At 42.5% G+C, this 70,801-nt stretch overlaps 6 protein-coding genes across 10 annotated transcripts in view; 4 read left to right on the top strand and 2 right to left on the bottom strand.

Annotated features, from left to right (window-relative positions):
* Positions 1-29,146: 29,146 nt before the first annotated feature.
* On the bottom strand, positions 29,147-31,547 carry LOC139413368 (transcription factor MafB-like). Its single transcript, XM_071160659.1, has one exon. The coding sequence runs from the start codon at positions 30,924-30,926 to the stop codon at positions 29,934-29,936; it is 993 nt and encodes a 330-aa protein (XP_071016760.1). The 5' UTR covers positions 30,927-31,547; the 3' UTR covers positions 29,147-29,933.
* Positions 31,548-31,742: 195 nt separating this feature from the next.
* Positions 31,743-35,653, top strand: LOC139413367 (DEP domain-containing mTOR-interacting protein-like). 3 transcript variants are annotated; one of them, XM_071160657.1, is made up of 9 exons: positions 31,743-32,583; positions 32,894-33,072; positions 33,329-33,452; positions 33,703-33,881; positions 34,031-34,243; positions 34,387-34,524; positions 34,806-34,876; positions 34,984-35,088; positions 35,185-35,653. In XM_071160657.1, the coding sequence occupies exons 1-9, from the start codon at positions 32,498-32,500 to the stop codon at positions 35,308-35,310; spliced, it is 1,221 nt and encodes a 406-aa protein (XP_071016758.1). In that variant the 5' UTR covers positions 31,743-32,497; the 3' UTR covers positions 35,311-35,653. The 3 variants fall into 3 exon arrangements, with proteins under 3 accessions (XP_071016758.1, XP_071016757.1, XP_071016759.1); XM_071160656.1 differs by having other exon boundaries at positions 34,384-34,524; XM_071160658.1 differs by lacking the exon at positions 35,185-35,653 and having other exon boundaries at positions 34,384-34,524; positions 34,806-34,899; positions 34,984-35,071.
* A 3,633-nt stretch (positions 35,654-39,286) lies between these two features.
* Positions 39,287-46,268, top strand: LOC139413366 (activity-dependent neuroprotective protein a-like). Its single transcript, XM_071160654.1, has 4 exons — positions 39,287-39,653; positions 42,645-42,761; positions 42,978-43,070; positions 43,306-46,268. Exons 2-4 carry the CDS (start codon positions 42,654-42,656, stop codon positions 45,559-45,561), a joined length of 2,457 nt encoding a protein of 818 aa, XP_071016755.1. The 5' UTR covers positions 39,287-39,653; positions 42,645-42,653; the 3' UTR covers positions 45,562-46,268.
* Positions 46,269-46,536: 268 nt separating this feature from the next.
* On the top strand, positions 46,537-50,322 carry LOC139413365 (bcl-2-like protein 1). Its single transcript, XM_071160653.1, has 3 exons — positions 46,537-46,692; positions 48,616-49,285; positions 49,534-50,322. The coding sequence occupies exons 2-3, from the start codon at positions 48,770-48,772 to the stop codon at positions 49,675-49,677; spliced, it is 660 nt and encodes a 219-aa protein (XP_071016754.1). The 5' UTR covers positions 46,537-46,692; positions 48,616-48,769; the 3' UTR covers positions 49,678-50,322.
* An 11,236-nt stretch (positions 50,323-61,558) lies between these two features.
* LOC139413364 (GATA-binding factor 2-like) lies at positions 61,559-67,469 on the bottom strand. 3 transcript variants are annotated; one of them, XM_071160649.1, is made up of 7 exons: positions 67,229-67,469; positions 66,171-66,293; positions 63,883-64,119; positions 63,230-63,733; positions 62,973-63,118; positions 62,680-62,805; positions 61,559-62,387 (listed from the first exon to the last, which is right to left on the bottom strand). In XM_071160649.1, exons 3-7 carry the CDS (start codon positions 64,094-64,096, stop codon positions 62,100-62,102), a joined length of 1,278 nt encoding a protein of 425 aa, XP_071016750.1. In that variant the 5' UTR covers positions 64,097-64,119; positions 66,171-66,293; positions 67,229-67,469; the 3' UTR covers positions 61,559-62,099. The 3 variants fall into 3 exon arrangements, with proteins under 3 accessions (XP_071016750.1, XP_071016753.1, XP_071016752.1); XM_071160652.1 differs by lacking the exon at positions 67,229-67,469 and adding an exon at positions 66,934-66,984; XM_071160651.1 differs by lacking the exon at positions 67,229-67,469 and having other exon boundaries at positions 66,171-66,332.
* A 2,455-nt stretch (positions 67,470-69,924) lies between these two features.
* LOC139412602 (uncharacterized) overlaps positions 69,925-70,801 on the top strand; it is a 2,425-nt gene continuing 1,548 nt past the window's right edge. The window contains exons 1-3 of the mRNA XM_071159304.1: positions 69,925-69,999; positions 70,139-70,272; positions 70,550-70,611. Coding sequence (XP_071015405.1) covers positions 69,925-69,999; positions 70,139-70,272; positions 70,550-70,611 — 271 coding nt within the window. The remainder of the gene's footprint in view (positions 70,000-70,138; positions 70,273-70,549; positions 70,612-70,801) is intronic.

The raw sequence follows: 70,801 nt of genomic DNA, 5'->3' as shown, positions 1-70,801 counted from the left end.
ATATGTTGTCACCAGTAATGTGAAATAACACATTCAGAGGTATGCAATAATTGCTTTTATGTTGTCTAGTTTTCTTGGGCTGTGTTTGCACAGGCAGCGCAAATCTGATATTTTGCAACTAATTGGTCTGTTGACCAATCAGATCAGATCTTTTGCCAATAATAGAGAGTCCAGTTAACAGAGGATAAACTCTGACCCTGTTACTGGGGGGGGGGGGTCAAATGGTGGATGTGCCCCGTCGGATGGATTCATGGGTAATGGGATTGCTATCATTACTCCTTAGATGGTCGATTATATGTTTAATTAACTGATGGACCTTGGATAATTGAACTATTGACAGGCTTTTAATAACATTTGTATTTTATAATAACAAGTAGGTGCCGATAAAGCTACATATTATGGGGTCCTATATGTGTGGTTCAGAACAGTTTGGGGTTGTTAGAGAAGCGTGAAATAATACTGAAATGTGATTCTTTTGAATGATCTGGTGCACTCATAATTGAATCAGGACCCACTTTTTCAGTGGTTTTATTTTCCTTGTACAGTTGAAGTCAGAAGTTTACATACAGTTAGGTTGGAGTCATTAAAACTCATTTTTCAACCACTCCACAAATGTCTTGTAAAACAAACTATAGTTTTGGCAAGTCGGTTAGGACATCTACTTTGTGCATGACACAAGTAATTTTTCCAACAATTGTTTATTGACAGATTATTTCACTTACAATTCACTGACCTACAATTCCAGTGGGTCAGGAGTTTACAAACACTAAGTTGACTGTGCCTTGAAACAGTTTGGAAAATTCCAGAAAATGATGTCATGGCTTTAGAAGCTTCTGATAGGCTAATTGACATCATATGAGTCAATTGGAGGTGTACCTGTGGATGTATTTTAAGGCCTACCTTCAAACTCAGTGCCTCTTTGCTTGACATCATTGGAAAATCAAAAGAAATCAGCCAAGACCTCAGGAAAAACATTGTAGACCTCCACAAGTTTGGTTCATCCTTGGGAGCAATTTCCAAACGCCTGAAGGTACCACGTTCATCTGTACAAACATTAGTACTCAAGTATAAACACCATGGGACCACGCAGCATTCATACCTCTCAGGAAGGAGACGCATTCTGTCTCCTAGAGATGAATGTACTTTGGTGTGAAAAGTGCAAAACATTCCCAGAACAACAGCAAAGGACCTTGTGAAGATGCTAGAGGAAACCGGTACAAATGTATCAATATCCACAGTAAAACGAGTCCTATATCGACATAACCTGAAAAGCCGCTAAGCAAGGAAGAAGCCACTGCTCCAAAACCGTCATAAAAAAAGCCAGACTACGGTTTGCAACTGCACATGGGGAATAAGATTGTACTTTTTGGAGAAATGTTCTCTGGTCTGATGAAACAAAAATAGAACTGTTTGGCCATAATGACCATTGTTATGTTTGGAGGGAAAAGGGGGATGCTTTCAAGCTGAAGAACACCATCCCAACCGTGAATCATGGGGGTGGCAGCATCATGTTGTGGGGTTGCTTTGCTGCAGGAGGCGAGCAAGGAATGTACGAGCAAGGAGGCCTACAAACCTGATTCAGTTACACCAGCTCTGTCAGGAGGACTGGGCCAAAACTCAACCAACTTATGGGAAGCTTGTGGAAGGATACCCGAAACATTTGACCCAAGTTAAACAATTGCAAGGCAATGCTACCAAATACTAATTGAGTGTATGTAAACTTCTGACCCACTGGGAATGTGATGAAATAAATAAAAGGTGAAATAAATCATTCTCTCTACTATTATTCTGACGTTTCAGATTCTCAAAATAAAGTGGTGATCCAAACTGACCTAAGACAGGGAATGTTTACTAGGATTAAATGTCAAGAATTGTGAAAAACTGAGTTTAAATGTATTTGGCAAAGGTGTATGTAAACTTCCAACTTAAACTGTATATATATACTGCTACATCCCCACATTTTATTATGTTGAAGGAGTTCCAAAAACAACAATGAAACAACCATTTCTAACCATTAATCATGTTCTGCTGGTTACATGTCTGCAGCTGTCTCAATAATTCTGACAATGGAGCCCGTTTCTGCCCAACAGCTCACTGCCTCTGTGTGTGAACTTGGATTTAGCTCAAGGGTATATCCACCCAGCTAATGTGACGTTGCTGGAAAAAGGAAAACAAATTGGGCTGACATCTCATACAGTAGCTTGTCTTGATTGTGTGATGGCTGCTGCTGCTAATGTGTTAGGATGGGTAGACCTGCGCAGGGAGAGGGGGGTGCAGGGATGGGGGAAGGGGCACAGACTGCAAGATCAGCACAACTGGAATTGCATTGATTCAGTCAACTGCAGAGTTGGAGCTTGATGTGGAATTCTGTTTATTGGAGTGAGGTTTACACGCTGGTCTCCATTTTGTTCTCATTTCTTACAATATAGCCATAATCATCTTATCCTCTATTACGGTAAGCAGTAGTGTTATACAGTGTGGTGTAGCTGCATACGTGATTGACAGGATTAGCGTAATACAATGATGTGTGGATGATGTTGATTAAATGTTTTTGGCATGTAATGCATTTTCCCAGGGTCTTTATTTCCTAGCAAGCACATAATTAATACATGGATTGGTTAAAGGCCTTAATCTACTGCAAATGTGCCTCTCGGTCAACAATATTTAGCATAAAGACTGTGGGCTATCCTTTATGGTGGAAGGTCTGATACTAGTATTCTATTTCAGTTTGTCTAAAGGAGACAGAGACATTTTCAGCCTGGTCTCATAGACTACACTTAACATAGTAAACATAAATCCGGGACACTCAAATTGATACGTTTGGAATGGTTACAAAAGACAGATGGTTACTTAAGGCAAAAACGAAAGTAGGGGGGCTGTTCGGGGTGGATGGGTAGGCTTAATGAGAATGTCTAGTAACCAAAAGGTTGCGAGTTTGAATCTCACCACGGACAATTTTAGCTAGTTAGCAACTTTTGAATTACTTACTACTTTTTAGCTAGTTTGCAACTACTTAGCATGTTAGCTAACCCTTCCCATAACCCTAGCCTTAACCCTTTAACCTAACTCCTAAACTTAACCCTGACCTTAACCCTAACCCCTAGCCTAGCTAACGTTCGCTAGCTAGCTAACATTAGCCACCTACCTAGAATTTGTAACAAATCATACGTTTTGAAAATTCGTAACATATTGTATGTTACAAAAACGTGCAACATATTGTACGTTTTGCAAATTCGTAACATATAATAGAAATTGTAGTTCGTAACATATCATACAAAATGGGTGATGGGCAACCACAAAATAATACTTAATATACGAACTGTAACATATCATGCTAAAAGGTGTGTCTCAGATTTACCTACAGAATATGAGACCAGATTGACTTTTTATGAAAACCTTTCCCAACAAGCCCCCACCCCCCACCCCCAGCCTCCATCTACCTGCAGGGATGTTTGTTTACGCCTGAAGGTTTATTCTGATTGCCTCGTATTTTCCTTGCAGTTTGTCGTCTTGCTGATCCAAACATTTCTCGTATTTCAATATTCTTATCATTCACCAGCAGTAAAATGATCAATTTTAAGTCTATCTAATAGTGTGACTATGAGTCAATATTAATTCCAGGAATCCAGCAAAATAGAGAGGTAGCAGAGGAGGGACAGGCAATAGGAGTAGTCGTAGTCGTAGTGCCTTACTCTGATTTTATACAGAGTCAGCAAGGGTGCAATATCAACCATCTCCATAGGCTTCTATTGGACGCTTTAATCTTAATTGAGAGCATCACATATTGATATTCCTAAGGCCTTGCTGCCCTTCCCCTTTCAGCTACTTTCATTTAGAGGACAGGCACACTGCACTAGAGCATGGGGAATGCTTTGTCAGGCAGCCAAGAGGCCAAAGGCAAGGTCAACTCTTTATAATGGCAGGTGACTAGGAAAGTTGGAATTGCTGCTTTGATGATGCTGCTGCTTTCTCTATTGGAATGTTCTGAACTTAGTGCAAAACAGAGTTAAATGTTGCTCTTCTCCTTTCTCTTATCCATTATTTTCCTCTTGTTGGAATGCAATGATGCATTTAGCTGGAATCAAATATTAGAGACTGTGAGCGTGTTTGTGTGTAATGTCTGTAGTTGCTTGAGTTATAAACAAACAGCTTTTCCCCACAACTCAAGCCAAGGCCAAGGAGAATGGTGATGTAATGCAGTGCCAGTAAAAACAAAATAATAATTTGCATCCATTTGTAAATCAAACCTAGTTCATTATAGCCGCTGGTATGATCTGATGCTAAGTGTCTGCTTTCTGTCTTTGTCTGTCACAGCTCCCTGTAACGTATTGTCATATGCACACAGTAGGCTAATATCCCAAATATCAGTTTTGTTGTTGCACTGAATAATGCATTACTTTTGAGGCTGCACAATTTCAGTGTCTGTACTGTGTGTACGTTCTTGAGCATGAGGTTTTAGCAGTGATACCAGCATTTAGGAGACAACTGACTGTCTTGGGTCACAAGCAGAAAGCCCTAACAGGCCCTTTAACTGTAATAAACACCACAAGGGTGCAGTTTCTGCTCTTTAATCCCCAAACGCCTCTGTGGAGTGGCTAAACAGACCCAGATCTGCCCTGTAGATCGAGATAGTGATAAGTCACCTGTCAGACTAGGGAGTGAGGAGAGGAAGGTGTGGGACTGTAGCTCTCTCTCCACTCCTGTGGGAAGGCTCCTCCTGCCACCTTTCCAATTACAAAAACAAACAAACAAACACACACACACAGTGTTAATAACACAGCCAAGGGTGGCAGCTGAGTTGACAGCCCCTATCTGTGAGACTGAGGACTGAGTGCTCCAATGTTTCTCAGGCGTCACAACTACTTGTGGGGGGAGTCTCTGGGTTGATTTTGACAGGTTTATCAACTGATCAGTGCCAGATAAAAGTTCAGCGGCTGCTCCTACTTCAAAGTATCTCCCCTGATCCTGTGGGAAAGCCCAATGTCCCTGCTTTCCACAAGAAACCACAACTCACAGATCCAGTCATCATATTTTTTTTTTACAGAGTCAGCCATTGCCGTACAGCACCCTTGGAGCAAATTAAGCGCCTTACTCAAGGACACATGGACAGATTTTTCACCTTGTCCACTTGGGTATTCGAAACCAATGACCTTTCGAGTAACTGGCCCAACGCTCTAAATGCCGCCCTATATGCATTTTTTTATCTTCATGTCATAAACATAAAGTAGCTAAAGGAACCTCAAGTATGGACTGTAAACAAAGACGGAACTTTCCCATAGCTTAAATGTTATATCCCATTGCAAATGATTTTCACACTATATGTTGTGTTAAGTAAAAGTAGCATACTTTTTGTTTAGAGGCTGACACCAAACAAATTGAGCCATTCATGATCTTTGTCACACATGCAAATAACACTAACATCGTTTAACTTTGTGTGGGTTGGTGAGGTTTGAGGTTGGTGAAGCATCTCAGTCAGCAGAGATGTTGCGTTATTGTGACTGGAAAGGGGATGCTGTACACATGTAAGTTAGAGCCATTTCTTTCTCTGTGGACACCTGCTCGTCAAACATCTCATTCCAAAATCATGAGCATTAATATGGAGTTGGTCCCCCCTTTTGCTGCTATAACAGCCTCCACTCTTCTGTCAAGGCTTTCCACTAGATGTTGGAACATTGCTAGGGTGACTTGCTTCCATTCAGCCACAAGAGCATTAGTGAGGTTCGGGCACCAATGTTAGGCGATTAGGCCTGCCTCGCAGTTGGCATTCCAATTCATCCCAAAGATGTTAGATGGGGTTGAGGTCAAGGCTCTGTGCAGGCCCGTCAATTTCTTCCACACCAATCTCAACAAACCATTTCTGTATGGACCTCGCTTTGTGCACGGGAGCATTGTCATGCTGAAACAGGAAAGGGCCTTCCCCAAACTGTTGCCACAAAGTTGGAAGCACATAATCGTCTAGAATGTAATTGTATGCTGTAGCATTAAGATTTCCCTTCACTGGAACTAAGGGGCCTAGCCCAAACCATTATTCCTCCTCCACCAAACTTTACAGTTGGCACTATGCATTTGGGCAGATAGCGATCTCCTGACATCCGCCAAACCCAGATTCATACGTCAGACTGCCAGATGGTGAAGCGTGATTCATCACTCCAGAGAATGTGTTTCCACTGCTACAGAGTCCAATGGTGGCGAGCGTTACACCACTGCAGCCGATGCTTGGCATTGCGCATGGTGATCTTAGGCTTGTGTGCGGCTGCTCGGCCATGGAAACCCATTATACTCCCAACGAACAGTTGCAGTTGAAGTCGGAAGTTTACATAAACCTTAGCCAAATAGATTTAAACTCAGTTTTTCACAATTCCTGACATTTAAAATCCTAGTAGGATCACCACTTTATTTTAAGAATGTGACATGTCAGAATAATAGCAGAGAGAATTATTTCAGCTTTTATTTATTTCATCACATTCCCAGTGGGTCAGAAGTTTACATACACTCAATTAGTATTTGGTAGCATTGCCTTTAAATTGTTTAACTTGGGTCAAATGTTTCAGGTAGCCTTCCACAAGCTTCCCAAAAGTTGGTTTAGTTTTTGCCCATTCCTCCTGACAGAGCTGGTGTAACTGAGTCAGGTTTGTAGACCTCCTTGCTCACACATGCTTTTTCAGTTCTGCCCACACATTTTCTATAGGATTGAGGTCAGGGCTTTGTGATGGCCACTCCAATACTTTGACTTTGTTGTCCTTAAGCCATTTTGCCATAACTTTGGAAGTATGCTTTGGGTCATTGTCCATTTGGAAGACCCATTCGCGACCAAACTTTAACTTCCTGACTGATGTCTTCAGATTGTTGCTTCAATATATCCACATAATTTTCCTCCTCATGATGCCATCTATTTTGTGAAGTGCACCATTCCCTCCTGCAGCAAAGAACCCCCACAACATGATGCTGCCACCCCCATGCTTCACGGTTGGGATGGTGTTCTTCGGTTTGCAAGCCCTTTTTCCTCCAAACATAACAATGGTCTTTATGGCTATTTTGGAGCAGTGGCTTCTTCCTTGTTGAGTGGTTTTTCAGGTTATGTCGATATAGGACTCGTTTTACTGTGGATATAGATATCTTTGTACGTGTTTCCGCCGGCATCTTCACAAGGTAATTTTCTGTTGTTCTGGGATTGATTTGCACTTTTTGCACCAAAGAACGTTCATCTCTAGGAGACAGAACGTTTCTCCTTCCTGAGCGGTATGACGGCTGTGTGGTCCCATGGTGTTTATACTTGCGTACTATTGTTTGTACAGACGAACGTGGTACTTTCAGGCGTTTGGAAATTGCTCCTAAGGATGAACTAGACTGGCTGATTTCTTTTGATTTTCCCATGATGTCAAGCAGAGAGGCACTGAGTTTGAAGGTAGGCCTTGAAATACATCCACAGGTACACCTCCAATTGACTCAAATTATGTCAATTAGCCTATCAGAAGCTTCTAAAGCCATGACATCATGTTCTGGAATTTTCTGAGTTGTTTAAAGGCACAGTCAACTTAGTGTATGTAAACATCTGACCCACTGCAATTGTGATACAGTGAATTGTAAGTGAAATAATCTGTCGGTTAACAATTGTTGTAAAGATTGCTTGTGTCATGCACAAAGTAGATGTCCTAACCAACTTGCCAAAACTATAGTTTGTTAACAAGAAATTTGTATAGTGGTTCAAAAACGACTTTTAATGACTCCAACCTAAGTGTATGTAAACTTCCGACTTCAACTGTATTGTGCTGACGTTGCTTACAGAGGCAGATTTGAACTCAGTAGTGAGTGTTGCAACCGAGGACAGATGATTTTAAGCGCTACGCACTTCAGCACTCAGCGGTCCTGTTCTGTGAGCTTGAGTGGCCTACCACTTCACGGCTGAGCCTTTGTTGCTCCCAGATGTTTACACTTCACAATAAAAACACTTACAGTTGACAGGGGCAGCTCTAGTAGGGCAGAATGTTGATTAACTGACTTGTTTGAAAGGTGGCATCCTAGGACGATGCTACTAAGCTCTTCCGTAAGGCCATTCAACTGCCAATGTTTGTCTATGGGGATTGCATGGCTGTGTTCTCGATTTTACACACCTGTCAGCAATGGGTGTGGCTTAAAAAGCTGAATCCACTAAAATGAAGGGGCGTCCACATGCTTTTGTGTGAATATAGCCCTCACCACCACGTCCCTTGTCAGAGAGTGTTATCATGACTTTTTGACCTTTACGCAACTGCACAATGGAGACTTTGAACAGATAACTACCCAGGATGTTTTCACCAACATAGTACAACACAGCAAGCGCATTTGGTTTCTTGAAAGTTATGGGAACGTATTTTTTTTCGTTGCCAATTGGTTCTGAGAAAGAAGCCATACATTTCCTGACCGGAAAAAAATGAATGTTTTTGAAACGTTCTGAGAACGGAAGTGAAAATGTTACCTGTTTTGAGAACATACATTTTTAGGTTGCAGGGAAGTTCTGAGAACATTTTATTATGGTTCCCTACAAGTTTTCCTGGGATATTTAATTAATGTTCTGAGAACATATAGGACACATTAATTTGCTTAAGCAATCATGCAAACACATTTAGTTTTTGTTGTGGCACGGCATCAGTGAGATTCGAACCTATGATCTTCCGTACTCTATCCATGGAATTAGTCCACTGCACCACTTCAACTCATACTAAGCTGTTAATTTTAGTCTAGTCAAACAGACACCATTTCAAAGGAAAAAATCACTCATTAAAATCAGGTATAGCCAAGTAGTGGGCGTCGCCAACACACTTAACAAAATAGAAGATAGAGAGAGTTTGTCTGACACTGACAGAATTTATATGATTTTAAATAACTTTCTTAGAACATTCTTTGAACATTACTGTTTTCTTGTGGTTTTTATGGAAACTTTTCTTAAACCTGCAGAAAACATTGATGTACTGAAATTGCCACAAAAGAACATTGTTCCTGAACATTCTCTGAATGTTCTGAGAACATGACTTGAAATAGAACCATGAAGAAACCTGTAGAAAACATTATGCTGTAGTACTGAATTTCCCACAGAAGAACATTGTTTCTTTAGGTTCTTAGAGCAATTTGAGAACATGACTATAAATACAACCATAAGAAAATGTTATGCTGTACTGAAATACAGTACTGTGCAAACGTTTTAGGCAGGTGTGAAAAAATGCTGTAAAGTAAGAATTTTTTGAAAATGTATCAATTAACAAAATGCAACGTGAGTGAACAGAAGTTAAATCTTAAATCTACATCAAATCCATATTTGGTGTGACCACCCTTTGCCTTCAAAACAGCATAGTTTCTTCAAGGTACACTTGCACACAGTTTTTGAAGGAACTTGGCAGGTAGGTCGGCCCAAACATCTTGAAGAACTAACCACAGTTCTTCTGTGAATTAAGAAGCCTCGGGTGCTTCTCTCTCTTCATGTAATCCCAGACAGACTCGATGATCAGGGCTCTGTGGGTCCATACCATCACTTCCAGTACTCCTTGTTCTTTTTTACCCTGAAGATAGTTCTTAATGACTTTCGCTGTATGTTTGGGTTGTTGTCATGCTGCAGAATAAATTTGGGGCCAATCAGATGCCTCCCTGACAGTATTGCATGATGGATAATTATCTGCCTGTACTTCTCAGCATGGAGGAGACCATTAATTCTGACCAAATCCCCAACTCCAGTTGCAGAAATGCAGCCCTAAACTTGCAAGGAACCTCCACCATGCTTCACTGTTGCCTGTAGACACTCATTTGTGTACCGCTCTCCAGTCCTTCGGCGAACAAACTGCCTTCTGCTACAGCCAAATATTTCACATTTTGACTCATCAGTCCAGAGCAGCTGCTGCCATTTTTCTGCACCCCAGTTCCTGTGTTTTCGTGCATAGTTGAGTCACTTGGCCTTGTTCCCACGTCAGAGGTATGGCTTTTTGTCCGCAAGTCTTCCATGAAGGCCACTTCTGACCAGACTTCTCCGGACAGTAGATGGGTGTACCAGAACCCACTGTTTTCTGCCAATTCTGAGCTGATGGCATTGCTGGACATCTTCTGATTGCGAAGGGAAGTAAGCATGTGTCTTTAATCTGCTGCAGTAAATTTCCTTGGCCGACCACTGTGTCTACGGTCCTCAACGTTGCCCGTTGCTTTGTACTTCTTTAAAAGAGCTTGGACTGCACATCTGGAAACCTGTCTACCTTGACATTTCTGCCTGGGAGAGACCTTGCTGCTAATGCAGTATAAACTACCTTGTGTCTTGTTGCTATGCTCAGTCTTGCCATGGTGTATGACTTTTGACAGTTTACTGTCTTCAGCAACCTCACCTTGTTAGCTGAGTTTGGCTGTTCCTCACCCAGTTTATTCCTCCTACACAGCTGTTTCTGTTTCAGTTAATGATTGTGTTTCAAACTACATATTGAATTGATGATCATTAGCACCTGTTTGGTATAATTGTTTAATCAGACACCTGACTATATGCCTAGAAAATCCCTGACTTTGTGCAAGTGTACCTACAAGAATTGATGTTGTTTTGACGGCAAAGGGTCGTCACACCAAATATGGATTTGATGTAGATTTTTCTTCTGTTCACTCACTTTGCATTTTGTTAATTGATAAATATAATCTATTAACATGTCTATTTTTGAAAGCATTCTTACTTTACAGCATTTTTTCACACCTGCCTAAAACTTTTGCACAGTGCTGTACCCACAGAAGAACTGGTAGCCTACTGATTTCTGTGTGTGTGCGTTTGTGCAAGTAGAAAGAACATGTTGACTCACCCTACTTGTAGAGAAATGCTATTGCCATCCTCCTTTCATATTGCCTAAACGACCTACGACTCTGTCATACAGTACACGCTTTTAGTTTTTGTTGGCCTAGGCTACCTGGCTAAAATGCTTGCTTGCTTTTGTGGGCAACAATGCACCAGGCCAACTGGTTAACATTAGCGTACTACACCTATCTACATGTTAAACTTCCATCCTCTCAGGCCAAGGGTACAATGTGTGAATGTAAGATTATACAGTAGAGATAATTAAGTAACCACAAGTCCAAATCCCTATCTCCATCCATGGCTAATTTTGAAATGGACCATTTTAGCTAGCCACCGGATGACAACGACACCACAAGATGCAACAACTCACACTTTTTGCTGTCAATGACGTTTGGCTTCTGATGTAATGTTATTGGTGTGAAGCCAAATCATAACTGGCTTCCCTTGACACTTTTTTTTGATGCGCTAGGACCATTCACAGCTGAACTCAATCAGTTCAGCTCAATGCTGATTGGCTATTATTTTATATTTTTTTTTATCAAGAGTGGCCAAATGCTCGCTGGCTTCCCTTGCATTCAATGTCCTACGGGGGACAACAATGTCATACTATTTTTGACCAGATAGAATCAGATAGACAGGCTACACATACTGAAACAGAGGGGCACTGTTTTGTTTGTTTGCATGATTTCTCCGGTGAGATACATTTAGCCTGTTGCATATTGAAGGAAATTTATGAAACCCAGAGTCAAAATATAAATATTTTGTATGTTTTTGTATTTTCTATTTTGGGGAAGCCTGGATTCCCTTGGCATGCATGAATACACACCGCTGGAAAGATATGGTTCTCAGAACGTTATGTGCTAGCTGGGAACTCTCAACAGAAATGTGACATTCCTAATTAAGTTAGGGAGACAAACATTACATTTCTTTGATAAAGCAATTTCTTGATGAAGCCTTTTGTTCATTCTTTGAAACATCCTTTCGCGTGCTGATTTGGTAATAGTACTATATCTCTCTGTAGCTGAATTCTTGGACATAATTTGCGTGTGTGAGGTTAAGTGAGTATATGGGAGACAGACAGTTGGGAAATTCCCACAACAATGGAGCCCTCTTGAGCGTTCCGGAACACCTGACAGGGATAGGTTAAGGTCAAAGGGTGTGGGGTCACATGTCAGGGGTCTGTAAACCCCTGATACAGTTACACAACATGTTGTCTGTTAGGGATGTAGGCTCACTGCTCAGCCACATGTGGGCATTGTATCCACTTAGACAGACCTCACACTCCCTTCTCTCTTCTAGCATGTCCTTTGCCATGTCAACAGATTCATATTAACACGTATGAGACTGTGTGTCTTGTGTATGTGCATGCTATTAAGTAAGATAGCATACGAAAAGAAAAGTGGACAGTGGAGATTGAAAAAAAAAAAGAATGACAGACGATAGAGGATGCATAGTGTTTAATGATATCATGTTTCCCTTCTGTATATTCAGGTTAGACACTGCAGAAATCTCTTTACCACTTAGAAAGAACGTGGTCATTCAACCTTTAATGTTCTCATTTGTTTCCTACTATGGGAAAATACTGCTTGGGTTTTTTCTTTCTGTTTTAAAAATCCCAGAACAAAGTACTTCCTGTATCTCAACCAAATCAAATCAAATGTATTTACAGTGCCTTGCGAAAGTATTCGGCCCCCTTGAACTTTGCGACCTTTTGCCACATTTCAGGCTTCAAACATAAAGATATAAAACTGTATTTTTTTGTGAAGAATCAACAACAAGTGGGACACAATCATGAAGTGGAACGACATTTATTGGATATTTCAAACTTTTTTAACAAATCAAAAACTGAAAAATTGGGCGTGCAAGATTATTCAGCCCCCTTAAGTTAATACTTTGTAGCGCCACCTTTTGCTGCGATTACAGCTGTAAGTCGCTTGGGGTATGTCTCTATCAGTTTTGCACATCGAGAGACTGAAATTTTTTCCCATTCCTCCTTGCAAAACAGCTCGAGCTCAGTGAGGTTGGATGGAGAGCATTTGTGAACAGCAGTTTTCAGTTCTTTCCACAGATTCTCGATTGGATTCAGGTCTGGACTTTGACTTGGCCATTCTAACACCTGGATATGTTTATTTTTTAACCATTCCATTGTAGATTTTGCTTTATGTTTTGGATCATTGTCTTGTTGGAAGACAAATCTCCGTCCCAGTCTCAGGTCTTTTGCAGACTCCATCAGGTTTTCTTCCAGAATGGTCCTGTATTTGGCTCCATCCATCTTCCCATCAATTTTAACCATCTTCCCTGTCCCTGATGAAGAAAAGCAGGCCCACACCATGATGCTGCCACCACCATGTTTGACAGTGGGGATGGTGTGTTCAGGGTGATGAGCTGTGTTGCTTTTACGCCAAACATAACGTTTTGCATTGTTGCCAAAAAGTTCAAATTTGGTTTCATCTGACCAGAGCACCTTCTTCCACATGTTTGGTGTGTCTCCCAGGTGGCTTGTGGCAAACTTTAAACGACACTTTTTATGGATATCTTTAAGAAATGGTTTTCTTCTTGCCACTCTTCCATAAAGGCCAGATTTGTGCAATATACGACTGATTGTTGTCCTATGGACAGAGTCTCCCACCTCAGCTGTAGATCTCTGCAGTTCATCCAGAGTGATCATGGGCCTCTTGGCTGCATCTCTGATCAGTCTTCTCCTTGTATGAGCTGAAAGTTTAGAGGGACGGCCAGGTCTTGGTAGATTTGCAGTGGTCTGATACTCCTTCCATTTCAATATTATCGCTTGCACAGTGCTCCTTGGGATGTTTAAAGCTTGGGAAATCTTTTTGTATCCAAATCCGGCTTTAAACTTCTTCACAACAGTATCTCGGACCTGCCTGGTGTGTTCCTTGTTCTTCACGATGCTCTCTGCGCTTTTAACGGACCTCTGAGACTATCACAGTGCAGGTGCATTTATACGGAGACTTGATTACACACAGGTGGATTGTATTTATCATCATTAGTCATTTAGGTCAACATTGGATCATTCAGAGATCCTCACTGAACTTCTGGAGAGAGTTTGCTGCACTGAAAGTAAAGGGGCTGAATAATTTTGCACGCCCAATTTTTCAGTTTTTGATTTGTTAAAAAAGTTTGAAATATCCAATAAATGTCGTTCCACTTCATGATTGTGTCCCACTTGTTGTTGATTCTTCACAAAAAAATACAGTTTTATATCTTTAGGTTTGAAGCCTGAAATGTGGCAAAAGGTCGCAAAGTTCAAGGGGGCCGAATACTTTCGCAAGGCACTGTATATAGCCCTTCTTACATCAGCTGATATCTCAAAGTGCTGTACAGAAACCCAGCCTAAAACCCCAAACAGCAAGCAATGCAGGTGTAGAAGCACGGTGGCTAGGAAAAAATCCCTAGAAAGGCCAAAACCTAGGAAGAAACCTAGAGAGGAACCAGGCTATGAGGGGTGGCCAGTCCTCTTCTGGCTGTGCCGTGTGGAGATTATAACAGAACATGGCCAAGATGTTCAAATGTTCATAAATGACCAGCATGGTCAAATAATAATAATCACGGTCATCTTACCGGAGTGTGCTGTTCTATCTTGCTGGTGCAGCGTATATCCATGTCGTCATTCAGCCACGATTTCGTGAAACATAGGATATTACCGTATTTGAGATGGCGGTGTCAGAGGAAGGCTCAAAAAAATGTCAAAGACCCAGCCACCCCATTCATAAACTGTTCTCTCTATTACCGCATTGCAAGCGGTACCGGAGTGCCAAGTCTAGGACAAAATGGCTTCTCAACAGTTTTTACCCCCAAGCCATAAGACTCCTGAACAGGTAATCAAATGGCTACCCGGACTATTTGCATTGTGTGCCCCCCCAACCCCTCTTTTGTACGCTGCAGCTACTCTCTGTTTATCATATATGCATAGTCACTTTAACTATACATTCATGTACATACTACCTCAATTGGGCCGACCAACCAGTGCTCCCGCACATTGGCTAACCGGGCTATCTGCATTGTGTCCCACCACCTGCCGACACCCTTTTTAACGCTACTGCTACTCTCTGTTCATCATATATGTATAGTCACTTTAACCATATCTACATGTACATACTACCTCAATCAGCCTGACTAACCGGTGTCTGTATGTTGCCTCGCTACTTTTATAGCCTTGCTACTGTATATAGCCTGTCTTTTTACTGTTGTTTTATTTCTTTACCTACCCATTGCAATACCTTTTTTCTGCACGTGACAAATAAACTTTGATTTGATTTGATGGATACCAGGCACCGCTCATCACCTGGCCAATACCATTCCTACGGTGAAGCATGGTGGTGGCAGCATCATGCTGTGGGGATGTTTCTCAATGGTAAGGTCTGGGAGACTAGTCAGGATCGAGGGAAAGATGAACAGAGCAAAGTACAGAGAGATCCTTGATGAAAACCTGCACCAGAACGCTCAGGAACTCAGACTGAGTCAAAGGTTGACCTTCCAACAGGACAATGACCCTAAGCACATAACCAAGACAACCCAGGAGTGGCTTCGGGACTAGTCTCTGAATGTCCTTGAGTGGCCCAGCCAGAGCCTGGACTTGAACCCGATCGAACATCTCTGTAGAGATGCTGTGCAGCGACGCTCCCCATCCAGCCTGACAGAGCTTGAGAGGATCTGCAGAGAAGAATTTGGAAACTCCCTAAATACAGATGCGCCAAGCTTGTAGCCTCATACCAAAGAAGACTCGAGGCTGTAATCTCTGCCAAAGGTGTTTCAACAAAGTACTGAGTAAAGGGTCTGAATACTTGTGTAAATGCAATATTTCAGTTTTTTATTTTTAATGAATTTGCAAAAAAATCTCAATCTGTTTTTGCTTTGTCATTATGGGGTATTGTGTGTCAATAAATGAGAGGCGGGAGGGGGGACAAGGCTGTAACGTACCAAAATGTGGAAAAAGTCAAAGGGTCTGAATACTCCTAATGCTCCAAATGCACTGTACATGAGTGTACTGTATAAAGGATGGCTTAGTTAAGTAGAACTCTCATAGGCTCTATGCTGTGTCAATGAAAGCCCTTCTCCATGCAGCTAGACTACAGCACAGAGTTGGTTTGTGTCTTTGGTTGCTTTAGTTGTTTTAACCAGGCTTTAACAATGGTGTGAGAACTGGGTCTGGAATCAAAGAATGGGTGTGTGAAGGGAAAAGCAACCCGTTCAACTGTTATGACTGTAGGAAGAAGAAAAAGAGGAAGCAGAAAGATGTCGAGAAGAAACCATAGGGAGGAGTGGCCTTGAGGTCTTTGTAGCTTTTCTGAGAAACACAAACTTCTGATAAAAAATGGAGGGAGATGTATGACACATATGTCTTGGAAGGACACACCCGACTCCCAGTTAGTATATCTTAGAACCCGACTGCCAAAAGATCTTTATCTAGCTAGACCATACTCATGTTAATGATACGCATAGTAACTCACTAAATGACCTTATGGGGCAGTGGGCTAATTGTGTTTTCAGAATGGCTAACTGTCTTCTATTTTCACTCTTATTCACTCTTTATCATAAGAGGAGTAATTTTACAGTAAATATATATCACCTTTGTTTCTTCCAAGGAGTAGCAGATGGTGATCAAGTAAATTGCACAATCTTCTCTTGAAAGGAAGTCCTCCCTAAATCTGGGGTTGGTCATACAAATCAAATGACGCCTGTGACTAGGCTTCTTAGTGTTCATGTACCGTATATGTGAATGTAACATTTAGGATAAACAACTCACACACAAGAAATGTAACCCAGCGTCCAGGATAGCCAACCCCAGCAGCAGAGAAGGATGTATCCCTGTTCCAAACACACTTAACAGACATGCACCGGCGCGAGCATGCACACACATACACATGCCAGGCAGTCACACATACTAACATTTGTTGTGACACTCTACCTTCTTATTCATTCTCACATCATCCTAATCTTAATCAGAGTCCTACTTTATTATTGAACCTTGAGGAAACAGCTCTTTAGCTTTACAACAACATCCTATTTACCAATAAACAAACTCCTCAGTGACTTCAGGATGCAAGTCTCATTACTTCAAATACTAAACAGCAGTGCATACAGCCACACAGTTTGAGACTAGCTTTGAAGTTTGTGTTGAACTCAACAGGGTGCAGACTGGCGTCTGAATGGGGAATGACCCTTAATCGTCACTGCTTTGCTAACATTACTGAGAGCTCCAACTCTGCCCTTGCCATCCAGATACTGAACCAGTGCCAAGGGCCAGAGGCTGTGAAAAGGGAAGAGGCAGTCAGGGGGGGAAGAGCCTGAGTTAACCTCCGTGGCTCATGTTTCTACGGGGCACTAATGGACGACTGTCATCGTTACGGACTGAAACAGGAGGGCGCCTGCCAGCTGCGTGACCCCCATAAAACAGAGCAGGAAATCCTAGCAGGGAAATGAGAGTGAAGGAGAGAGGAACTCCTGCTCGTTTCTCTTCTCTCCTTCAACTCTACTCTCTCTCTTTTCCCTGTTGTCTCTCTCACATGACCAGCTTCAATCTTTGACCTCCAGCTTACTGCTGCTGCTCTCTGTTTATTAAGCACTACATGAATTAACTTCCACGTTCCCCTCTCGGCCAATAAACTGCTATGTCACCACTATGAAAAGAAAGAGAAAAAAAGGAGAAAGAACTGTTTACTGTAAGAACTGTCAGGAGCTTCAGAAGAACAAGGGTGGGAATTGGACACTAGGTGATTTTAGGTCTCTGAATTGTACAATCGATTTAACCGTTACATTGTGCTCGTGTCTAGATTTTGAGCTAATATTCAAACAATATACATAAACTCCATTGAATTCTTGTTACAGTTGAGGGCCTTTAAACTGTGAATTACTATATGCAGAGCGTTACCTTTGCTCTGTCTCCAAAGTCCAGGGTCAGTAATTGTCTCATCCCTCTCAGAAGTACTCAGAGAAACGTGATTGCTGCTTTATCAGGGGGGATCCTTATCAGATGCTCAGTGACTCACGCCTGTAAACACGCAGAAGACAGGACTGTCTCCTGGTGCTCTATTACATCAAACGAGATAGCTTGCCACCTTTATTATAGCACTGGAGCTACACATTAATCTGGATCACGAGTCTCCTCTGCTGAAGCTGTCATGCGATAAACTGGGTCATTTACGGTAGTGCCATCATAATTACAATACAACCCTTCAAGATGTGGCCATCTTGGCTTGAAGACGTGCATTTTATTGTAGACCCAAGGGATTAGATAAAAACACAAGACAAAACAGTGTCACTTATGACTTGAGAGACTTGACTAATACATGTAGGATTCATACAGTACTTTCAATAATGATCCTAATGTGCATGTTTGTGAACATGTTTGTGTGTGTGCATGTGTAATCTGTGCATGATTCAGATTGGCACAACTCTGCACAGATAGGACTGGACATCCTGAGCGGAAACCACCGCTGCCCGAGCTGCATTTTCCTGCACCACACAACCCACTCTCTCAAAGAGTCACTTGACTGGACCCTCATATAGGAAGTGAAAGAGGAAGCCCCCCCCCCATCCCATCCTCTATTCCACTCTTTGCTGTGCTGTTCACGTGAAGCCACAGATAGACAGGTCATCCATTGCACAATAACAATAGTTAAGTTGGAAATAACTGGCTCTGACTGGTAATGTCCTGCTGCTGTAGACGTCAAATGTCTGGTCAGTGGATGGTATTATCATGGAAATTTCCTCAGCAAGCAGGTGAATTATGAAAAATCATACTTTTACAGTAACTGTTGGCAGGAGAGGCATTTGCTGTGACAAATATTATACCCCTGGCCTTGCTGTTGTATGGGGTTAGCTACTGATGTATGATCTTAATTTGATCCATTTGCTACAGCAGGAAAATAATCCTGCAGCATCAGGAAATGTGAATTATTTTATGTGGATTATATTTAATGGACATTTTTGTAGGGGTTAATACGTTTTTTGTAAGGGGAAATCAAGTCTGAAATTTCAACATAGACATTACAAACTTCAGAAGCCTTTTTAAAACCCAAATACACTACAAATTAAAATCCTACTTCTGTTAAGGATGGGTATGTGTCACACCCTGACCTTAGTTTTTTTTTGTATGTTTCTATGTTTTGGTTGGTCAGGGTGTGAGCTGGGTGGGCATTCTATGTTACATGTCTAGTTTGTCTAGTTCTATGTTTGGCCTGATATGGTTCTCAATCAGAGGCAGGTGTTCGTCATTGTCTCTGATTGGGAACCATATTTAGGTAGCCTGTTGGGTTTTGTGGGTGATTGTCCTTAGTGTCCTGATGTCCTTGTTCTGTGTTAGTTTACACAAGTATAGGCTGTTTCGGTTTTCGTTACGTTTATTGTTTTGGTAGTGTTTGTGTTTAGTGTGTTTCTTCATTAAACATGGATCGCAATAGACACGCCGCATTTTGGTCCGACTCTCCTTCTCACCTAGAAAACCGTTACAGAATCACCCACCACAACAGGACCAAGCAGCGTGTCAACAGGCAGGAGCTGCAGGAGAAGCAACAAAGGCAGCAACAGCAGAGAAAAGAGGATTGGACATGGGAGTACGGTTTGGACTACAAGAGTATGGACTATACTTCTTGGGAGGAGATAGACAGGAAGCACGGCGGCACGGACGGAAGCCCGAGAGTCAGCCCCAAAAATGTATTGGGGGGGGGGGGGGGCTAACGGGGAGTATGGCTACGCCAGGTAGGAGACCTGGGCAAACTCCCTGTGCTTACCGGGGGGCTAGAGAGACCGGGCAGGCACCGTGGTGCGCACGGTGTCTCCAGTGCGGGTGCATAGCCCGGTGCGGTACATTCCAGCTCCGCGTATCGGCCGGGCTAGAGTGAGCGTCGAGCCAAGTACCATGAAGCCGGCTCTACGCATCTGGTCCCCAGTGTGTCTCCTTGGGCCGGCTTACATGGCACCAGCCTTGCGCACGGTGTCTCCGGTTCGCCTGCATAGCCCAGTGCGGGCTATTCCACCTCGCCGAACCGGGACCATTCAACCGGGTAAGGTTGGGCAGGCTCGGTGCTCAAGAGCTCCAGTGCGCCTGCACGGTCCGGTCTTTCCAGTACCACCTCCACACCCCAGCCCTCCGGTAGCAGCTCCCCGCACCAGGCTTCCTGTGCGTGTTCTCGGCCTAGTACCACCAGTGCCAGCACCACGCATCAGGCCTACAGTGCGTCTCGCCTGTCCAGCGCTGCCAGAGCCTTCCTCCTCTTCAGCGCTGCCGGAGTCTCCCGCCTATCTAGCGCTGTTAGAGCCTTCCTTCTCTACAGCGCTGCCGGAGTCTCCCGCCTGTTCAGAACTGCCAGTCTGCAAGGAGCTGTCAGTCTGCAAGGAGCTGTCAGTCTGCAAGGAGCTGTCAGTCTGCAAGGAGCTGTCAGTCTGCAAGGAGCTGTCAGTCTGCAAGGAGCTGCCAGTCTGCAAGGAGACGCCACAGCTGCCAGTCTGCAGGATGCTGCCAGTCTGCAAGGAGCCGCCAGAGCTGCCAGTCTGCAGGATGCCGCCAGAGCTGCCAGTCTGCAGGATGCCGCCAGAGCTGCCAGTCTGCAGGATGCCGCCAGAGCTGCCAGTCTGCAGGGAGCTGCCAGTCTGCAAGGAGCTGCCAGTCTGCATGGAGCAGCCAGAGCTGCCAGTCTGCAAGGAGCCGCCAAGGCAGCCAGTCAGCATGGAGCAGCCAGAGCAGCCAGTCAGCATGGAGCAGCCAGTCAGCATGGAGCAGCCAGAGCTGCCAGTCAGCATGGAGCAGCCAGTCAGCATGGAGCAGCCAGAGCAGCCAGTCAGCATGGAGCAGCCAGAACTGCCAGTCAGCCAGACTCTTCCAGATCTGCCAGACTCTTCCAGATCTGCCAGTCAGCCAGACTCTTCCAGATCTGCCAGTCAGCCAGACTCTTCCAGATCTGCCAGTCAACCAGACTCTTCCAGATCTGCCAGTCAGCCAGACTCTTCCAGATCTGCCAGTCAACCAGACTCTTCCAGATCTGCCAGTCAGCCAGGGGCCGCCAGTCAGCCAGGAGCTTCCGCCCCTCTGTCCCGAGCAGCCGCCCCTCTGTCCCGAGCAGCCGCCCCTCTGTCCCGAGCAGCCGCCCCTCTGTCCCGAGCAGCCGCCCCTCTGTCCCGAGCTGCCGCCCCTCTGTCCCGAGCTGCCGCCCCTCTGTCCCGAGCTGCCGCCCCTCTGTCCCGAGCTGCCGCCCCTCTGTCCATTGAGAAGAGTTGCCATGGTGAGGAGGCCACGGAAGCGGACAAGGTGGGGGACTAGGACTACGGTGAAGTGGGGGCCACGTCCAGCACCAGAGCCGCCACCACGGACAGATGCCCATCCAGACCCTCCCCTATAGGTTCAGGTTTTGCGGCCGGAGTCCGCACCTTGGGGGGGGGTACTGTCACACCCTGACCATAGTTTGCTTTGTATGTTTCTATGTTTTGGTTGGTCAGGGTTTGAGCTGGGTGGGCATTCTATGTTACATGTCTAGTTTGTCTAGTTCTATGTTTGGCCTGATATGGTTCTCAATCAGAGGCAGGTGTTCGTCATTGTCTCTGATTGGGAACCATATTTAGGTAGCCTGTTGGGTTTTGTGGGTGATTGTCCTTAGTGTCCTGATGTCCTTGTTCTGTGTTAGTTTACACAAGTATAGGCTGTTTCGGTTTTCGTTACGTTTATTGTTTTGGTAGTGTTTGTGTTTAGTGTGTTTCTTCATTAAACATGGATCGCAATAGACACGCCACATTTTGGTCCGACTCTCCTTCTCACCTAGAAAACCGTTACAGTATGACTGTGAGGATGGTGGATTGGCTTGAGGTTTGAGTAGAAAAGGCCCCTTTTGCCCCGCACCCCTCCCTTACTGACGCCCTGGCTGTGTTCATTGGTGACACTGCCTCTCCCCACACAATGGCGCACATCCCTAACATTCCTATGTCTGTGCCCACTGTCTGTGGAGCAGCCAGGCCTCGGCAAATCAGCACAAAGCTCCAAGAGCAGGACTCCATTTGCCTGCCCCATCCCCCATCACACAATTACCTTCACTACAAACAAGAACAGTACCCTAAAATCATGTTGTCACCTGTTTACACATTTTTATTGAGCAATAGAATTTAAAGTGAATCAGTCCCTTTCGATGTATTACATTACAACTATAACTAAACCAGCAGTAATAACTGATGATAACACTTTAAAATGGTCTCCTCTACTGTGATGACCTGCTGGTAGGTCAACTGAAGGTCAACTTTGTGAATTTGAAAGGAGTAAAGGTGGCTGATGCTTGCCCTCCTCCTCTCTTTATATTTTCCTCCCTCAACCACTCTTTCTCTCAATACATCTGTTTCTCTAGTTCTTTCCATCCATATGTTGTGTTTGTAAACCATTTATCTCCTTCTCTCCATCTCTAGTCTTTTTTTCTCTCTCCACCATTCTCTCCGTCTCTCTTCAACTCTCTCTCGCTGACGCCACAGAGAAGCAGACACCTTTCATCCTGCTGACTCAGTAATCAGCCTGAGGCGGTGGGTGTGGGGTGGGGGTGTTGGTGGCAGCGACCGAGCGAGGAGGGGGAAGTGCTTGGCTTCCACATCAGGCACACTAGCCTATCACATGCAATGAAAAAGAGCTGGCTAATGGCTTTTAGAATGGTGTCCTGCAAGCTGTGTTACAGGAGCGCAAACCGCTGTCTCCTCTCTTTCAACAATCTACTTCATACTAAACACAGTGACTGTCACATGCAGGCAGATATATAAGCTCACATGCATACACACACAAATCCACTGTAATTGCACTGGTTAGTACAGTAAATAGATGGAAATCAAAGGATTGTTACATATTCAGATCTTGGGAGCAGGTCCATGCCTGATTCACATCTTTCTGCTCCTGTGTATCACATTAGTGACAACAAGCAGAAGACACTACAAACAGACCACTTGATCCTCACCCTGGGCAGTGGAATGACCTTCCGGGAATCTGCCTACTGTTTTCAGTGGGAAAGTGCTTTTGCACCTGTGCTCTGTTTCTGAGGCAGTTCACACACTGCACAGAGGGTAAGGTCAACACTCTGAGGTCATATGCTGTATGAGTGGAGGAGAAACAGTCAGCCAGGTTAAAGGTTAAAGCCATTCGTATAACACCTGCTCATCGGAAATCTTGAGAAAAAAAGTTAAAGGAAAAAAGAACACAACACTTTTATTCAACATTCAATCTATTGAAAATCTCTCATGGATGCTGTTTTATTGTGTTTACTAAACAGCTCTCAGTGAGTAAATGTAAATATCTTACCAAAAACAACTACACATTTTTTATTACAAAGTTTAGCGAAAATGATACAAGCCTATTTAGGATAAATGTTAAATACTTTGGCTGGTACAGTAGGGGTACACATTGTTACGTAGTACTTACAAATGTTAAATATCTTTGCAACTTGCCCAATTTCAGAGATTTACAATAAAACTAGTGTGATCAACATTGAGGGAAGGTTTAATACGATCAATTTAAGTTGGTTTGCAATTGTAATGGATGTAAAAAATAAAAATACAGATTATAATCAATGTGCAGTCACACCAACAAATGTGTATATAATGTGTAATTAAGCAGTCATATAACAGTACACTTGCTTACAGTTTGTAACCACAACATAAATACATGTTTTAACAACACTTGATATAAAGTAGGACGATAGTCCACAATTTAAATTAAATGTAAATCCATTAACATACATAAAGTATTCAGACCCCTTGACATTTTCCACATTTTGTTACGTTACAGTCTTATTCTAAAATTGAGGAAATAATATTTTGGCCTTGGTCAGAGAGGTGACAAAGAACGCCCAGTCTGAGGTCCTGAGAGCTCTGGAGCAGGTTTTCATCAAGTATCTCTCTGTCATTCATCTTTGCCTTGTTTCAGACTAGTCTCCGAGTCCCTGCCGCTGAAAAACATCCCCACAGCATGATTCTGCCACAACCATGCTTCACCGTAGGGATTTTGTCAGGTTTCCTCCAGACGTGACGCTTGGCATTCAGGCCAAAGAGGTCAATCTTTTTCTCATGGTCTGAGAGTCTTTAGGTGTCTTTTGGAAAACTCCAAGCGGGCTTCATGTGCCTTTTACTGAGGAGTGGCTTCCGTCTGAACACTCTACCATAAAGGCCTGATTGGTGGAGTGCTGCAGAGATGGTTGTCCTTCTGGAAGGTTCTCCTATCTCCACAGAGGAACTCTAGAGCTCTGTCAGAGTGACAATCGGGTTCTTGGTCACCTCCCTGACCAAGGCCCTTCTCCCCCGATTTCTCAGTTTGGCCGGGCGGCCAGCTTAGGAAGAGTCTTGGTGGTTTCAAACTTCTTCCATTTAAAAATGTTGGAGGCCACTGTGTTCTTGGGGACCTTCAAACGACCACCCCTCAATACTGTCAAAAACACTCCCAAAAACTCTTCTGCGAGCAGGCCTTTCTAAGGCCTGGAAGGATATTGACCTCATCCAGTCAGTTGAGGATGCCTGGTTGGTCTTTAAAAGTAATTTCCTCACCCTCTTAAATAAGCATGCCCCTTTCAAAAAATGTAGAACTAAGAACAGATATAGCCCTTGCTTCACTCCAGACCTGACTACCCACGACCAGCACAAAAACATTCTGTGGCATACTGCAATAGCATCAAATAGTCCCCGCGATATGCACCTTTTCAGGGAAGTCAGGAACCAATATACACAATCAGTTAGGAACGCAAACGCTAGCTTTTTCAAACAGACATTTGCATCCTGTAGCTCTAACTCCAAAAAGTTCTGGGACACTGTAAAGTCCATGGAGAATAAGAGCACCTCCTCCCAGCTGCCCACTGCACTGAGGCTAGGAAACACTGTCACCACCGATAAATTCATGATAATCGAGAATTTCAATAAGCATTTCTCTACAGCTGGCCATGCTTTCCTCCTGGCTACCCCAACCCTGGCCAACAGCTCCGCACCCCCCACAGCTACTTGCCTAAGCATCCCCAGCTTCTCCTTCACCCAAATCCAGATAGCAGATGTTCTGAAAGAGCTGCAAAACCGTGACCTGTACAAATCAGCTGGGCTAGACAATCTGGACCCTTTCTTTCTAAAATTATACACCGCCATTGTTGCAACTCCTATAACTACTCTGTTCAACCTCTCTTTCGCATCGTCCAAGATTCCCAAAGACTGTAAAGCTGCTGCGGTCATCCCCCTCTTCAAAGGGGGAGACACTCTAGAACCAAACTGTTACAGACCTACATCCATCCTGCCCTGCCTTTCTAAAGTCTTCGAAAGCCAAGTTAACAAACAGATCACTGACCATTTCGAATCCCACCATACCTTCTCCGCTGTGCAATCTGGTTTCCGAGCTGGTCACGGGTGCACCTCAGCCACGCTCAAGGTACTAAACGATATCATAACCGCCATCGATAAAAGACCGTATTGTGCAGCCGTCTTCATCGACCTGGTCAAGGCTTTCGACTCTGTCAATCACCACATTCTTATCGGCAGACTCAACAGCCTTGGTTTCTCAAATGACTGCCTTGCCTGGTTTACCAACTACTTCTCAGATAAAGTTTATTGTGTCAAATCGGAGGGCCTGTTGTCTGGACCTCTGGCAGTCTCTATGGGGGTACCACAGGGTTCAATTCTCGGGCCGACTCTTTTCTTTGCTAATATAAAGGATGTCGCTCTTGCTGTGGGTGTTTCCTTGATCCACCTCTACGCAGACGACACCATTCTGTATACATCTGGCCCTTCTTTGGACACTGTGTTAACAAACCTCCAAATGAGCTTCAATGCCATACAACATTCCTTCCGTGGCCTCCAACTGCTCTTAAACGCTAGTAAAACTAAATTCATGCTCTTCAACCGATCGCTGCCCGCACCCGCCCGCCCAACTAGCATCACTACTCTGGACGGTTCTGACTTAGAATATGTGGACAACTACAAATACCTACAGTGCTGTGAAAAAGTATTTGCCCCCTTCCTGATTTCTTATTTTTGTTGCACATTTGTCACACTTAAATGTTTCAGATCATCAAACAAATTTAAATATTACACAAAGAAAATCCAGGTAAATACAAAATGCAGTTTTTAAGTGAAGATTTTATTTATTAAGGGAAAAAAGATATCCGACCCTTCATGGCCCTATGTGAAAAAGTAATTGCGCCCTAAACCTAATAACTGGTTGTGCCACCCTCAGCAGCAACAACTGCAATCAAGCGTTTGCGATAACTGGCAATGAGTCTTTCACATCACTGTGGAGGAATTTTGGCCCACTCTTCTTTGCAGAATTGTTTTAATTCAGCCACATTGGAGGGTTTTCGAGCATAAACTGCCATTTTAAGGTCACACCACAGCATCTCAATCGGATTCAAGTCCGGACTTTGACTGGGCCACTCCAAAACCTTCATTTTGGTTTTTTTAAGCCATGCAGAGGTGGACTTGCTGGTGTGTTTTGGATCATTGTCCTGATGCAGAACCCAAGTGCGCTTCAGCTTGAGGTCACGAACTGATGGCCGGACATTCTCCTTCAGAATTTTTTGGTAGACAGCAGAATTCATGGTTCCATCAATCACAGCAAGTCGTCCAGGTCCTGAAGCAGCAAAGCAGCCCCAGACCATCACACTACCACCATCATATTTGACAGTTGGTATGATGTTCTTTTTCTGAAATGCTGTGTTACTTTTATGCCAGATGTAACGTCACGTACACCTTCCAAAAAGTTCAACCCTTGTCTCGTCAATCCACAGAATATTTTCCCAAAAGTCTTGGGGATCATCAAGATGTTTATTGCCAAAAGTGAGACGAGCCTTTATGTTCTTTTTGGTCAGCAGTGGTTTTCTCCTTGGAACTCTGCCATGGATGCCATTTTTGCCCAGTCTCGTTCTTATGGTTGAGTCATGAACACTGAACTTAACTGAGGAAAGTGAGGCCTGCAGTTCTTTAGATGTTGTTGTGTTTTTTTTTGTGACCTATTGGATGAGTCGTCGCTGCGCTCTTGGGGTAATTTTGGTAGGCCGGCCACTCTTTGGATCGCGGCATGATGTCTTGCTTTTTGAGATCTTTTGGCCTACTTCATTTTGTCAGACAGGTTCTATTTAAGTGATTTCTTGATTCAGCAGGTCTGGCAGTAATCAGGCCTGGGTGTGGCTAGTGAAATTGAACTCAGCTTTCCAAAAAATGTAAGTCATCTATAAGTCTTTGCTAGGTAAAGCTCCGCCTTATCTCAGCTCATTGGTCACCATAACAACACCCACCCGTAGCACACGGTCCAGCAGGTAGATTTCACTGGTCATCCCCAAAGCCAACACCCACTTTGGCCGCCTTTCCTTCCAGTTCTCTGCTGCCAATGACTGGAACAAATTGCAAAAATCGCTGAAGTTGGAGACATATCTCCCTCACTAACTTTATGCATCAGCTATCTGAGCAGCTTACCGATCGCTGCAGCTGTACATAGCCCATCTGTAAATAACCCACCCAACTACCTACCTCATCCCCATATTGTTTTTATTTACTTTTTTGCTCTTTTGCACACCAATATTTCTACTTGCACATCATCATCTGCACATCTATCACTTCAGTGTTGCTAAATTGTAATTACTTCGCTACTATGGCCTATTTATTGACTTACCTTCTTACTTCATTTGCACACACTATATATAGATTTTTCTATTGCGTTATTGACTGTACTTTTGTTTATCCTATGTGTTAACTCTGTGTTGTTTTTTGTCACACTGCTTTGCTTTATCTTGGCCAGAACGCCGTTGTAAATTAGAATTTGTTCTGAACTGGCCTATCTAGTTAAATAAAGGTGAAATAAATAAAATATATATTTTTAAATGCTGCAGAATTCTTTTGGTACCCTTCCCCTGATCTGTGCTTCGACACAATCCAGTCTCAATGCTCTACGGACAATTCTTTTGACCTCATGGTTTGGTTTTTACTCTAACATGAACTGTCAATTGTGGGACCTAATATCTGGTCTGTGCCTTTCCAAATCAAGTCCAATCAATTGAATTTACCACAAGTGGACTCCAATCAAGTTGTAGAAACATATCAAGGATGATCAATGCAAACAGGATGCACCTGAGCTCAATTTCCAGTCTCCTAGCAAATGGTCTGAATATTTATGTGAATATTTTTTCTGTTTTTAATATTTTCTACATTTGAAAAAAATTCTAAAAACCTGTTTTTGCTTTGTCATTATGGGGTATTATGTGTAGGTTGCTGATCATTTTTTTTAAAATATATATTTTAGAATAAGGCTTTAATGTAAAAAAAATGGTGGAAAAGTCAAGGGGTCTGAATACTTTCCGAAACCACTGTAAATTCATTAACACTTCCATTGTTTAACACCTCCCTAATTTGAACTGCAAACAGCCACCATGGTTTAACAACTCCCCCCACCCCTCCCATTTTGCCAGTTACCCACTGATATGTATAAAAGGGGTATGTATACCTGCAAGAAAGTGGTAAACAAGACGCTGTTTGAAGGTGGGTCATATACACATGTTACAGGTAATATACCACATATTCTGTCTGAAATGGGCATTATCTCCACCACACAGCCCCAGCCAGTGAGTCTTCAGAGTCTTCACATCCAGTGGTCCCTCAGGAAGCAACCATCAATGAAGGTCAAAGGTCAGCATACAGAAAAAAAGAGACACTCCACTTTCATTTGTCACAAGACAAATTAGTGCATTTGTATGCAAAAGTGTTTATTATTAGGCCTAAGTTTTGTATAATTTTTTTAAATATCAAGTCAGTTGACTGTGTGTGAAACATAAATAAATACAATTTTATATTTTCACTATATAGCCATGCTTCCACAGCTTTCTTGGAGCCTGATATACAATGCGTATGCTCCAAGTGCAAAGTTCACACTTGTTTTCTCAGACGGAATGAATCCTAGACGTTATGGTATGGTGAAAGGAGTGTAAATGGAGAGACATTTGTTTTAATCAATCACTCACTCAATAACCTTTTTTATAAAACACATTTGTCACAGCTTTGAATTGTGTTTTATGGAGCTCCTTCTTGTTGTAATGACTGTCCTTCTTTCCACATCAATAAGCCTAATTAAAAGTAAGCAAGATGACTTGGTTCCTTTACATTTTGTCTGCCTGTCGCACTACACTTCTCCTTTATACAGACATGAGTAAAATAATAAGCGTACTGCTAAGTGTTAAAACAATATGGCCACATAAAGCAAACCTTTGTCTCTAAAAAACATATATTCTGGAGAAAGAACATTTTACGAAATCTAAAGCCACTGGCTTCCATGATCTAGTCATGTAATCAATGAAAGGATACATAAATGAGCCAGAAAAATGTTTATAAGTGGATCCAACAATTACTCAACAGACTAACACAAAGAAGTATTAATGGCTTTATTGATCTAAAGCAGATGACAAATGATTTCAACATGGCTGGATAGGTAACAAAAACATGGTCATTTGCAGGCAATAATAAATCAATAATATTTTTTAAAAATCTAGCTCTTTTTCTTGAACAATTAACAAAAGTGTCTGTGAAAGAAAAACAACACAATTTTAAGCCACATCTGGCCAGCAGAACCAGGTCCTCAAAATGCAATGTGAGTAAAAGGATGTCCAGCACAATGAGATAGATACATCATCATCAACCATGTATGCATTATATTTGTTAGAATATAATTATCACAGAAAAGCACTTGAGTGAAGATCTGAACACAAATAAGTAAAACCATTTCCAAGTGTTTCGGTGGATAAATCAATGTAAGACAAGATTGAGAGTCGGCCTAGTAGCCTACATGAAGACAAAATTAATATTCTAATTCTCGTATGTAATGTAATTTCATAAATCAGACTGGTTATTCAATTTAACAAAAGTAAGAGGAACTATTTCAAGTATGTTCATGAAGATGTGTGTGTGGCAAAGTAGCCTACAACAGCCAAGTTTAGGCCTACTAAATAGACAGTTCCATACATGTCCAGCATGCATGATTGATTATAGATTAATATTACAAATCTGACTTATTATCGTAATAACTTTAAAAGCTGAATTAGATGATAGGTTTGCATCAAGAACTAGTATGAAATCATTAATATTGTTAAAACAAATAAGCATATCAATAAAAAAAAAATCAGTAAAATAGATTTTGTGGCTGTTACAAAGAATAAACTCACATAAAATACTCGGGCGAGGAAGGATTGTCACTGGTAGACCCAGTTTCATGGTAACCATTAGAACCAGTCAATTTCTCGCATTTGAGTTTATATGCGTCCCTCTCGCGTGCCAGCCGGTTGAGCTCGTTCTTTAACTGCTCCACCTGTGTGACGAGGCTGGTCTTCTCATGCTCCAGAACGTGCTTCAGCTGAACACGTTTGTAGCGGCAGGATTGTGCATAACCGCGGTTTTTCAGGGTTCGGCGCTTCTGCTTCAGACGCATCACGTCGTCCTTGGTCAGACCCCTCAAGTGCCGATTGAGCTCCCTCACTGACATAGACACCAGCTGGTCGTCGGAGAAGCCGCTCTCCACGTTGAGTCGTCTGTCGTGGCGATTCTGCTGATGGAGGTGGTGCGCACTTAGCTGCGAGTCGGGTGAGTGCTGAGCCGAGTAGTCGAGGTCGTGCTTGTTGTGGTTATATTGATTTTGGCAGTGCATATCTTGCATATCAGGGGGACCCGAGAGGGCGTCGGGTTGACGGTTAAGTCCAGGGTACTGCTGGGCATGACCGTTAAGGTTATGTGCCGCCCCGTACCCTTCGAAATCCGATTGGAGAGCCTGTTGGTGATCGTGTGGAGAGGGTTGGTGCCCGTGGACTGTGGTACCGATGAGGGCCTCCACTGCGTCCTCAGGTGTCAGGCCAAAAGTGTTGGGATACATTTGCTGAGAATAACCTCCACTACTGGGCGTCCAGTAAAGATCATCATCAGGGTTCCTCTGCTCACCCGGATTATAACTCGGTGATGAGGGCACCGAACTGCAAGGGGTGCTGACCGGGGTGGAGGAGACTGAGTCCGGTCTCTGGAGCTCGCTGCACGGCCCAAAGAATGAGCGGTCGATCCCCTGCATTGTCTCCTTCTTCACATCGAACTTCATCAAGTCGAACGCACTGACATAACCCAAAGGGTTTTTCGGCAGACCCAGGTTTGTATGCGATTCGGCGGTCATTCTTTTCTGGATCTATTTATCTTGGCCACATCCAAGGGTCACAAAACTCAATTCTCTCATGCAGTCTTTTGCAACAATTGCACTATTGGTAAAACGTTTTATACAATCAGTAAGTCCGTCAAATTAAATCTACAGTGAAAATACGCGTGCGCAAAAATGGAAAGAAACCCGTCCTCTTCACTCAAAAGTTTAGAAACGCATACTATTAATCGGACAGAAGAAAAGTGCTCAGAGTCCACGGCGGGGCCAAGAGCTCTCTGCATGTGTGTAGCGCTACTGGTTTATGCTTGCGAGCGCACTTTCTTCATAAAGAACCGTTGCATGATGTCACACGATATAGACTACACCTCCATGCTCCTCTCCAATAAAAAGACGGCGAGAAGGGCAATTTGCATAATAGCTGATGTATGTGTTTTGACAATCCAGCAGAGGTTGAATGTAGAATGTAGCCCACATTTTTTTTTTTACATAGACCTGCAGACATATTGTACACGTTTTCTAGGCTACTGTGGCCTACTTCTTTATTTAAATTGTGCATACGTTTCTCTTTCCTTCACACTTTCCCTCGCCAATTGATGTATTAAAAGTGTTTATTTTGAAAGACCATTTAGGAACTGATGCTGGAATGCAAAGCATTTGAGGATTAAATAGCCTATGTTAATTCTGTAGGCTATATGTCCAGGGATATATATATATATATATATATATATATATATATATATATATATATATATATATATATATATATTATATATATATTGTAGTTAATAGGGCTAGTAAATAAACATTTTGTCGCCCTAAATTACCATATGACTTTCCATATGAATAACATAAAAGCGTCACGGTTATATTTGGACAACGGTGCTTATATTTAAGGGGAAGTTCATTCTGCAAAAAGACTATTAAGAATTCTAATAGAGCTGTTGTGCTTTTTGAATAATGCACCACCACCCATAAAAACAAATAGCCTATCCTATCTCTAGTCCATGAGTAGCCCATTGAAAATAAGTGTTTATATTCCACTTGCATGTGTTATTATTTGATTTCTCCGTACATTATATGAAAAGCACAAAGGCTTGATCATAGAGCTGTAGGTTAATTCTAAATAACTGTATTTCTATGGGGTTTCTCCTGAGAATGGGCAACCAAATGTTCTATTCATGGATCTATGCTGACCCCTTGAGGTGATATGAGGTAAAACTTCATTCTTGCCCCTCAGTGTGTACTGAACTGTGAATGAAAACTAGTTGTCTGATAGCTACCCCGCTCTTTTTAAATGAAAACAAAATGTGAATGTTGGCTTTTTTATAGTGACCTTGCCAAAATAATGTAAAGAGCATGCACAGTAGCCTATACCAAGTAAGTATGATAATGGTGGCTTGTGATTTTCTCAGCACATATTGTACTTTCTTGTAGCCTTCTCTCCCTCGGTTTGTGTGTGTGTGTGTGTGTTTATACATAACATCTATCCAACATGGTCAGAGGGTGCTGCTGGGCACTGGTTATTTGGTAAACATACAGGCTTCTAATGAAATGATGAGTTTTTTTCAGACCAGTGACGGTAAAGGAACATGGAGAAAATGGGAAGCAGCATAAACAGAAAATCAATGGCCAGACTGCACAAGGCTAAAGTTATGATTGCTGGAGAACAACTGAGGTATGAGAGAGAAAGTGTGTGTGTGAGAGAGAGAGAGAGAGAGAGAGAGATTGGCTTTCTTTATGGTTATGCTACCTGTTGAAACGTACTGTGGAAATCCGACAAGCTCCTTCCAGATATAGTTGTTTGCATATTTCCTTCAGCTGACCTTCCAATTTAATGTAAACATTTAATTATAAGGGATACAATATATCATATAGAGATGTCAACTGAAACTGATTCAATTCATGATTGAATATATTTCTTAATGTGCCCTTGTCTACTTATAGTAGTTATAGCTGCTTTATTCAACATTTTACCTCACTGCAAGGTTGAGGCTGCATGATGGCAAACTGATCAAGGATCGACGATACCATCTGCGCACTTACCCCAACTGCTTTGTAGCCAAAGAGCTTACAGACTGGTTGATCAGCAACAAAGAAGCTCCCGATCAGGCCACAGCGGTCTGCCTCATGCAACACCTGATGGACCATGACATTGTGCACCATGGTAGGGCACCACAATAACATTCCTCGGGGGATATAAAATGCATAGTAGCTTTTCCAAGAGCTTATAGCCCTGTCAAAGGACAAAGTGCATATCCAACTCCTATAATGCAGTTTCTCACAAGAGCATAAGAGCTTTGCCAAGATACTAACATTGATAATTGATATGAGAGATCCAAAATGCTGAACCATAAAGTAGGGCAATATGAAGACACTCTCAGGACGTTTCCTTTGTCTCTCTTCCACTCTGATCTCTTTAGTTTGTGACAAGCACCCTATATTCAAGGATGCAAAATTGCTGTACCGTTTCCGTAAGGATGATGGCACATTTCCATTTAACACCGAGGTGAAGGTCTTCATCCGAGGACAACGATTGTATGAGCAGTAAGAACTACTTCGTTCACCCTGGGGGTCTCTATCTGTTAGGAACAAGTGTCCTTGCTGAGGTCAAACCCATCTTAGGGTAACCACATCATCTGTATTATGTTCTCAGTATGTGCTAGTTATGGTGATTATGGACTGAAACTTGAAACTTTACCAACTGTATACACAAGTTTGTGTGTAATTGTTCCATTCATTCTGTCTCTGGAGTGCAAAATGGATGTGACCTGATTTGTGTGTCTGTTTTTTGCAGTCTAATAACAGGCAGAGACTCCATTCTGCAACTAAGGGAGGAGCAGGGTATTGCATACCAGCGCTCCATCCCTGGCTGCCAGTTGATGGACTGGTTGTTACAGAATGGAGAGACGGAGAGTAGGCGCCAGGGTTTGGAGTTCTGCCGTGCTTTGCTAGAGCATGGCATCATTCAGCATGGTGAGTTATGTTACCTTTTAACCTTTGGCTGATAACATTGGAGGTAATACTGTTTCCATAGCCTCTTGCAGTTGATCGCCTACTCAAATTACTTCTATCAGAAAATTAGTACAATGCTTTTCCTCTCTCCTCTTCCCAATTCCCATTAGTGTCAAAGAAGTACGACTTCTTTGACAGTAGATTACTGTATCAGTTCTGCATCAATTTTCGCCGCCGGCGCCACCTGTCTGAGCTCTTGAATGAAACTGATCGAGACAAAAAGGAAGGTGCATCAGTGCATGCACTGGAGGACAACCATGCCGACAGCCCCTTTGTCCTGCCCAAGATCCCCCCACAAGAGGAAAGTAGTGGTTTTCAATCTGGTAAATGCAAACATAAAAACAAAGCAAGAGCTCTAAAATACTTCATATGCACATTTCTTCCAAGGTTGCCTATACTGTTGTGACACAGTGGATGAGCTGTTTATGCATACATGCATGCATTTATGTCTGACCTCTCATAGCAGTGCAGCCCAATAAACCATTGAAGATGATACCCAATGTGCATCAGGCCAATTTGAACTCTCTGCAGCTACATGCTAGTGGATATTTACCCCCTGCCACACTCTCCTCTGCCCCAGTGGTGAGATGCAATCCAAAATCAGGTCAGATCGTCCCTCTGTTCTTTTTTGACATAATTAGTTCTGTTCAGGCTTACAAAGATGTAGTCTCCCTAAGCAGTTAGTCTCTGATGAAGGCCATTAAGGGCAAAACATAATGTTTTAACCGAAAAGTATAACAACATTTAAAAATAGTTCATATTGAGCAAGAGCGCCTACTTTTTCTGACCTGCCAAGTCTCCCAGAGGGCAACATGGTTTAGCAATGCTATTGATAAAATCATGTATTTAAACACCGAAAAGAAAACTCTACATTGATTTTGACAGTGCTTAAGAGGAATGTAACATGTGAGGAGCTACTGTCCCCTGGTGCACCCTTCATCAAGAGAGTGTTGACGGTGAGCTATAAGGCCAATATACTGTATGTCCTTCCTCTTTCTAGTCTTGTCTCTATTGGGGAAGTAAATATGTTTTAGCCCCCTCATACCAGTGTTTTGCATCTCAGGTGATGGGAGATGCAGTGGGCTGGGGCTTTGTGATCAGAGGTGTGGCTCCAGTTTACGTCCAGGCAGTCGATCCTGGAAGCCCTGCTGCTGCTGCAGGGGTTAAGGTAACACAAACACATACAAAAATAGTTACACACACAGTAATATATGAATATGTGTTTATCATGACATTCTCCTGTACTTCTACTTCTAATGCCTAGGTGCGTCAGTTTGTGTGCCAGGTGAATGGGCGGAGCGTTCTTCACCTGGATTACCGCCAGGTCACCAGGTTGGTGATGACCGGACCTCACACTGTTGTATTGGAGGTCATGGAACCACTGGGGTGACTTGGAGTCCCTTCAAAATCTTCCAAAATCAGCCTCCAAAATCTCCTGAACTAACTCCACTATTGTGTGCTGTGTGCCAAATGGGAAAGTTGTGGTATCTTTGGCTGCATTTAGACAGGCAGCCCAATGATGATCTTATCCACTAATTGGTCTTTTGACCAGTAAAATCAGATCTTTTCACATCAGAGTTTTTCCAGCGCAGATCTGATTCGTCAAATTATCAATTACTTAAAAAGATTAGAATTAGGATGCCTGTCTAAACCCAACCCTTGTAGCCTACAAAAAGATTTGTAAACGACTTCCAATTTCTTAGGAGTCTTGAAATAAAAATTATCCCAGTGCATGGCTTTGTTGTTGAGCTCTGGATAGCTGAGTTGTAGATTCAGCCTGTTAAATATTATTACGTCTATTCATGATTTAGCTACAGTAGCTAGCCTAGAGAGAAATTGGCAGTGCCTGCCAAAGCTATACTGAAGAAAAATATAAACAAGGCTATATGAGCTGAAACAAAATATCACAGAAATGTTCCATATGCACAAAGAGCTTCTTTCTCTCATTTTTTTTTACATCCCTGTTAGTGACATTACTCCTTTGACAATATAATCCATCCACCTGACAGGTGTGGCATATCAAGAAACTGATTCAACAGCATGATCATTACACAGGTGCACCTTGTGCTGGGGACAATAAAAGGCCACACTAAAATGTGCAATTGAATGTTAATTTCTCTACCATAAGCCTCCAACAACATTGTTTTAGAGTATTTGGCTGGGCATCCAACCGGCCTCACATCCACAGACCACGTGTATGGTGTCTTGTGGGTGAGCCGTTTGCTGATGTCAATGTTGGAAACAGAGTGCCCCATGGTGCGGTGGGGTTATGGTATGGGCAGGCATATGCTACGGACAACACATACAATTGCATTTTATCGATGGCAATTTAAATGCACAGAGAATCGTGACAAGACCCTGATGCCCATTGTCGTGCCATTCATCCGCCGCCATCACCTCATGTTTCAAATCAAACTTTATTTGTCACAAGTGCCGAATACAACAAGTGTAGATCTTACCGTGAAATACTTACTTACAAGCCCTTAACCAACAGTGCAGTTCAAGAAAGAGTTAAGAAAATATTTAGCAAATAAACTAAAGTTAAAAAATATATAAAAAGTAACGCAATAAAATAAGAGGCTATATACAGGGGGTACCGGTACCGAGTCAATGTGCAGGGGTAGAGGTTAGTTGAGGTAATTTGTACATGGAGGTAGGGGTGAAGTGACAATGCATAGATAATAAACAGCAAGTAGCAGCAGTGTACAAAACAAATGGAGGGGGTGTGTAAATAGTCCGTGGCCATTTGATTAATTGTTCAGCAGTGTTATGGCTTGGGGGTAGAAGCTGTTAAGGAGCCTTTTGGCCCTAGACTTAAAACAGTCTATGACTTGGGTGACTGGAGTCTCTGACAATTTTTTGGGCTTTCCTCTGACACCGCCTAGTATACAGGTCCTGGATGGCAGGAAGCTTGGCCCCAGTGATGTACTGGGCCGTACACACTACCCTCTGTAGCGCCTTACGGTCAAATGCAGAGCAGTTGCCATACTAAGCGGTGATGCGACTGGTCAGGATGCTCTCGATGGTGCAGCTGTAGAACATTTTGAGGATCAGGGGACACATGCCAAATCTTTTCAGTCTCTTGAGGGGGAAAGGTGTTGTCGTGCCCTCTTCACAACTGTCTTTGTGTGTTTGGACCATGATAGTTTGTTGGTGATGTGGACACCAAGGAACTTGAAGCTCTCGACCCGCTCTACTACAGCCCCATCAATGTTAATGGGGGCCTGTTTGGGCCGCCTTTTCCTGTAGTCCATGATCAGCTCCTTTGTCTTGCTCACATTGAGGGAGAGGTTGTTGTCCTGGCACCACACTGCCAGGTCTCTGACCTCATCCCTATAGGTTGTCTCAGCATGATAATGCACGGCACCATGTCGCAAGGATCTGTACACAATTCCTGGAAGCTGACAATGTCCCAGTTCTTCCATGGCCAGACCTGTTTGGGATGTTAGCTGGTAGGTGTATTTACGGACATATTCAATTGCTCCCTATCCCAGTCTGCTGTCCCCACATGCTTCAAGATGGCCACCATTGTTCCTGTACCCAAGAAGGCAAAGATAACAGAACTAAATGACTACCGCCCCGTAGCACTCACTTCTGTCATCATGAAGTGCTTTGAGAGACAAGTCTAGGATCATATCACCTTCACCTTACCGGTCACCCTAGACCCACTTCAGTTTGCATACCGCCCCCAACAGGTCAATAGATAATGCAATCGCCATCAAACTGCACACTGCCCTATCCCATCTGGACAAGAGGAATACCTATGTAAGAATGCTGTTCATTGACTACAGCTCAGCATTCAACACCATAGTACCCTCCAAGCTCATCATCAGGCTGGTCCTGGGTCTCGACCCCGCCCTGTGCAATTGGGTCCTGTAGTTTCTGACGGGCCGACCCCAGGTGGTGAATGTAGGAAACAACATCTTCACTTTGCTGACCCTCAACACTATGGCCCCACAAGGGTGTGTGCTCAGCCCCCTAATGTACTCCCTGTTCACCCACGACTGCGTGGCCATGCACACCTCCAACTCAATCATCAAGTTTGCAGATGACACAACAGTAGTGGGCTTGATTACTAACAATGACAAGACAGCCTACAGGGAGGAGGTGAGGGCACTCAGAGTGTGGTGTCAGGAAAACAACCTCTCAATCAACGTCAACAAAACAAAGGAAACAGCAGAGGGAGCACCCCCCTATTTACATCGAAGGGACAGCAGTGGAGAAGGTGCAACGTTTTAAGTTCTTCAGCGTACATATCACGGACAAACTGAATTGGTCCACCCACCCAGACAGTGTGGTGAAGAAGGCGCAACACCGCCTCTTTACCCTCAGGAGGCTGAAGAAATTTGGCTTGTCACCCAAAACCCTGACAAACTTTTACAGATGCACAATCGAGAGCATCCTGTCGGGCTGTATCACCGCCTGGTACAGCAACTGCACCGCCCTCAACCGCAAGGCTCTCCAGAGGGTGGTGCGGTCTGCACAACACATCACCGGTGTCAAACTACCTGCCCTCCATGACACCTACAACACCAGATGTCACAGGAAGGCCAACAAGATAATCAAGGACAGCTCGGCCATCGCTCATCCATATATTTATATTTATATTCTCATTCACCTCTTAATATTTGTGTGTATTAGGTAGTTGTTGGGGAATTGTTAGATTACTTGTTAGATATTACTGCACTGTCGGAACTAAAAGCACAAGCATTGCGCTACACTCGCATTAACATCTGCTAACCATGTGTATGTGACCAATAGATTTTGATTTGATGTGGATGCTCTGGATCAACATGTATGACAGCGTGTTCCAGTTCACAACAATATCCAGCAACTTCGCACAGCCATTGACGAGGAGTGGGACAACATTCCACAGGTCACAATCAAGAGCCTGATCAACTCAGAGGAGATGTGTCGCTCTGCATGGTGGTCACACCAGATACTGACTGGTTTTCTGATCCACGTGTCGCCCCTACTTTTTTTTTTATACATCTGTGACCAACAGATGCATATCTGTATTTCCAGTCATGTGAAATCCTTAGATTGGAGCCTAATGGGTTTATTTCAATTGACTGTTTTCCTTATATGAACTGTAACTCTGTAAAATCTTTGAAATTGTTGCATGTTGAGTTTATATTTTTGTTCAGTATATATCAAAAAGGCAGTAGTATTCCATGGGCCCACATATCCTGGATTATGTGGGTGGGTCCAGTTCAAGTAAAACATACTTCTAATGAAACTTTCCTTAATTATACACGTAAGAATCATTGTTGTGACCTTTGAAACAATCACATACTCAGTGCTAAAGAAAGCACGTATCTCAGAAAAAAATTCGTAAATTAAAAACTTCTCATCCCCAAACATTCACTTCCGTCTTTTTCTCCTCGCCATTTTGGATTGTATTGTTGATTTGGTTGGGGTTAGTTGGGAACATTCAGGAGGGAAGGATTTATTGATGATTATCAGAGTCTATTGTAACAGTCCAATGTATTTGATCTAATATGCACTAGCATGTATCACAAATATTTTGCCTGTTAGAAAGTAATCTAACATATTGCAGATGGCACAGAGATTCGGCTAGCTAGCTAAGCAGCAACACCGGCTTGGCGAGGACGAACAACAACTGCATCATTGAGTTGGATTCAATCGTTGGCCAGCTAGCGAGCTAACGTTACTTGTAAACTAGCATTTGGGCTCCCAGTTGTTTTGTGGTCGGGTTCGGAGACATACCAGGTAAGATTGTTTGGAGGAAAGACCCAAAATGTGTTTTATAATTAGCTAGCTAACATTAGCTAGCTACGTTATGTGAGGAAACTGTCGTTAACTAGCTGACAAACATGCATGGCTACGCTAGCTAACTGATCGGCTGGACGTTGGCTAACTACTGCATGCTAGCCAGCTCGCTTTCTACTAAGCTTAACCCCAGACGTCGGCTAGCAAGTAAGTTAAATAGTAACTAGCATCCATGATGTGTATTTTCTACTTCAGTTTACAGTCATGTATTGTGTTTAACAACGTTTTCTAAATAACCATCGTGGTTAGCAAGCTTACCAACACCAGAGATCCAACGTTAGCTGGCTTCTATGCTTGCTAAAAATGATGCCCTTTCACGGTAACAATAGCTAACGTTAGCTATATACTACCCAGGCTTTTCAGTGCACTGACATTTGGAAATAGTCGCTAGCTTTACTGTTAACAATATAGCTAGTTTAGGTACCATAAGTTCAAAAGCCTAACTTGCAGGCACAACTAAGCCAAGTTAGCTAGCTAATTTAACGTTAGCTAGATACTCGTCTCAAAATCTTTGACTGAACGCTACCATTATTACCACGTTTAGCTTGCTGTAGTCACGACATCACAACCTAGCTAGCTAGGCCAAAATATATGTTGAAAATAAATAATGTTGTGCCAGAACTGAAGTCCCATCACTTCTGTGCCATCCATGCGGCTTTCTTGTGATTTAGCTATGATTTTCAACTGCAAATAATCATAACTAACTTCATAGCTAAGGCATCAGAGTGATTTTATACGAAACATGGGCATAAAAAATATTTTTGAAGATTTTCACGAAATGTTATCCATAGAATGGTCCTTTTTGGAGGAACGATTGTTGACATATATTTGACATTGGATCTAAAAGCTTAATTGCGAGATAATTTGTTGAAATGTTTGACATTTTGGCCTTACCCAGGGCTCCTTTAAACCAGTTAAAGGTAACTAAATGTAATCGAAATGTCCTCTACAATATCCTCAAAAGTAATTATTTATCATGAGAGGGCCATAAACAATAACTAGTAATGCTGCATACTCAAAGGTTAAAATCTCACATTTCTGATAAAAAATAGTTATACATTGCTGAGGTGTAGTCACCTTTGAGGACAGAAGTTCAAGTACCCAGTACAAATATGATGAAAATATGATATATTTAATTCCTATTCAACAAAACTGTATGAATAAGGCTTGAAATGACTTGTATACTTTCTAAATAATGCATATTCAAATTCTAAAACAACTAACAAGATTTCACCTTCCGTATAACTGTAAAATGCATATTTGTATGTTTAGTGTTAAACAAAATGTGCATATTTTATAAATGTCTCTTAATCAAAATGTATTCCCCGATAGCTGTGAACGATTCAAAGAGCTTTAGCTTGTCTTCCTGAACTCGTTAGGAACTCGACTTTCATCTCGTATTAATCTTTTCCGTCTATGACAGGGTTTTTTTGTTTAACGTGTATGAATTATATTAGAGTAATGGCTATAATTTGATTTCTGAATGTGCTACTGCGATGAAACCACACTCTCTTGCTGTGCTACGATGTAAGGATTGCAGGCATATGCTTTGTTGGTGATGTAGGATTCAGCCAGGGGTTGAAAAGAAAATGAAATGTTAGGAGGGACACCCCAGCTTCAAGTGGTTTCAGATTTCACAGGCTGAAAAGGGGACCTTACATCAAAGAGGCTTTAAAAACTCCATAATGTTTCATCTGTAACAGGACCGGCTCTAGCTTTTTGGGTGCCCTAAGTGGGCCCTTTAAATAAATAAAAAAGTGGCCCCCCTCTTGACAGTAGACAGAAATTTACATTTTAACGTTAATTTCCTGTAATATCACACATTTTGCCATGGGGTGGATAATTTTTACATTTTATAACACATTTCAAGCAAGTCTACTAATTTTGTCATGGGGCGGAGAGACCTTTCTGCAGTTTTAATCCTTAACAAGCTGACTACACCGTGAGCGTTGCAAAATACATTTAGAAATCTATATTATTAAATTATTTCATCCGGTTGACCGTTTTATGTGTGGATTAATTGTCGGAGTAGAGGACCTTGTGCATTTCAGGTAAAATAACAACTCAATGTTTATATCCCAGGACAAATTAGCTAGCCACAGAAAGCTAGCTCAATAGGACAAATTAGCTAACAAGTGCTGGCTAGCTAAATTGCCATAAATGTTTAATGCTTTTCAACCTGTCCCCAAATTAATGTAATGTAATTGGTTCAGAGTTTGTTTGATATTTGAACCTGCGTGTTGTGATCGCACACACACACAAGTCAAGTGTTACGGGATTTCACATTTTGCCATGACTTGTGCTATGTTAATGATATCTGAGAGTGACTATCAAAATCAATGGGTTCCCCCTGGAGGTCAGCCCATGGGCACATGCTGTAAGGGCCTGGTTGGTTTGCCCATTATTACTACAAGTATAGATAACTCGCTAGACTAACCAATCTAAAACTTGCATTGCCTACTATGTGTGCCATGTTATAATTTTTAACTAGCTGAGATCCCACTCTGCAACTTTGATATGCCTGTAGACTGGAGTCTATTATGTTCAACAATTTATAGAAAAATGTGCCAGACCAACAACAAAAAAATCATATTCATAAATGAATGTAAGAAAATTGTTATAGATTGGTTAGCTGACAACGTCACAAACGATGCGCGCTATTCAATGTGGCAAAAGTCTGTGTGTTGTGATTCTGGGTGGCCAGATTGCTAGCAACAATGACAAGAAGCTGCCATGCAGGGAATCGTAGGTAGCTCATTTCAGCTATTTTTTATCTTATTCTTGATACCATGTCTTGTTTTGACTGATGTCATGTCTATGCGACTATAGCTAAAATTCACTAGCTAGCTAACCATCAACTGTAACGATGTAGGCCATATAGGTTTGACAATGAGTACTAATAGAATTCTCCCTGATTTATTCTTCTTGCAGACTGGAAAGATGTATCAACTCCCTGTGAACAACCTCACTAGCATACGAAGAGCAAGGAAACAGGTGAAGAAGGCACTTAGTGACATTGGACTGGAGTACTGCAAGGAGCAAGCGGAGGTGAGCTTAAATGTTTATTTTTCATAGCTTTTACCTATCACTAAGGTTTTGGTTGAAGTGTGTCTGTGACTTCTGTGAGTTTCATTTATAATTTTGTAGTCACTTGTGCTCTCAACCATTGTGGTGGTAGAAATGAATAGGCATGTATTCCAATTTGACATGATCCAGCATACAGTTTTGTGATTTCTGATCAAATTGCTCTTCCCTCTCACATAGGACCTCAAAGAATTTTGCCCAGATGAGAACTATGTGAAGAATACTGTCTGCCTGGAACTTTGTTCATGGGATCCGTCATTCTCCAAAACACAGGTAAATCACTCGCACTAGTCAATTTAAAAGATTGGTTATTCAATTACCACTTATTTTGGGGCTTGTAATGATTATAGTACTTCTTTGTTTGTCACAATCATAAATCAAACTAGTTTTGGATGAAGGAGCAATCATTAACATTTTCAAAATGTTGTGATAACAAAGTAAAACAATTAAAAAAAAAATTGGTGCAGTGTCCCATTCTTAAACTCTCCTGGGTATTTGTGTTTTACAGGAGTACCGGTCAAAGCCTTTCTGCTGCACAGAGTGCCATTTCTCTTCCAAGTACTACTCAGGCTACAAGAACCACTTTCGAAATGTCCACAGGAACAACTTTGAGAGCCGCATCCTGCTGAACTGCCCTTACTGCACTTTCACTGCGAGCAAGAAGACTATGGAAACGCATGTCAAGGTCTTCCACATATCCAGTGCGGTGCGTCAGGGTCTGGGTGCCTACCAGGGGGCTGCTATGGGCGCAAATAACAAGGTGGAGAGGGCAATGTACTATTGCAAGAAGTGTACCTACCGGGACCCTCTGTACAATGTTGTGCGAAGGCACATCTACAGGGAGCACTTCCAGCATGTGGTCTCACCCTATGTTGCCATGGTCTCAGAAACATCAGTAAAAAATGGAGCCAATGCTGTCAATGGTAACAACATCCTCTGTAAGCGCTGTCAGTTCTCCACCCGTAGCTATGAGGCGTTAGTGCAGCATGTCATTGAATATCATGAGCGCATTGGCTCTCAGGTGACAACCATGATTGGACATGCTAATGTTGTGATGTCTAGACCCCAAAGCTATGGTATGACCCAGAAGGGTTCTGTGGTGACTGGGGGTCGTACTCTGACGTCTGAACAGGTTAGCCATATGGTGGGGGCCCATCAAAAGCAGGGGCCTTCTGGACTGAAGAATATGACCAGTCAGTCCTCTATTGCTGGCCAGCGTTTGACCATTCCTGGCCATAGTGGGTTGGGAGAAGGCAGAGCCTCCTTATCCAATAACTTAACGTCACCCTCAGGAAAGCAGGTTTCTGGTGCTAACGCTAGTCTTACATCCCAAACACAGAAGTGGAAGATATGCACGGTCTGCAATGAGCTCTTCCCTGAAAACCTGTACAGTGCTCATTTTGAGAAGGCACACAAGGCTAAGAAGGTATGGGCAATTGCAAAGTTCATCATGAAGATCCACAACTTCACCAGTAAGTGTTTGCTTTGCAACCGTTATCTGCCAAGTGACACGTTGCTTAACCACATGCTGATCCATGGGCTCACCTGCCCACAGTGTCATGCCAGCTTCAATAATGTGGAGAAAATGCTGGATCATGTGGGTCAGGCTCACCCAGATGACTTTGTTGGTCCTCCAGCTGCCTCCCCGCTAACCTTTGACCTCACAATTGGGCAGGCTAAGAACAAGATCATACAGCTTATTGTTATAACCTATAACATGAAGGAACCTGTAGCTGCCCAGGAGCAGTCTATGGCTTCCCATGCTCAGAACAGCTTCCTTGCTCCAGTGAAGAGTCTGCCTTCAAAGATGCCAGAAAGAAAGAATGACATGCTTGCCAGAAGTCAAGCCACTGTATCTGGCAGCAATGAGGTTGGCAAGACCCTATGCCCACTGTGTTTCACCATCCTCAAGGGTCCCATCTCTGATGCATTGGCACAGCATCTGAGGGAACGACACCAAGTGCTTCAGACGATGCACCCTGTGGAGAAGAAGTTGACGTACAAGTGCATCCACTGTTTGGGTGTCTACACCAGCAACATGGTGGCCTCCACGATCACTCTGCATCTTGTGCAGTGCCGAGCTGTGGGCAGGGCCCAGAAGGGTCCGGGACCAAAGTCTGCCTTAACACTCAACTCTTCTGGTGCAGGGTTCTTAAAGCGTCAGCTACCCACCCAAACCATGTCTGACTCCAAGAGGATGAAGATTAACAATGATGTTGGATATTACCCCATGGACAAGCCAGGGGAGGCTGTGGATCTAGTGTTGGACCCCAGAAGCTATGAGCACAAGACCTATGAGGCACGAAAAGCCTTCCTCTCAGCCTATTTCAATCGTCGTCCCTATCTAACCTCACAGGAAGAAGAGAAGCTGTCTGCAAGCCTGTGGCTCTGGAAGTCTGACATTGCCAGTCACTTCGCTCACCGAAGGAGGTCATGTGAGAGGGACTGTGAGACCAGGAAATTGAAAGTGCTACTTGGCTTTGACATGCAGGCACTCAAGGGACTGAAGCATGACATGGACTTTGAGGAGAAAACCAAGCTCCCTGTCACCTCAGTGGAGAAAGCCTTTAAGTCTAGGCCGACACTTAACACAGACCAAAGCAAACGATGCGAGACAATTAACTGTACCCTCAAGCTAAGTACTTACACAGAAGTGACAGAACCCATATCAATTGACTCGTCTGATAGTGAGTCAGAACAAGAGGACTGTTCTGTTAAGAATGGGGAAGTTGACACACACAAATCTGTGGATGTCACATCTTAAGAGAAATCAAACCTGCCAGAAGAGAGAACTCCAAGCATTGATGGGCCTTCAAGAGAGAAGGTGCCTTGGTTTGATAACATGAGACATCAAAATGAGAAGTCTAAAAGACCTGCGGTACACAAAGTATAACGGGGGTTTGGTGCAGGTAATCATTGCACACTACAATTATTCAGTTATAGGAAAGTATGAGAGACTGACAGGACAAATGAAGACTTCATAAAGTCAGTGGGATGCGCAGTTTAAGTAAAGAACAATGACTTATGAATTAGGAACTACACAAGTATAGAAACAAACTTAACTTCTGGCTCCAGATAAACGTTTGCTGAAGTGAGCTAAACAATGGTGCAAAATAAAATGTATGGCGTCTGTAACTAATATTGGCTGTAACATTGTACATATTTAGTAGGCCTACATTAGATTATGCATACATTCTGACTAATGTCACAGTTTTAAGTGTAATAAAAAAAACGTTCACTCTTCATATAGGCATATGGGTTGTCCACCCATATGATGTATTATTGTCATTTACATTTTAGAGATAGCAGGGTAATATGTATGCCTATGTTCACTTTTGTTTAATAAAGCTGTTTGCAATTAACCTTCTCATTTGACCAACACTAGTATCATGTCATTGTGCCCTTCTGTTATGCAAATATATTCCATTGCACAATTAATTTATTAAAGTAAAAATGTTTGTTACATTTTCATTAAATGTTTGGTAAATTGAAAAGGTCAACTCAGAGTAATATACCCTCAATGAAAGGGTAAGGAAATTATTTATAAAGATAAATATTTGTACAACATCTGAGGGAATACATTGATATAAATATATATATATATATATATATTTTTACATTGATGTAAATATCAGAACACAGAATATCTGCCCTGTGACATTTTGAACACAAGTCTCAACTTCCGCTGTGCCTAGTCTGATTGGTTGTTAATTTTGTGAAAAGGCGGAACATCCGATCTACTTGAGAGAACTGGCCAATGGCCAACGTGCATTAATGGCCTTTTCGCTGCTGCAAATATGTCGATATTCTATATGCCTTTATGCACAAAAAGGAATCCACCTTTGAAAAAATCGATACCTCTCCCTTGAAAGGTGCTTCAGTCTTAGTTGCAATTGTAAGTATGACAGACCATGGTATTTTTAATGATTGGGTTATAAAATATTACTATGGAGATCGGAAGCTTGTACAGTGTAGCTAAGCAATATATGAAGCTGTCATTTCTAGCTTGCTAGCAACGATGCTAATTTATACGTATAACTTAGCTACATATATTCACTTATTTTATGCATACCGTATTGAGAAATTATTGCTTGGTTGTCACTTTTACTCCAGGTGATATTAACTTGATCTCAATACGTTTGTTTTTGAGCTGGGAAATCCATTTATATGGCTATTGCGCAGCAGGAAAGCAAACACATTTTGACAATTTGTTACTAGTAGCTAGGTTATGCAACTTGTCAAACGTGCCATAATGTAAACAATAGCTATATTAGCCGTTTCCTTTTATCTAGCGAAGAAAGCGCATTGTTTGGTGGAAATTAAACGCTTTAGATCTGTTGCGGTCGGTGACGTTTTAAAATGAGTATGGCCTTATTGCTGTTACAGCATATTGAACGACTGCCATTCGTATTCCATTCACCCAGCTCAATGTAACATCGATAGGTTCCGGCTACTACATGATACTCGAATTTTCCATATACCCATCATGAGGTTGCTACAACCTAGCCTATGAATGAAAGTTTACAACGTAGGTTGAGAGAAAAATGTGAGTAATCAAGGTGACAGTGACACGTTCAATACCGTCTTGCACACGTGTCTGCATCTAGCTGATCTAGGGTGTAATCATTAGTCCAGTTGCAATCGAGAGTTTATATTTGACAAATGCAGTGATGTTTATTCCCGTTTTGTTCCGTTTAAGAAACGTTTTTCAACATAATCGGCTAAATTAATACACCTCTGATCAAACACAGTTCACTTTAATAGCAGCCACATCCTCCTCTCACATTTTCTCTTCATGTGTGGACTTCAGTGCACATCAGCTGCCTGTGACCAGGTGAAAATACTTTTCCAAGCCAAACCTTCATATCGTAACTGCTAACCGCTACACACAGCCTACATTGTTGTCACCATATTAGCCAATGTCATAGTCAACATAGCTAATGGAACTAACTTGTTAGTAAACCCGCTACAATCATGCAGTACAGTGAGTGTACAGTCAGGAAGCAGTTTAGCTAGCAGTTACACCAGTGGGCCCCGGTAGCAATAAATAAACAAAACCAAAGGTTTACCTTGACTTAGAAGAGTTCCAGTGTTGGATAGACACAGCTAGCTAACATAGTTTAGCCTACCCAAACATAGGGATGCTTACTAGCTGCATTTGCTAGCTAAGTAAGTGAAAGAAGAAAAAAAATGTATAGCTCCCTCTCTCTCTTGCTTCTCATTCAGTTGGGAAGAAATTAATTAGTTAACTTTTAAGCTATATGTTTTTCTCACCACATTTCATGCACTGCAATGCTAGCTAGCTGTAGCTTATGCTTTCAGTATTAGATTAATTATTATTCTTTGATTGGTTGGACAACATGTCAGGTCATGCTGCAAGAGCTCTGATAGGTTGGAGGACGTCCTCCGGAAGGTCTCATAATTACTGTGTACGTCTATGGAAGGGGGTGAGAATCATGAGCCTCCTGGGGTTTGTATTGAAGACAGTGTGCATTTAGTTAACAAAAACAGCTAGCTTGCTACCTGACATCAATGGTATTAATTGCGTAATTAGTTTCATACATGTGTCAGCGGCTTATTTGGAGATGCATGTTGATTTTTCTACCTTACCCAACAGACCTGGATTTAGCAAGACTTTCTATATTGGTTTATGTAAGGACTAGTAGATCATAACATTGATTTACATTATTTCTAGGTGATTGTGATGCTGCTGGGGCAGAGAGTTTCATTCTTAATGACAATGACCAATAGAATCCACAGTGTTTTCATGTGTTCTGCATCTGAGAATTTGTGTGTGTGTGTGTTTTTTATATTCCAGGGTGTGATTACTTGTTGCAGCCCAGAGGAAACTGCCAGAGGGCAAGCCTTCATTCCAGACATCCCAGTTACAGTGTTAGGTATGGCAGGAGAGCCCTGCGATTTCAAATAGTGTAGAGTCAATGGATAAAGAGGGTGCATAGAAGGTGGAAAATATGTCTTACAGTAACAGGGAACTGGTGGTGTTTTTTATAAGCTATAAACTGTCCCAGAGAAATTATCCATGTTGTCAGTTGGTGCTGGAGGGTGCAAGTGGACGGACTGAGGGGGATGAAGCCATTGCAAATGGGTCTTTGGGGAACAACAGGAACGGCAGAAGCAATTTGGGTATGCCTTCCTCTGCACAAGGGGGAATTGAGGCGGTGAAAGCAGCACTACGGGACTCAGTGGATGAGTTTGAGCTGCGTTACACCCGCGCATTCAGTGATCTCTGCTCCCAGCTCCACATCACCCCTGCCACAGCCTACCACAGCTTTGAGAGTGTGATGGACGAAGTGTTCAGGGACGGGGTCAACTGGGGTCGCGTGGTGGGCCTGTTTGCTTTTGGCGGGGCCCTGTGCGTTGAGTGTGTTGAGAAGGATATGAGCCACCTGGTGACGCGCATCGCAGACTGGATGGCCACCTACCTGGACAACCATATCCAGCCCTGGATCCAGAGCCAAGGAGGATGGGTAGGTTAGAGCTGATATTATACATCCACACATTCTATATCCTTGTTATGGAATTTTGTAATACATTCTCATTGTCAACACTATGGTGTGTGTGTGTGCCTCGTTTGCTGCACCCACTCTCTGTGAAATTGAGGATACCATGATCGACTACCCTAAAAGGAGAAGCTACAGAGGGGTATTGGGGTACACTGATGAGTTGCTAACACATAGTTCACTGTATTTATCTTCCTCTCTCTGTTCCCTGAAAGGACCGTTTTGCGGAGATCTTCGGCAGAGATGCAGCTGCAGACGTCCGACGGTCCCAGGAGAGCTTAAAAAAATGGCTGCTAGTTGGGGTGATGCTGCTTTCAGGAGTACTGGTCGGCACTCTCATCATGAAGAAATGCCAGTGAGTGGTGGAATAGGAGTGACATCTACTTTACCCCCAGCACATATAAACCCAGCACATATAAACGCAAAATCAATGAAAAAAGAACTGAATAGTTTGTTTACATAAGCCCAGTCTGCTTGTGCACTGACAGAAACCTGATTAGTAGCCCTGGATATTGCTGTTTTTGGGCAATCAATATGTAGCTTGGTGAGCTGTTTTACTACTCACGTCTCCTGTCCTGCGCCCTTCTTTTTACATTTTAAAAGTGATACATATAATAACATTTTATGATATTTTTCATATTGTTGGTTTTCTTTTTTTTTCTTTACGTTGGTAAAGGGTGTTGCGTTCAAGACTAGAGATGCTTTAAATGGACCTGATAAGCTAAGAGTGAATGGGAAAAATACAGCTTGTGTGATAGATTGTTTTTGTGTTTTTAGGTTTGTGTGTTACCCTGTATACCCTAGGACCAACTACATACATTCTTTCCAAATGGACACTTGACATAACATTGAAGATTCTAAAATATTGTTTTTATTTAGTGTGCTCCAAGAAGTTAAACCAAACCTGTTTTCATTTGACATTTTCTTTAAGTGTTCCGTTCCTTCCTTGCTGTGCTGAAGTTTCAGGCATGCACTAAATAATAAAACATATTCATGTTTTATGTGTTTTTGTTTTATGTGATTCACTGACAATAGTACAACACAGAGAGTGAGAACACAGAGTAAGTGATACATTCAAATTGGCCACGCTGTATTCTCATATGCCATTAGGGGGTGCATGTGCTCAACAAATACAGTTTCTGGAGTGACTATTTTTCAGCCTCAACTCTGTGCAACATATCAGGAATACCTTGTCCTGTTTCCCAGAGAGTGTTGATCTGAAGAGTGTGTCTCTAAAAATACTGCTAATGTCACATTGTCTCTCGAAGCTCTTTGCTAGTAGAGTTTGGAAATGGCTTACAACACTGATGGCAGTGAAACATCCAGCTTGGCTTGGAATCCTAGTCCTGCTACCCTTGCACAATTAAAAGAAGCCATTGTAATCCCTTTGAATTTCATACTTGAATCTATAGTATGTAGTTGTAAATAATGTATATTTCCTGTTCTCATCCTACACAATGTAGTTGACTTCAAGTTGACTTCAAGAGCACATAGGTTGATAAACTTGTAGGTATTTCCAGATAATAACATACTACTGCATCTATTCTTTGGCGCCTACGATATTAAAAACACACAACGAGATGACTTCTCAAAGATGGAGGCTGAAAGTCTGAATGGAATAGACATGACAGATCTGGAAGGACTATATCGAGCAGGCTGGACCCAGCCTGTGGTTGCTAATCTCTCCCTGTCATTTGTTGCCTTTTCCGCAAACTATTGCTAGCCACACCAGCGGATAAAGCCAGTTAAGGAAATAAATTATGGAAACTCACCAGCTCCTCAGAGAATCTAACTCTTACTCGTCATATTCTCATGTCATATTCCCTACCTCTGCATCTGGCTTCCTTTTGAACGCTTACAAAACTGTGAGCGGAATTAGCCCGAAGCAGATTATAGAGAATATTATAGAGAATATGTGTAGGGAATATACAGTATATAATATGAGTGATATTTATGGGAAATAAAGGCCTATTCTCTATACATCAGGCTTGGCCTCAATTCAGAAATTTGGAATGGACTCCCATTCAACTCACAAGTTGAAATTTGAATTTAATTAGTCACACCCCACAGGATGTACAATTTGAGTTTTAGTAACAGGAAGAATAATTTAATTCAGTGAAGTTCAAAGAAATTCAGTCATAGCACATGAGAGTTTAATTGAATCTGACAGGTCACACTTCCATACACCAAAGAATATACAGTGCCTTGCGAAAGTATTCGGCCCCCTTGAACTTTGCGACCTTTTGCCACATTTCAGGCTTCAAACATAAAGATATAGAACTGTATTTTTTTGTGAAGAATCAACAACAAGTGGGACACAATCATGAAGTGGAACGACATTTATTGGATATTTCAAACTTTTTTAACAAATCAAAAACTGAAAAATTGGGCGTGCAAAATTATTCAGCCCCTTTACTTTCAGTGCAGCAAACTCTCTCCAGAAGTTCAGTGAGGATCTCTGAATGATCCAATGTTGACCTAAATGACTAATGATGATAAATACAATCCACCTGTGTGTAATCAAGTCTCCGTATAAATGCACCTGCACTGTGATAGTCTCAGAGGTCCGTTAAAAGCGCAGAGAGCATCATGAAGAACAAGGAACACACCAGGCAGGTCCGAGATACTGTTGTGAAGAAGTTTAAAGCCGGATTTGGATACAAAAAGATTTCCCAAGCTTTAAACATCCCAAGGAGCACTGTGCAAGCGATAATATTGAAATGGAAGGAGTATCAGACCACTGCAAATCTACCAAGACCTGGCTGTCCCTCTAAACTTTCAGCTCATACAAGGAGAAGACTGATCAGAGATGCAGCCAAGAGGCCCATGATCACTCTGGATGAACTGCAGAGATCTACAGCTGAGGTGGGAGACTCTGTCCATAGGACAACAATCAGTCGTATATTGCACAAATCTGGCCTTTATGGAAGAGTGGCAAGAAGAAAGCCATTTCTTAAAGATATCCATAAAAAGTGTCGTTTAAAGTTTGCCACAAGCCACCTGGGAGACACACCAAACATGTGGAAGAAGGTGCTCTGGTCAGATGAAACCAAAATTGAACTTTTTGGCAACAATGCAAAACGTTATGTTTGGTGTAAAAGCAACACAGCTCATCACCCTGAACACACCATCCCCACTGTCAAACATGGTGGTGGCAGCATCATGGTTTGGGCCTGCTTTTCTTCAGCAGGGACAGGGAAGATGGTTAAAATTGATGGGAAGATGGATGGAGCCAAATACAGGACCATTCTGGAAGAAAACCTGATGGAGTCTGCAAAAGACCTGAGACTGGGACGGAGATTTGTCTTCCAACAAGACAATGATCCAAAACATAAAGAAAAATCTACAATGGAATGGTTCAAAAATAAACATATCCAGGTGTTAGAATGGCCAAGTCAAAGTCCAGACCTGAATCCAATCGAGAATCTGTGGAAAGAACTGAAAACTGCTGTTCACAAATGCTCTCCATCCAACCTCACTGAGCTCGAGCTGTTTTGCAAGGAGGAATGTGAAAAAATGTCAGTCTCTCGATGTGCAAAACTGATAGAGACATGCCCCAAGCGACTTACAGCTGTAATCGCAGCAAAAGGTGGCGCTACAAAGTATTAACTTAAGGGGGCTGAATAATTTTGCACGCCCAATTTTTCAGTTTTTGATTTGTTAAAAAAGTTTGAAATATCCAATAAATGTCGTTCCACTTCATGATTGTGTCCCACTTGTTGTTGATTCTTCACAAAAAATACAGTTTTATATCTTTATGTTTGAAGCCTGAAATGTGGCAAAAGGTCGCACAGTTCAAGGGGGCCGAATACTTTCGCAAGGCACTGTATCACTTTTCTCTGGAAACAATGTTGATATACTCTTTTAACCTTGTTGCTTAGAATGGACCATTATATTTCCACCAACCCTTTAATTTGTTTGGCTTATTGTTTAAGTCCTCGGGGTCAACCTGAGGGTGAAACTAATGCATTCTGGGAAATGTAGTATTTCCCCATATTGAACAAAATGTGATTAATGAAATATAACTAAGAATAGTCACATACAGGTTTTTATTTCCTTGATCATTCAGTAAGAGTTTGTCCTGAAAATCAATTGTTTCAACAACATTTTATATGCATATACAGTACCAGTCAAAAGTTTGGACACGCCTACTCATCAAGGGTTTTTCTTTATTTTTACTATTTTCTACATTGTGGAATAATAGTGAAAACATCAAAACTATGAAATAACATGGAATCAGTAACCAAAAAGTGTTAAATCAAAATATATTTTATATTTGAGATTCTTCAAAGTAGCTGTTCTTTCCATAATATGGACTTGGTATTTTACCTAATAGGGCTATCTTCTGTATACCACCCCTACCTTGTCACAACACAGCTTATTGGTTCAAACACATTAAGAAGGAAAGAAATTCAAGGCACACCTGTTAATTGAAATGCATTCCAGGTGACTACTTTATGAAGCTGGTTGAGAGAATGCCAAGAGTGTGCAAAGCTGTCATCAAGGCAATGTAATGAACACGATGGGAGACAGAAAGCTGGTTTCAAGCGCAGGGCACAGCAGGTGTTTGTTGTAAAGGACCACTGGAGGAGGCAGGTAGCTGGGTCCAAGGGCAGGCAGAAGGTCATACACAGGGGGTCCAACAAGGCAACAGTATAGGCATGTAAAAGGCAGGTAATGTCATCCGGGAGATCAGGCAATAGGTTGATAACAGGAAATCCGATAGGCTAAGGTACAGGCAGGGAATATGCATCGTTAGTGAGTCACGCAAAAACTATTATACACGGGAGGATAACTTACAGGAAACCCAATGCTCCAAATAGAAGTGCGTCACAAAACAAACAATACCTCACAATGATGGGGTGCAAAAAACTGAACTAAAGATTGTGTGATAATGACATACATGTGTGTGAACAGGTGATCAGAATTCAGGTGATTGGGTTCTGGAGAGTGAGCTGCGTTTAGGGGATCTATGTGTTTGAGAGTGTGAGCTGGAAAGTGACCTGCGTTCAGGGGATCTTGAGAGTGTGAGTTGGAAGCAGACGTTACATGCAAAGGGTGGCTACTTTGAAGAATCTCAAATATAAATTATATGTTGATTTGTTTAAGACTTTTTTGCATACTACATGATTCCATATATGTTTTTAATAGTTTTGATGTCTTCAGTATTATTCTACATTCTTCTAGAAAATAGTGAGATTTAAGAAAAACCCTTGAATGTGTAGGTGTGCCCAAACTTTTGACTGGTGCTGTATATAACGACATGCTTGATGTTTTATGTACAATATGTATATTTGTATAGACTACACCTAGAAGAGGCATTTTAATTTAATTTCACTGAATTCAATTATATTTCCTTTAATTCAAATTGCAATTCTGTATCCTGTTGACTACTTCAATTCAAATTAAATCATTTAATTAGAATTTATTAGGCATTCTCAATTCAATTCTGAATTGAGCCCAAAGCTGCTCTACATGATCTTGACACTATGGTCAGAGAGCCCTGGACATAAGAGAGTCCTGGAAGTCATACTGTATGAAGTTTATTTTTGGACATGTAAAAGCAGGCTAAAGATGATTATGACCCCTTCTCATAATGAAAGTGGAGGTAAGCTTGAGCCTAGGTGGCATGTCCAGATGTTCACTGGTTCTTCTTGCAACAGGGTGGTGTGCTGACAAGGCTGAAACAGAATGTTGCATGAATAAAGACACAACTATGCAAATGAATGTTTACATCTAGATCTGGTCCATTGAATCTATTTGTGTGGATTTGTGTCCACAGCTTGTGTAGGTTGAAAGCATGACGCAGTGTGAAGTGCAAGAAATATACAGTAATACCGAAGTAAGAAAACGTCTATGCAGAGAGGTGCTCACAACTGTAGCCTTCTTTATGGTCATGCCTCATGAATAGCTTGATTTAGTTTTTGATTTAAAGTGACTGTTATCATACTACCATTTATTAGCTTTATATTATCATTGGATCACTATTACTGTACTAATCATTATTGTTCAATTGATTGGTCTCTTTAGATTGATTAGTCTGTTTATTGTTAGATTAGGCCTATTCATTCATGCATGGGCGTTGGGCTTAGTACCTGTGTGCTCCGCAGAGCCTCTGAGTGAGTAACTGCAGGGGGAGTGTGTATGACTGGCTTTTGGCAGTAGGTGGGTGGTTTACAGTGTGTGGCTTTAGTGATAAGTTATCAGTAGTCAGACAGCCACTGTACTGAACAACCCCAACCCTACTCCCCACCGCGGACTGAAAAATACACTTTTGAGGTCACAACTTCTATATTATATTGGGTTATACTTGTCCATTCCTATATGTATAATTTAGTCTAGTTCAGCTATGTTACAAAAAAAAAAGTCCAGTGCGACTTACAGTTAGATTATAGCACATGATATTGATTTTGCCTTTGGCTATATCTGTAAGCAAATTTTAATCAGTATATACAACTTTGATATCATATTTGTCTCTGATTCATTACAAAGCACATTATGATTGTTGTTTATACATTACCTTTTTGCATTCAATTTTTTGAAAATGTATTAAAAATAGAAAACAGAAATACTTTATTTTCACAAGTATTCAGACTCAAAATTGAGCTCAAGTGCATCCTGTTTCCATTGATCATCCTTGAGATGTTTCTACAACTTGATTGGAGTCCCCTTGTGGTAACTTCAATTGATTGGACATGATTTGGAAAGGCACACACCTGTCTATTTAAGGTCCCACAGTTGACAGTGCATATCAGAGCAAAAACCAAGCCATGAGGTCAAAGGAATTTTCCGTAAGATCTCCGAGACAGGATTGTGTCGAGGCACAGATCTGAGGAAGTGTACATCATTCTTAAATGGAAGAACTTTGGAATCACCAAGACTCTTCTTAGAGCTGTCCGCCCGGTCAGCACTCCACCAATCAAGCCAAACTGAGCAATCGGGGGAGAATGGCCTTGGTCGGGGAGGTGACCAAGAACCCGATGATCACTTTGACAGAGCTCCAGAATTCCTCTGTGGAGATGGCAGAACCTTCAAGAAGGAGAACCATCTCTGCAGCACTCCACCAATCGGCCAGGCGGAAGACACTCCTCAGTAAAAGGCACGACAGCCTACTTGGAGTTTGCCAAAAGGCACCTAAAGGACTCTGATCATGAGAAACAAGATTATCTGGTCTGATGAAACCAAGATTGAAGTCTTTGGCCTGAATGCCCTAGCGTTACGTCTGGAGGAAACCTGGCATCATCCCTACGGTGAAGCATGGTGGCGGCAGCATCATGCTTTGGGATGTTTTTCAGCGGCAGGGACTGGGAGACTAATCAGGATCTAGGGAAAGATGAAGGGAGCAATGTACAGAGACATCCTTGATGAAAACATACTCCAGATTGGGGCGAAATGTTCACCTCAGGCTGGGGCGACGGTTCACCTTCCAACAGGAAAATGACCCTAAGCACACAGCCAAGACAACACAGGAGTGGATCGGGACAAGTCTCAAATCAAATCAAATCAAATCAAATTTTATTTGTCACATACACATGGTTAGCAGATGTTAATGCGAGTGTAGCGAAATGCTTGTGCTTCTAGTTCCGACAATGCAGTAATAACGGCATTGCAGGGTGGCGGCAGGGTAGCCTAGTGGTTAGAGCGTTGGACTAGTAACCGGAAGGTTGCGAGTTCAAACCCCCGAGCTGACAAGGTACAAAATCTGTCGTTCTGCCCCTGAACAGGCAGTTAACCCACTGTTCCCAGGCCGTCATTGAAAATAAGAATTTGTTCTTAACTGACTTGCCTGGTTAAATAAAGGTAAAATAAAATAAAAAATAACAAGTAATCTAACTAACAATTCCAAAACTACTGTCTTGTACACAGTGTAAGGGGATAAAGAATATGTACATAAGGATATATGAATGAGTGATGGTACAGAGCAGCATAGGCAAGATACAGTAGATGGTATCGAGTACAGTATGTACAAATGAGATGAGTATGTAAACAAAGTGGCATAGTTTAAAGTGGCTAGTGATACATAAGGATACAGTCAATGATATAGAGTACAGTATATACGTATGCATATGAGATGAATAATGTAGGGTAAGTAACATTATATAAGGTAGCATTGTTTAAAGTGGCTAGTGATATATTTACATCATTTCCCATCAATTCCCATTATTAAAGTGGCTGGAGTTGAGTCAGTGTCAGTGTGTTGGCAGCAGCCACTCAGTGTTAGTGGTGGCTGTTTAACAGTCTGATGGCCTTGAGATAGAAGCTGTTTTTCAGTCTCTCGGTCCCAGCTTTGATGCACCTGTACTGACCTCGCCTTCTGGATGATAGCGGGGTGAACAGGCAGTGGCTCGGGTGGTTGATGTCCTTGATGATCTTTATGGCCTTCCTGTGACATCGGGTGGTGTAGGTGTCCTGGAGGGCAGGTAGTTTGCCCCCGGTGATGCGTTGTGCAGACCTCACTACCCTCTGGAGAGCCTTACGGTTGAGGGCGGTGCAGTTGCCATACCAGGCGTTGATACAGCCCGCCAGGATGCTCTCGATTGTGCATCTGTAGAAGTTTGTGAGTGCTTTTGGTGACAAGCCAAATTTCTTCAACCTCCTGAGGTTGAAGAGGCGCTGCTGCGCCTTCTTCACGATGCTGTCTGTGTGAGTGGACCAATTCAGTTTGTCTGTGATGTGTATGCCGAGGAACTTAAAACTTGCTACCCTCTCCACTACTGTTCCATCGATGTGGATAGGGGGGTGTTCCCTCTGCTGTTTCCTGAAGTCCACAATCATCTCCTTAGTTTTGTTGACGTTGAGTGTGAGGTTATTTTCCTGACACCACACTCCGAGGGCCCTCACCTCCTCCCTGTAGGCCGTCTCGTCGTTGTTGGTAATCAAGCCTACCACTGGTGTGTCGTCCGCCAACTTGATGATTGAGTTGGAGGCGTGCGTGGCCACGCAGTCGTGGGTGAACAGGGAGTACAGGAGAGGGCTCAGAACGCACCCTTGTGGGGCCCCAGTGTTGAGGATCAGCGGGGAGGAGATGTTGTTGCCTACCCTCACCACCTGGGGGCGGCCCGTCAGGAAGTCCAGTACCCAGTTGCACAGGGCGGGGTCGAGACCCAGGGTCTCGAGCTTGATGACGAGCTTGGAGGGTACTATGGTGTTGAATGCCGAGCTGTAGTCGATGAACAGCATTCTCACATAGGTATTCCTCTTGTCCAGATGGGTTAGGGCAGTGTGCAGTGTGGTTGAGATTGCATCGTCTGTGGACCTATTTGGGCGGTAAGCAAATTGGAGTGGGTCTAGGGTGTCAGGTAGGGTGGAGGTGATATGGTCCTTGACTAGTCTCTCACTTCATGATGACGGATGTGAGTGCTACGGGGCGGTAGTCGTTTAGCTCAGTTACCTTAGCTTTCTTGGGAACAGGAACAATGGTGGCCCTCTTGAAGCATGTGGGAACAGCAGACTGGTATAGGGATTGATTGAATATGTCCGTAAACACACCGGCCAGCTGGTCTGCGCATGCTCTGAGGGCGCGGCTGGGGATGCCGTCTGGGCCTGCAGCCTTGCGAGGGTTAACACGTTTAAATGTCTTACTCACCTCGGCTGCAGTGAAGGAGAGACCGCATGTTTTCGTTGCAGGCCGTGTCAGTGGCACTGTATTGTCCTCAAAGCGGGCAAAAAAGTTATTTAGTCTGCCTGGGAGCAAGACATCCTGGTCCGTGACTGGGCTGGATTTCTTCCTGTAGTCCATGATTGACTGTAGACCCTGTCTCTGAATGTCTTTGAGTGGCCCAGCCAGAGCCTGGACTTGAACACGATAGAACATCTCTGGAGAGACCTGAAAATAGCTGTGCAGCGGTGCTCCCCATCCAACCTGACAGAGCTTGAGAGGATCTGCAGAGAAGAATGGGAGAAACTCCCCAAATACAGGTGTACAAAGCTTGTAGCTTCATACCCAGGAAGACTCAAGGCTGTATATTCGCTGCAAAAGGTGCTTCAACAAAGTACTGAGTAAAGGGTTATGTAACTGAAATATCATATTTAAAAAAATATATAAATTAGCAAACATTTCTTAAAACCTGTTTTTGCTTTGTCATTATGGGGTGTTGTGTGTAGATTGAGGGGGGGAAAAGCAATTTAACCCATTTTTGAAAGAAACCGAAACATCACAAAGTGGAAAAAGTCAAGGGGTCTGTATGCACTGTACATATAGTTAGGGGTAAAATGACTAGGCAACAGGATAGATAATAAACAGTATCAGCAACTTATGTGATGAGTCAAAAGAGTGCAAAAAGTGTCAATGCAGATAGTCAGGGTAGCTATTTGGTTAACTATTTAGCAGTCTCATGGCATGGGGGTAGAAGCTGTTCAGGGTGCTGTTGGTTCCGATGTTGGTGCATCGGTACGGCTTGCCGTGCGGTAGCAGAGAGAATAGTCTATGACTTGGGTGGCTGGACTGGTTAACAATTTTTAAGGCCTTCCTATGACACCACCTGGTATAGATGTCCTGGATGGCAGGGAGCTCGGCCCCAGTGATGTACTTGGCCTTATGCACTACCCTCTGTAGCGTCTTGCAGTCAAATGCCAAGCAGTTGCCATATCAAGCGGTGATGCAGTCAGTCAAGATGCTCTCAGTGGTGCAGCTGTATAACTTTTTGAGGATCTGAGGACCCATGGCAAATCTTTCCAGCCTCCTGTGGGGGAAGAGGCGTTGGTATGCCTAATTCACGACTGTGTTGGTGTTTGTGGACCATGTTAATTCCTTAGTGATGTGGACACTGAAGAACTTGAAGCTCTCAACTCAGCTCCACTACAGCCCCTGGTACCACATTGTCAGGTTACTGACCTCCCTATAGGCTGTCTCTTCGTCATCGATGATCAGGCCTACCACCGTCAAGTTGCCAGAAAACTTAATGATGGTGTTGAAGACGGAGAACAGTAGGGGACTAAGCAAATACCCCTGAGGGGCCCCCATGTTGAGGGTCAGCATGGCAGATGTGTTGTTGCCTACTCTCATAACCTAGAGGCGGCCTGTGAGGGGGTCCGGTATCGAGTTACAAAGGGAGGTGTTCAGTCCCAGGGTCCTGAGATTAGTGATGATCTTTGAGGGCACTTTAGTGTTGAACGCTAAGCTGTAGTCGATGAACAGCATTCTCACAGATGTGTTCCTCTTGTCCATGTGGGAGAAGGCAGTGTGGAGTGCAATGGAGAGCGAGATCACAAAGTCGTCTGGAACAGCTGATGCTTTCTCATGCATGGTTCAGTGTTGCTTGCCTCAGAGCGAGCATAGAATTAAGCTCGTCAGCATTAAGCTCGTCAGTGGGCAGTTTGCGGCTGGGTTTCCCTTTGTAATCCGAGATAGTTTGCAAACCCTGCCACATCCATGAGCAGTCCTGTATTTATGGTTTGCCTGTTTGATGGCTCGTCGGAGGTCGTTGCAGGATTTCTTATAAGCTTCTGGATTAGTGTATCGCATGAAAGCGGAAGCTCTAGCCGTTAGCTCAGTGAGGATGTTGCCTGTAATGGCTTCTGGGTGGGATATGTACGTACGATGTTGTCGATGCGCTTATTAATGAAGCCGGTAACTGATGTGGTAAACTCCTCAATATTATCGGATGAATCCCGGAACATATTCCAGTTTGTGCTAGCAAAACAGTCTTGTAGCTTAGCATCCACTCGAGACTTCCTTAACATTAGAGATTACGCACCAGCTTTTCTTAACAAAGAGAAACACCCCTCTCCCTCATCTTTCCCGAGGCTGACGACCAGTCTTGACGATGCATAGAAAAGTCAGCGATATGTATATTATCCATGTCCTTGTTCAGCCACGACTCCATGAAATATAGAATATTACACTTCTTCATATAGTTATATTTAGTTGAGTGTGTGTGTACCAGCTTGTGTGTCGATTTTTGTTGACCTAACGGTAGGTAATGCCACATCAATCTAAATGTAGAACCTGGCACACCTTTCTCACTTGAGTTGAATGTTTTGTCACTTTACCGCTGCTTAATGGAAAACTGAGGATTTGCATGGCCGGTGCTCCCAATACAATTCCACTGTCAGTCCTTACCCCCAACAGAGCCTGGACAAAGAAACCATTATACCTCAGTGAGTGAAGGTACAATGCCACTATAGTGACTCACCACAGCACCTGAAAGAGTGCAGAAAATTTAAATACCATTTACACGTTGAAAACGATAAACGTGTGCCTCAAACCCAGGAATTTGTATAGTAAATAATCAGAAACAGTTTTCTTAATTTTACCATTCATGTTTTATTGTTTATGAGGAGCTTGTAAGAAATTACAAATATAGAAATGTAGCAAATACAAAACAATTCACATTTTAATGCCCTTTCACCTTCAACTAAAATCATAAACATTTGAAAAGGGATATGGCAACTTTAGTCCACACAATTCGGTACGTATTTACGAAATACAGATAGCTACAAGTTCATACCAGTGTTACCCGTATCAATGATTACAGTGGGAAGTTTAAACTTTACTTTTAAAGTTTTAGTTTTCATAAAAATAGAATATGCCTTTAACAAAATACAATCAAATCCTTCCATAAAAGTTTTTATTTTTTGATCTTGTAAAAATGTGCAGTATTATGTCCAGTGTTAAGACAAGATCAACTTCACACATAAAATAGGAAGGAAAAAAGTATAAATGCATTTATGTACAAGGCATCCATTGCTACAAAGAAGCTATTCCTCAGTAGGCGAGTTTGTGTCTGTACTGTATGTGCTGTATGTTGCCTTTATGGGTCTGAATGTGTCTAGGTCTGTTTCACACCAGTGTGGGCACCATGCCAGTGTTTGGGTGATGGGTGTAAGACAGGCTGACAGACGGGTGCATGCCGGAGGGTGGGGAGAGGAAGTGAGGGGTGTGGCTGTAGGAGAGCTGTGACCCTGGACCCAGCGAGTAGGGGCCTCCGTGGTCATCTAGGGGGGGACCCTGTGAAAGGTCAGGGTACTGCTCCAACATGGCGCTCTTCTTACCCTTCTTGTTCTTGTTGGACGCTTTACGGTTTCGTGTTTGTATACCATCTTTCTTCATAGTAAGGGGTCTGTTGACCTGTCAAAAGAGAAGTTTACCTTAATTTCACATACATAAATTAGTACATTCTCTTTCTTATTAACCTGATACTACTATACTACAGGGGGTAGAGAAAAAAAAAACTCTCTATTGAGGTTAACATTTAGGGTTTAAGTTCAAGTTTATGTTCAATGACTTGGGTTCAGAATCAGTAGCTTGGGGTTGTGTGGGGTTTTGCCGTTTCAATCACTGAGGAAGTGCTAGCTACAAATGGTAATAGTAGTTCTCTAGCTAATTGAGAACAGTCAATGTATCTTGTTCATTGACTCACATTGTGCAGCTTGAAGTAGAGTCCACAGGCGTTGCACACAGGCTCACCCCTGGCGTTCCGTCTCCACAGCGTGGTGGTGCTGGTGTGACAGTTGGCACATTGAGTCCCGGCCCGCTTGCTGACAATCTGAAACAGAGAGAGAGAAAGATAAGTCAATTCTGTAGATTAAAGATGAGCTCCAATGTTTATTTGGATTCATTGTTTTTTTCGATCAATTGATTGGCATGTCAAACACCATGGAATTTACAACGGATTATTATCATATCTTATCCGGTCCTTGTGCCATATCATACCAGTCTTTTCTTTGGTCGGATCAGGGGACGATTTTGGCCATTCATCTTATGGTAAAGCCCACAGGCGTTACACAGGTAGTGTCCTGTTCCATCTCGACGCCATAGAGGGGTGGCAGTGGCTCCACAGTTGACACACTCTCTGGCCTCTGCCACAAATCACAGACACACAAATCATTATCTGGAATCCCACAGGACGTTCAGAGGACAGAGTAAAACTACTTAGGTGGGATAGCATGGATATGATGCATGATGCTCACCTGGTGGAGACAGCCTCATCTTATTACGTAGTTTGGGGGAGTAGGAAGAGGGGCTCATCCATGCCCCTGGGGAGGAGTATAGGCCTGCCATTGTGTAGTCCTGTGGAGAGGTCATGTACGAGCTGTAGGGGCCCAGCATGTGTGAATGGGAGTGGGGAGATGGTGTGCACACACTCCCAGCAGCAGAAGTCAGATTCAGAAAACTGCTTCCACCACCTCCATCCAAAGGACTCAAGCGCTCGGCCTTCAGGGCCTCCTGAAGCCTGGGACTCTCCTTACCATCCCTACCTGGAGAGGAGTACTCATCTCTGGAGGTGAACGAGGACGTGGCGCTGGAGGCATAAAGGGAGGTTGGGGTGTATGGGTGCAGAGGAGTCTTAGTGAAAGGGTTGCTGGTCCAGGTAGAGGATGATGGGTTGTATGGAGAGCTCAGAGAGTGGCTGCCAGGGCCATCCAGCCATTGAAGGTTGCTCAGGAGAGAGGGCGAGGAGTACACCTGGCGAACTGTATGAGAGAGAAGCAGTAGAGGGGCACAGTTGTCAGGGGAGTCCCTGATTACAGAAACTGTGCATTATTTTAAATTCAATATTAATTTACACTATGAAAGGTCAACATAAATGTTTTAAAGTTATGTTATGTTCCTCGCTTCTGACCTGAACTCTGTCTGTAGCCTGATGGAACCCTGCTGTGGCTGGGGTTGGAGAAGTAGGAGGGAAGGCTGGTGTAGTCAGTCTCAGGGTTGGAGAAGAAGGGCTCTCCCTCCTCTCCTGGAGGTAGTAAGCCAGGCTCTGAGGAGAAGCTGGCCAGGGGATCAGAGCTGAGCAGAGCCGGAGACACCCAGTGAGACTGTTCAGAGGAATCCTCCATTCTTACAGAGATAACCACTAACTCTGAAACAACAGAAAGGATTAGGAGAAACCTAATTATTCCTAGTTGGAACCTGATTAGGAGCTATAGCAACAACCAGACAGTAGCAGCATCTCAGTAGGCTGATGTGAAGTGTTTACAAATACTGTTTTTTTGTGAGGCTGCCATTTTAAAGGAACACATGTAACTTCAAGACATGAAGGTCACTCAACAGCAGCAGGTTTTCAAACTTCCCTTTCAAGGATCCTCATTTGACTGTGGCTGAAAGTAGACCCTAAAAATAAATAGGCCTATCTGTAACTACAAACAGTGAACAAACGTTTGCTTACAACCAATGACCTTTATAGGAATTCCTATTTAGGGCTCACAAGTGGGGCAGCAGTCTAAGGCACTGCATCTCTGTGCTAGAGTTGTCACTACAGACACCCTTGTTTGAATCCAGGCTGTATCACAACCAGCCGTGACTGGGAGTCCCATAGGGCGGCGCACAATTGGCCCAGCGTCGTCCGGGTTTGGCCGTTGTAGGCCGTCATTGTAAATAACAATTTGTTCTTAACTGACTTGCCTAGTTAAATAAAGGTTAAATGTCAAAACAGAATGTGAGTTCTAAGGAAAGCAAATATAAATGTAGTAATGAAATTGAAAACAGTTCATTAGATGGCAATAATCTAGATGTTCAGCATTTAGATCATTTGATGTAGTTCAGTGACAATTTAGCATAACATAAGCCTAGTATAAATGAGTTTATTGTGTAGTGGAGGGTAAACGCAAATAAACACAGTTACCCCCCCTTACAGTTTCCACACTTTTTGCCGAAAAATACAATTAATGTATTGGAAGCGTTACTTATTTCCCCATGACCGGCGATCACAGTTGTTTGCCCACCTATTTCTTTTTTTTTACCACTACATCGTGATCACATTCACTGTAGTGGCTAATTGATTATATAATGTAACAGAGAGTGCTTCTAACCAAAACAAATGATACATCTATGGAAATAACAGAAGTAGTGTCTGCTCTGGGACACACCGTGCATGTTGTCAGTAGTAGAGACAATGTTGACCCATATCTTTATTAACTTGTGATAAGAGGAAAGAGGAGCCTGATAGGGTCTGATAGAGTCTGAGAAAATCAGATAGAGCACATTATTGTCATACTAAATATACCCAGCACCAGTGATGCGACGGAACACCAACCCTAATCTCATCTGATTAATAGAAATGTGTTGTCGCACAATTACTGCTGACTACCACCCGGCAGACCATACAAAACCACTGTCATGGAACTTCTCTGAATAACAAACAGTGCAGAATAAATCAATGCTATCACTGCAACAACAACAACAAAACTATTTCCTTAATAACCACATTAGGAAAAAAGTGACATTTCACTGTCATTTTGCAATGGAATTTACTCTCGTTTGTATACCAGCCATTATGGCAAAAATAATTAGACGTTACAATAAAGTTGTAACGTAACATTTTTCTAATTAAAAAGTAAATTCATTAAATGAAAATGCTTGATAAATTCACATCCATGAACATCCATGCACCATTTATCCACAACACATGTTGATAAGTATACTCTTGTCTGTGTAGAAATAATTCAACCATCTACTCATTGACTGTAACTGTAGGATTACAGTTGTGGTTACCAAAATGTAAAATTATCTAAAGAGGTCATTGCCACTCACCACTACCATCTCACATATATATGGTTGCAGCCAATCAAACAACTAATGGTCTGGAGTAATACAGAAGGCTAACTTCCACAGGTTTCAGGTAGACACCATTACACTTGTGATCCTCCACTATCATTCAGGCTGATATTGTGAACACTATTAGAAAAAAAGGTGCTATCTAGAACCTTTAAGGGTTCTTCGGCTGTCCCCAGAGGAGAACCCTTTGAATAACCCCTTCCTACACGTGGTTCTACATGGAACCCAAAATGCAAAAGGGTTCTACATGGAATCAAAAAAAGTTCTCCTATGGGGACAGCCGAAGAACCCTATTAGAACCATTTTTTTCTAAGAGTGTACAGTGGCACTGTAATGTGACAGAAACGCTGCACCTACCTGAGGTCCTTGTGAAGAGTGGATGTCAAAGGAGAGCAGAGGATGGCCGCAGTACAGGATACCCAGCTAGGTGAGAGATTGAGAGAACACACCGCCCTGAGGTTCCAGTGTCTGGATCTATGTCTGTGTGGGCAAATCGCCAGAAGAATAACTGAGGTCTTGTACCCCTCGAAAAAATGACTGAGGTTAACGTTAGAAAGGGAGCGATGGGAGGGGTTAGGAAGAACTCTTTTGAAAGACACACCTCCTGGTCCTGCTATACCAAGAGACATCTAATTTGTCTGTTTGGGTAGACTCACTATAGTCAGTCACAACTACAAATGGTCAGTAAATATATACCCAGAAACTCCTTATAATCATTATATACCTCTGTGTTATTGACAGGAATGGTAAACAGGAACATTTTAACATTATTTGTATACGATTTATGTGAAGGAACTGTTGTATAAAAAAAGGGGAGTTGACGGTATTAAAATGACTTGTGTGTTAATGTGACTTGTTTCAGTTATATCTCGGCCAATATCGTAGACTAGTAAGATATCCAAGTCAGCATTTCACTGCCTCCATTAGACTTTTGCGCTTTGGAATCTCTTCTCAGTATTTGCTCCTGAATTACAATCTTTATTGAGTCATGCAGCCAGCTTATAGCAGGGACTGTTTTTGTCTGTTGATGGATATGCATACAATGCAGATAAGACCAGACACACATGGAAAAAGGAGAGGCGGGCATTTAAACAAAGCAAGTGAAAAATGCAAAGAATACATTTCTCTGTGGTTCAGCACAGCTTAGAGTGGAGGACAGTAATGCAAATCGGGAGAGGTGCTTCAATCATGGAGAGAGATATGGTCTGGACACAGGTAGGCTTCAGACAGGCCTCACTCTGTCACAGTCATTTGGTAGTCAAAGCATCCCCCACTTTCCTCCTCCTTTGTTCATTTACAGTTTTCAGGGAAATTAGGAGAGAGTTAGAGAGAAGTGAACCTTTTAATTGCACAAGAAACACGTCCTACTGTAGCTCTGCCTGTAACTGTCTTTTTTGAAGAAGAACAGACTTTACCTGAACAACTGCTGTATAGTCCCTGTTCCTATAATGGTGGTGAAAGAGAGCATTCAAATACACAATATTCAAATTCGAACAATACTGAGGAAATATACAGTGTTGATTGATGAATGAAGCATTAAATCCAAAGTCGTAGAGATCATTTTCAGCCTTATGGCTCACTCAACGAAAGGGAGAAACATTGAAGATGAGAGCGAGAGGATGAGGTGGTCCTGACTGTGTACAGCTGGGTTTGTGTGAGGAAAGGAGAGTGGTGGAGAGCGGTGGCGAGGGATGTGGCTGGTGGCACTCTGTCAGCGAGCTGCTTGTCTCTGATAAGAGGTTATCAAGATGAAAGGGGGAGGCCAGGAATTACACTGTCACCCAGTAAACACAGAGGAATAAAGGCACCCTGCAAAGCCATGCCACTCATAATACACATGTGTATGAGTGGGAAAAAACATTTACACACACAAATATACATATCTGTCTTTGCACTGGCAAATCGCCGTAAAACACACACACACACACACACACACACACACACACACACACACACACACACACACACACACACACACACACACACACACACATATACATGTATCTGAAACTGAAAAAGTATAACCTATATTATACAGTTAAGCAATTTTATCATAATAGAATTGGTTATACCATGATGATGGGGGGTGCAGGGGACACAGCGGGTGACCAGTGAGGTCAAACCTCCAATTCCCAAGAAACAGTCTTCTTTGTATGCAGTAGTCTTATCTTTACCACACAGAGGCTGCTGAGCCATTCTCAGACACTGGTATACACCCGGGACTACTGTGCCCCCCCCCCCCCCCCCTTTCTCTCTTGCTAACTCTCAGACATGCTGTGTCTCTGTGTACATGAAGTGTGCGCTGACAGAGAAAAATTGTCTAGGGCATCTACACAGTTATAACAGTACAGTAAAAACGGTGATTATTACACAAATCATTTAAAATTATTCCTAATGAAATATTTACTCAATAATGGTCAATCACAAATTATAGGCTGGTACCACACCCCAACTGCCAGAAAACCCTGACACACCCCAACATATTTGTGTGTATAAAACTCTAAGCAAGGCTATTGTCAGCGCTTCATCTGATAAATACAAGATATGCGTCTTACACAGGCCCTGGAAGAGAAGGGCACATCTTAGCAACAGCCATATTCACAGAGCTTTGTTTTTAAGATATTTTATTGCAATACAAAACATTACATAAATATGTGATTAAAATGTTTCACTGCCATCTTTGATTTTTTTGTTGTTGTAGTTCTCCAAGTTGTCATTATTATTCTAAATATAAAAATCAGAACAACAAATATTTGTTATACTGTTGCAAGTGCTTGAAACACCATAACATACCTTTACTGTCTAATTTGATCTTTCCTATTGGAAAAGATTAGATCTTTCCTATTTGATACTCTGATAGCCCCCTTTTTTTGTTTTTTTTACAGATATTGTGATAATGATATCACATGATGAATGTATTTATCAAAGTAAGATCAAATCTTGAGTGTATGATATGATATACCGTCTTGATTAATCGTGGCATTGGTGACGATGGCGATGGTAACAATCACCACACCTTGGAACAGTGAGAGCTAATAGAACTCCTTCCAGAAATCCTTGTGTCGGCCCATATATAACATCATATGACGGACCACCCTCTAGTGAAGGAACTGTTTCATTGGCTGAGGGTCTTTCATTTCAAGTCGTCTTCACTCGATGGTTAATTGGCTTCATTCACTTTCATGTAATTGGCGCAGTCGTTGAAGCACTTGCCAAGGCGCCAGGCTTCTTTCTAGCAGCTTTCTGCACTGGGATGGGATTTAAATGCAAGATTTAAATCTCCAAAAATGTAACGTCCATTGAAAGAAACTTCAGTACAAATTGTTCAAGTCAATAACCAGCTGAATAAATGTGGGCAAAAAAGGAGGAAAATTGTGTTTCGAATTGGGGTTGTGCGCACTGCCAGGAATAGGTTTTACTTCGTGTTGCCCTCTGATAAGCAACAAAGACAAACGTGAGATAAAATCTATAACATATATCTATAATTACCTCAGATATTCGATTTATTAAGTCCTTTGTTGCCATTGTTGAATATGTTTACAGAAAGTGATGGGACATAACATAGCTGGTAAATTAAGACAGAGAAAATGTGCACGCAGACAAGTCTGTTTTCAGATAAGAACGGCTAACACACGTCTGAACTCATTACGGAATTGGGCAAACCTAAACCTCGGCAATTCTGCATAAATCCGAAAAATAATATTAGACAATGCTGGCCAATGTAGGTTTGTCATTATTTATAGTTTCCATATGTGCCCCTTAATGCGACTTTTCTCTGGAAAGGAGCTTGGAAAGGGTAGATCACTTTCTCTTTGGGAATCCCCTCCTTTTTTCTGAGAGGGTCAAATTATGCTACTGTAAAAAACGGTGTCAAATTACTATAAAGTTCATAGTTATTCTACAAGGTATTGTTTATAGCACAGTATCAAATAACGTTCATATCACAAATGTAATTCATCAATGATAATTGCATCCATATCACTGTTCTGTAAAGTGAACTGTCATATAATTGTGTGTGTGACACAGTCCCAAAATGAGATGAAAGGGGAACTCAGGGTGGGGAAATCCTTCTTCATGAACAGATACAGTATGTAAATTATTGCTTCATTACATGTACCTAGCAACCACTGTGACTGACTTTCTCACCAAAGAAGTGAGCCTAGAGGGAAGTGCAGTCATTCTGCAGGTGAGTACTTGTTTGTGGTACTTACTATCTTAATTATGTCCAATCTGTCCCAACACATTCAATAATTGAACAGCTGTTGACAGTGGCTGCTAGTGTCTTTTCTCAGCTCATAACAAGACTCATATTAGTCTTCATTCAGATCTGGGACACTGCTGCGGTAGAGAGTTTACAGTCTCTGGGTAAGCCCCTGTATAGGGGCTTTCACTGTTGCCTAACTATGTTTAACATCACGTCAGAGACCTCTTTCTCTGCTCTGGAGGTTTGGAGAAAAGAGTGACCTGACTGACTTTCCATTCATTGTGATACGTAACAAGACTGAGCTGAGCAACAAATGTGATGTTAGTCACTAAACATTAGGGTACATCTTAATGATTTTCAGTGTTTTTTCCTCATTTTCTCCACTCCTGTGTCGACACTGATCTGATAACACAAGATAGGTGAAACATAGTAGTGGAGGCCCTGACCCAAGGCTAACCTACCAGATATTTGCCTTCACTATACACACACACACTGAAGAAGGTTGACACTGAAACGTGTCTGACTTCACTAGATATTACTTGAGTTATTTCACAATAGTGGAGGTGGAGGAAGATGAGAGGAAGCTACTGCATTGTTAGTGGAAATGTCCTCAGCCTGATCTCTGTAACCATTAAAAAGAGCTATCTGTCCAGAACAAGCTAGCCAATTGGCTTTTCCTTTCTTGTAGATGTGCCGGAAGCAAGCTGTGCTGTGAAGAGATACAGTTGAAGTCTGAAGTTTATATACACTTATGAGTCATTAAAACTCGTTTTTCAACCACTCC

This window comes from Oncorhynchus clarkii, chromosome 7 (genome assembly GCF_045791955.1).
Source record: "Oncorhynchus clarkii lewisi isolate Uvic-CL-2024 chromosome 7, UVic_Ocla_1.0, whole genome shotgun sequence".
Taxonomy (NCBI): Eukaryota; Metazoa; Chordata; class Actinopteri; order Salmoniformes; family Salmonidae; genus Oncorhynchus; species Oncorhynchus clarkii.
This window is presented reverse-complemented; position numbering and strand designations above follow the sequence as displayed.

Bases quoted from the DNA above. Each gene is read 5' to 3' on its own strand.
- LOC139413368 (XM_071160659.1), bottom strand. From the start codon at position 30,926: ATGACCGCCGAATCGCATACAAACCTGGGTCTGCCGAAAAACCCTTTG.
- LOC139413367 (XM_071160656.1), top strand. From the start codon at position 32,498: ATGGAGAAAATGGGAAGCAGCATAAACAGAAAATCAATGGCCAGACTG. The intron at 33,453-33,702 runs GTAAGAACTACT...TGTTTTTTGCAG, and splicing joins GGACAACGATTGTATGAGCA to TCTAATAACAGGCAGAGACT. The intron at 34,877-34,983 runs GTGAGCTATAAG...TTTGCATCTCAG, and splicing joins TCATCAAGAGAGTGTTGACG to GTGATGGGAGATGCAGTGGG.
- LOC139413366 (XM_071160654.1), top strand. From the start codon at position 42,654: ATGTATCAACTCCCTGTGAACAACCTCACTAGCATACGAAGAGCAAGG. The intron at 42,762-42,977 runs GTGAGCTTAAAT...CCTCTCACATAG, and splicing joins ACTGCAAGGAGCAAGCGGAG to GACCTCAAAGAATTTTGCCC. The intron at 43,071-43,305 runs GTAAATCACTCG...TGTGTTTTACAG, and splicing joins CGTCATTCTCCAAAACACAG to GAGTACCGGTCAAAGCCTTT.
- LOC139413365 (XM_071160653.1), top strand. From the start codon at position 48,770: ATGTCTTACAGTAACAGGGAACTGGTGGTGTTTTTTATAAGCTATAAA. The intron at 49,286-49,533 runs GTAGGTTAGAGC...GTTCCCTGAAAG, and splicing joins TCCAGAGCCAAGGAGGATGG to GACCGTTTTGCGGAGATCTT.
- LOC139413364 (XM_071160649.1), bottom strand. From the start codon at position 64,096: ATGGAGGATTCCTCTGAACAGTCTCACTGGGTGTCTCCGGCTCTGCTC. The intron at 63,119-63,229 runs GTGAGCATCATG...GATTTGTGGCAG, and splicing joins GATGAGGCTGTCTCCACCAG to AGGCCAGAGAGTGTGTCAAC. The intron at 62,806-62,972 runs GTATGATATGGC...TCTCTGTTTCAG, and splicing joins TCCGACCAAAGAAAAGACTG to ATTGTCAGCAAGCGGGCCGG.